Below are 72,089 nucleotides of genomic sequence, written 5' to 3'. Positions count from 1 at the left end.
TGTACATTTTTAATTTATATATACCATGTAATGTAAAATTGTCATTATTATGAAATTCGATAATTCTGGTTAAAATGATATGACCAGTTTTATTGGTTTAAAATTAGTAATACCACCTTTATATTGGTTTGTCAATGCTTGACTCGAATCTATACAAACAAAAATGATTGCAGCTTAATATTGGTAACTTTGTCTTAATTTTGTGCTAACAATGGGTTACTTAATTTTTTTTTAGCTTTGTATATCGGATTGTTTTTCCGTTGGAAATCAAGTTGTTTCATTGTATTTATACTTTTTATTTTAGATCAAACAGTTTCAAAAAAAATAGAGGAACAAGACAAGGACAATATAATTAACGCAAGTATTTATAAATGCTCAGAATATTACAAACACAACGATATGTCTTTCTATGACATTGAAAAAGACATTGCTGCTTGCAGTTACCGTCAGCCTCAACCTGTTTCAAATCTTTAAAAACTTATTTCAAGGGCTCTTTGTTTATTCAGAATTAATTAACAAATATCAGTTATGCAGTAATTGTATTATTTACTTGTTTTTCGAGAATTTTTTTAGCAATTATAAATATCATTTATTTCTAAATTGCATTTAAGTCTTAAATATTATTTTTAAGTTTATACTGGGGTTTAGTGTTTTTTTTAAGAAGGGCTATCTAGATATGTAGTGTATGAATTTTTGCAAAGCTCGATTTTCCATCTTTCATAATTTATAAGTTTACATAAATGTACACCATATATTGCAAATTTTTTCTGTCTAATACACAGTAAAAAAATGCTCGTTATATTTTTAAAAAACATAATGCTAGATTTCGTGTTTTATAACAGGTAACTACCGTTACTCCCAAGTCCTTAATAAAAATAAAAAAAGGTGGGGGAGGGGGACGTTTATTAATTTTTAGAAAATTTTCCCACCCACCCCAAGCTTACTAAGACCCCCAGCATATATGCCGAACACAAGGTTTTTATTATTCAATTTTCTTGTTACAATAAAAAAAAAAAATTAAACTCTTACAAGGCTGCAAGCAAACACTAATTACGTTTGGAGTTAACAGAAAATTAATTAAAAAATATGACAACAGTTTACCAGGACGAATATAATATTTATAGAGATAGAGAACAAAATCAGCAGGAGAAAATGGTTGATACAAGTTAGATTTCATCTAATGTACGACGAACTTATTTTTTATTACAACGGTCAACAAGTCAGCAAAAGAACGATAGGGTCAAAATCTGTATAGATCAGAAGCGCATATCCAGCATTTTATGGTCTTTGAGATAGCTAACTTCCGGACACAGAGCAAGCTCCAAACAATTATATCTTTAAACTTATGTCAAATAAAAATGCTTGGCAAAAAATTACCCCTCAGCTTGAGCTGACTTGTATCATTGAAGTGACAGGAAGACACACCTCCCCACAATAGTGTTTATGCTTGAAAAAAGTGTACACACCAAAATTAAATCATACCTTGCTAGAAAAATTAAATTTTTCTAGCAAGGTATGATTACACCAATGTGTACACCAAAAAGTATTTCTCAAAATTCGTGTTTTTTTTTTTTAATTAAATAATTTTATAATTTAAAAAAAAAGTAAAAATTATATTTTCAATTCAATTATAATTATTATTTTTTAATTCTTATTGCTACCCTCGTAAAATAAAATAACGGTAAGAACTAGAAGCTTTTTTAAAAATAAATTATAAATTTATAAAATTAACTATAATAGATATAAAAATTAACATATAGTTACTTTTTTGGGTAATTGTTATTTTAATTGTCAGTGCTTTATTATACATCAATACATGTTATATAATTTAATTATCTAATATAACTTAATAATCTTATATTACTTAATTATCTTATATAATTTAATCATATTACATAATATAAATAGATTTTATAATGTTGTATTAAATAATAATGTTTATTACGTAATATATATAAATTTATATTTGTGTGTTACATAAAATATTGTATACTATATAACTAAATGTAATATAAATGTATTATATAAGTATGCTTCTTAATCTTTTTTTTTTTTAATCTAGCTAAAAGTTAAATAAAAAATATAAAGTGTGACATAGAATGCATAATTTTGCAAACATACTTTGATACTCGCCATAAATGCTGCTGAATATGATATCGAAAAGCAGACAAAACACTTTCAGTAACAGCTTTGATACTTATGAAAACATTTTACCAAACTATTACAATAATCCTTTGCAACTGGAATATAATCCATCCTTTGCAACTGGAATATTTAACACCTGCAACGTAGTATTATTACTACTTGGAAAGCCCTATATGGGAACTACTCCACGTTCCCTTCAAATACATTCACTTGCAGCATCAGGAGTAATTCTCTCTGTCCTAACCAGATGTAAAAATCTCTGTGCTTGTACTATCTGCAAAGTAGTAAAATCAACAAAATCTGGAACAAAAAGAACCAAACCTGAAGGTAGACCAAGAGTTTGAAGAATCAAAAACTGTATCTCCTAAAACAGGAGGGCGATCTTTTGTATTTCAAAAATATCGAAAAAACCTTCTTCAGAATGGAGTCACAATGGTTTGATTACTATTAAGGTTGATAGAAAGTTGTCTGATTCTGATATGGACGCAATATCAAAAGTGATTCGTGTTAAGCACGGACGAAAATAAATAACACCTGGGTTTAAGGGTTTAAGTAATTCATGGCAGATAATAATGGGTCTTTAGTTGAGTACTTCTAAACAGTAGACCTTAATTACTATAAATTGGAAACTGAGACTTCATCTATTAGGCTGGCGCAGATGTATTTTTAATACATTGTTTCCAGTTTAGGATGTTGAATGCTGGATCTTCTTGACTCAATGCATGGGTTTGCTTGTGTCACTGTTTTTATGACTAGGCAACTCATTCTATTATCTCCTTATGAGGGTACAGCTCTAAAACTCAGTTTTATGGTTCTGAGGCCGGCTGGTAGTCAGGTTTCCCGAACTCTGTGGTAGCTCTCAGAGAGGCTGATTCCATCAACAGCTGAAAAATATCAAAGTATTAACAGTGCCATGTTGCGCATGGATGGTGTCCCTGTTTGTACTTTTGGTGTGCATTGCGGAGGCCACATTTGGAGCCCTTTGTTACGGCTTAGGGTTTATTAGTAGTAATAAGGCAATTGCTTGGGCTATTAAACGGTGTTCTGAGTACTATCTATGCTTTGAGTCAAGTTCTTCAATCTAATTTTAAAATGAATAAAGTACCAAAAACTATTAAACACAAAAAACCATCATCATCACCAAGTTCTCTAAACCTATCATTCACTAATATTCGTGGTCTTCGAAGTAACTTTTCTTCTGTTGAGTCTTATCTCTTGCAAAGTTCACCAGACCTACTTGCTCTTTGTGAGACTAATTTGAGTTCGGCTGTCTCATCTTGTGATCTTAGTGTTGATGGTTATCTTCCTCTGATTCGTAAAGACTCCAATAGTCACATGCTTGGCCTGGGCATTTACATTCGTAAGAATTCACCTGTTTGTCGTGAAACTAAGTTGAATCCACAGACTATTCTTTCATGTGCTTTCATTTAGCACCACTTCACTCTATTGCCTTTCTCTTTGTTCTATATCGCTCTCCTTCATCTCAAGACTGCACTCTTTTTGATGTTATTTCTGATCATATTGACCAAGCCCTCTCTCTTTATCCATCAGCTAATATAGTTGTTGTCGGTGACTTTAATGCTCACCACTCTGAATGGCTTGGCTCTAGTGTCAGTGACTCTGCAGGCATTAAAGCCCACAACTTTTGCCTTTCTCAATCGCTAACTTAAATAGTCAACTTTCCAACTCGCTTTCCTGACAACCCTAATCATTTACCTTCTCTACTCGACTTATGTCTTGTTTCTGATCCTAGTCAGTGCTCAGTTTCTCCACATTCACCCTTAGGTGCTTCTGATCACAGTTTGATCTCTTTAAAACTAATATCTCATTCTTCTTCATCACCTGAATACCCCTATTATCGAACCTCTTACAACTACAGTAAAGCTGACTGGGATTCTTTCCGTGATTTTCTTCGTGATGGCCCTTGGGTAGAAATCTTTCAACTTCCTGTCGACAAATGTGCTTCTTACATAACTTCGTGGATTCAGGCTGGCATGGAATCTTTTATTCCCTCTCGACGATTCCAGGTCAAGTCTCACTCTCCTCCATGGTTTTCCTCACACTGTGCTGCTGCAATTGCCAATCGAAACCATTACTTCCATATTTATCAGCAAAACAATTCTCCAGAAAACAGACGTCTGTTTATTACTGCTAGAAACAACTGTAAAAAGGTTTTGTCTAACGCCAAAACCCGCTATTCTCAGGTCATGAAATCTCGTATCTCATCTCAAAAATTAGGCTCTCGTGACTTCTGGAGAATCTTTAATAATATCAATAATAAGGGCAAATCTATAATTCCACCTCTCCTGTATGGTTCAGACTTTGTCACCTCACCTAAAGACAAAGCCGAACTGTTTGCTAAAAACTTTTCATCAATATCATCTCTTGATTCCACTAATTGCGTTCTACCTGATATTGCCAACAAACAGGTTGATCCATTGCTTGACATTCATATCACTCCAGCATCTGTATCTAAAGTGATTTCCTGCCTAGACTCTTCTACAGCTTGTGGCCCAGACAACATACCTGTTATTGTCTTGCAGAAGTGTTCTCCGGAGCTGTCTTCTATACTCTCAAAACTATTCAACAAGTGCTTATCAGAGTCTTGTTTTCCAGCCTGCTGGAAAGCCGCATCTGTTATCCCTATCTTCAAGAATTCTGGGGAGCGATCTGATTCGTCTAACTACCGTCCCATAAATCTTCTTCCTATCATAAGCAAGGTTTTTCAATCTTTAATTAACAATCACTTAATTTCTCATCTTGAATCTAATAACTTACTTTCTGACCATCAATATGGATTTCGATCTTCTCGTTCTACAGCTGATTTGCTAACAGTAATAACTGACAGGTTTTATCGTGCATTAGATGAAGGTGGAGAGGTTAAGGCCATCGCTCTTGACATTTCAAAAGCGTTTGATAAAGTTTGGCATGCTGGTCTTCTCCATAAGCTTTCTTTTTATGGTGTATCCGGCAACATCTTCAAGATCATTGAATCCTTCCTTTCCAATCGTAGCATAAAAGGTGTCCTCGATGGACAACACTCTTCTTCTTATTCTGTAACTTCAAGGGTTCCTCAAGGTTCTATCCTTGGCCCTATACTATTTTTAATTTACATTAACGATCTTACAGATATTCTCACATCTAAGGTGGCATTGTTTGCTGATGATACTACCATTTATTCTTGTCGTGATAAGAAACCAACACCCTCTGATTGCTTGGAGGGGGCATTTGAGCTTGAAAAGGATCTCACTTCTGCTACAGCATGGGGCTCACAGTGGCTGGTGAACTTTAATTCAGATAAAACTCAATTTTTTTCAGGCAATCGTTATCGCAATAATTTAGACCTTCCTATATTTATGAACGGTGATGTACTCGATGAGTCACCTACTCTTCATCTTCTAGGATTAACTCTTACTTCCAATCTTTCTTGGAAACCATATATCAAATCGGTTGCAAAATTAGCATCTGCTAAGGTTGCATCTCTTTATCGAGCTCGCCACTTTCTTACTCTGGATTCTATTCTCTATCTCTATAAATCTCAAATCCGGCCTTGTATGGAATACTGTTGCCATATCTGGGGCGGATCTTCTAATGATGCCCTTTCTCTTTTAGACAAGATGCAAAAACGCATTGTAAACATAGTTGGACCTGCTCTTGCAGCCAACCTTCAACCATTATCACATCGTCGTAATGTTGCTTCTCTTTCTCTTTTCTACAAATACTATAATGGGCACTGCTCTAAAGAGCTAGCGTCTCTTGTGCCATCTACTGAAATTCATTCTCGTGTTACTCGTCATTCAATTAAGTGTCATCCTTTTTCTGTGACTGTTCCTAAGTGCTCCAAAAACGCTTATTCGTCTAGTTTTTTTCCTCGAACATCAGTTCTTTGGAATTCGCTTCCTTCATCTTGCTTACCTGATTCATATAATTTGCAATCTTTTAAATCGTCCGTCAATCGTTATCTTGCTTTACAATCTTCATCTTTTCTCTTACAGTAACTTCCAACTTTAATTAGTGGCTGCTTGCAGCCTTGTTGGAAGCGAAGATGTTTAAAAAAAAAATAAAAAAAAAAAAAAACTGTGCAACCTATTATTTTTGTTAAAGATGTGGAGAAACTCACTTGGAAGATGATAAAAAAAAGAAAACTAGACGCTTTTAATGTTCAGGTGAAAGTATTTGTTGACGGCGGTGGAGGTTTCTTCAAGCTTAGAATTGGTACTGTTGAAGTGGAAGATACTTCAATGCTGATATCACCAAGAGATGAAACTATTCCGAGGGCATTTGTCCGAACCTGAAAAAAGAAACGTCCGTTGATTAGACATTACTCTTAGGAATAGTCCCAAATATTCAGGAGAATTATGAAAACTGTGCTGTCTTTTTCAAAAGTATTGACTTTGGAAATATTCAGTTTACACTTTTTCGCGGATTTAAACCTACTTATATTTGATTATAGGACTTCAAAATCATACTTCAAAGTATCCTCTCTGCTTCTGTAATAAGAGTACAGATTGTGTAGATTGGCTCTTCTCTATAGGAGATAAATGAACCTTAGGATCAATTAGACATCAAAATCTTGCTTGGAAACAAGGATGTAGTTCTGGCTTATCACTGAAAGAATTTTATAATTGCAAGAATCAGCCACTTCTGCCGGGAGATAATGAAACTGAAGTTATGGAAGTATGCAATATATCCAAACTTCATCTCTATACAGGAGCAATTAATATATTGTGGAATAACCTAGCAACAAAATGGGAAATTTTCCTAGAAAACAATTCCCTTGTCAGACAAAAACTTCATAGTGAAGTGTTTGAAGGAAACCAGTGTTAGAAATTGATGAGATTAACAAATAAGCTTAGAGATGCTCTTCCTGAAGATCCAAGGGAATTTTGTGATGCCTTTAATGCATTCAATACTTTGGCTTACTCGTGTTTTAGCAAGATACTCAGTATGGATTTTCAAAAAGCGATAGATAATTTTCTTGATATTTTCATATACAAAGAGTACCAAACTGCATATATTATTTTGCTATGTAAAGGAGTTTTGTAGAAAGAATGGATATGAACTGGGGATTTACAGCGAACAGGCAGGAAAAACTATTTACTCGAGAATCAGTGAGTTTTCCAAATATAAACTTTTGAGTGATTTCCACAAAGAAACATACAAGAAGGATCAATTACGTGTTGTTCTTTTATACAACGCAAAGCGAATTTGAGGCATTATTATGCTCAGTCTACATTGGCTAATTTATTTTTATTGATTTTGACAGGATTCTTTGATTTATTAATATGAAATAAAATGTTATTATAAATAATGGTATTTATTAAAGAGCTAGTTTATTAGCTACTTACCTATGCCTTAAATAAGTATTTCTATAAAGTTCATTCTAACCGGTTGTTTTTCTGTATATCTTAATGAGAGAAAAATACGCAAATTTTTCCTCTCACAATAACCACCTTATTTTCAGGACATGCTTTTCGAATTTTGTGAAATTTTTTTGAGTACACCATAAAAACACGGAAAAACTAACAGTTCTATTTGTGTTAATAAGCGAATTTTAAAAGAAAAAAAAATTATCAAACTCTGTTTATGAATATTTATTATAATGAAGATTATTGTTAAAGTGAAACTAATTATTGAATAACATTTAAATACGACATGGCACCACGCACCCTTTGTGAGATATTTGTATATACAAATATCTGAACTTAGACTTGAACACATTCGAATGCAATTTTTTGAAGAATTTAGAAGAAATATGTTTACACCCGAAAGATATTATAATACAAAATTTAAACATAGTTAAAGAAAGCATGATAAGAAGAATCCGTGAACGTTTGTTTTTTGAAGTACTGGATAGCTTTAGTAGTGAACAATTCAGAGAGATTAACATTACGTTAGACTCAGAAAACCCATTGGATAAAAATCTAAACGGTACAAAACAACCAAATGTTTAGAAGATATAATTATTTTTTCGATAACTCTATGCGAAAATCAGTTGCACAAAGAGATTTCAAAGACATTAATCTCTTGTAAGAATTGCGCACGCGGACGATAAGTTTCTAACTTCATCATTAAAAGATTTATTACAAATTTTAAAATCAATCCAGATAGAAAATATAGAAATAAAAGTGGAATTAGGTTTGTTAAAAGAAAAGATAATTATACAAAATGAGCTTATTCAAGACCTAAAAGTATCTAATGATAAACTTTTATTTCTTAAAAATCAAAACATAAATAGTAGTTCATAAAAATAGTATCATAAAAACACGTGTTCAAAATCTATCACTGAAGATACACAAAACGTCAATAAGTCTTGCGGTGAATTATTTGAAAATATCACTTAAGTATCCAATGCAAATACTGAAAACGTAAAATCTGATAATAATGCTAAATATGAAAATAATCTTTTTAATTATACACGCTAAGTGAAAATAAAAATTCCAAATTCGCCGCAAATGTTGCAAAAGGTATTTTTCAATAACCTTGTGGAAAACCGATGGCAAATAATTATACAGAAAGCCAATCATATCATGTCAAAACATATGCAAAGGTTGCGGCTCAAAAACAACAGACCACAGTTAAAACTAAACAATCAAAATTTGGATTTAAAGAAAAACTTTCAAATATTGATAATAATTCAAATAGTTTTATTTTAATTGGCAAAAATAATAAACCTGCCCGCCAAACAATTATTCTACCCTTCGAAAAAAAAACATAAATTATTGGAGCCTATATTTGGAACAAAAATTCCGGGGAATGAAACTATTGCTAGTAATCGAATAATTCGTAATTTTGAAGTTTTTATAGGTGGTGTAAGCAACCAAATCAACGAAGAACAGCTTCAACGGTATATGGAAACTGAATTAGGTATCACACCTATATGAATTACATTAAACAGAGAAAACGAATTTAATAGATCATATAGAGTTTTTATAAGTATTTCAGAAAAATATAAAATTTTCAATCCTTCATTATAAGATACACAGTTAGCCTTAAATAAATTAAGGTTATCTGAATTGTGTCCAAATTAATTTCATCGTTTTCTGAAAGAGTATAGTTTACTGATCACTATGTATATAGACTACCAAATCAGAAAACTCCTATTAAGTAATTATGGCATTTTGAAGATTTTTTCGCGCCTTTTTTTCGCGCCTTTTATTTTGCGCCTTTTTTTGCAAGTGTTTTGCGCCATTTTTTGGTCCGCCATGTTTTCATTCAAAATTTTATTGTAAAAGTTACAGACAATTTATTGGAAATGAATAATACAGATGGTTTTGTGTTATATTACATAGATTAAGAGTGGATAATCACATAATCGGAATGTTTTAAATCATCAAAATATTTACAAATATAGAATTAAAAACTATTTCTTCTTGAATTGACTAACTAAAAAATATCAACATTTAGATCAACATGTCCAAGAGAAACAAGATATTTTCCATTATAAGAACTTAATGCCCTTACTAAATTATGTCTATAATTAGATTTATTTGCGGACACCTTGTACCGGTTCCACGAGGCAGTTTTGAAGAGGTAGTGAACACTTTCTCCTGATTGCTCCAAATAAACTCCAAGGCCCACTTTTTTTGTTTTGCAGAATTCAGATACATGATTGAACAGGATATGAAATTTTGGTGTTAAAGTAATACCATGCTCCAACATCAAATTTTTATAGCAGGCTTTTAAATTTTCGATATTACTTTGAAAGTTTTCATCAAGTCCGGATCCAAAGCAAGACTCAACAACTAAATTTAACAACCTTGAGCTTTCTCCAAAAGACTTTAGTTTAATTGGCAGCTTATCATTAATGACTTCCCACTTTTTAAGAATTTTTCGAGAAGAATTTCCATTAAATTTTCTGTATGGAGCATTTGTCCAAGTTTCTCTTCTATCCTACTCATATACATAACAGGGATGAATTGAACTGCTACTTGGAGATATACCTGTCAGAATTTGACTAAGTTTTATGTTGCATACCCCAATGTGCTCAACTTTTTCAAGATTTAATTTTTCAAATAATATTTTAATGTTTGAATATCTTTCTGGAAATTCTGGAGCCACCAGAAGAAGAAATGAAGCATTTACTGACGAATCTTTAAATATTTTTTTTTAGACCATCTTTATATAAAGACCTGCAAGCTGTTACCGGTTTTATTTTAAGGTAATCTATTTCAATTTTGCCGTAATTTTCAAAAATTTTATTGTGATTAACTATATTTAAACAAAATTTAATAAAACCACTTACCCCGTCAACAGCAATTTTTAGCAACCGATTCTTAGAATCAACACATTTAAGATCCAGGAGTAGTTTAACAAAAAGAGTAACATCATTGTGGTACGCTGCTGTAATATTTTTATATTCCAAAGTTTTATCTATGTTTTTAAATTCAAATAAAATATTTTTCTCGGTAAATAATGGGAGAAGATAACTGTCCAAATCAAAGACATAGTCTCTCAGTCCAGGTTCTACAGCGTTTCTTCTTTTTTCAACAACTCTGTAATTATTAATTTTTTTATATAATAAGTTTTACTCCAAATGTTGCTTCATTTTATTGTGCAGAATTAAATTTGTATTAGTATTGTGATTTTACCTTATCATATTAGCAAGTTATCATTTAATGGTTACTTAAGGAAAGAGAATTCTGAATATAAAGAAGATTGTTGTGAGTAAAATTGGTTGTTTTTGGAGCATTCTCAGATCCAATAGATAGTTTCAGTTTACTACCTCCTGTCTTCAATGAAATGGTGTTACCACTTTCACAACATAGCTTTTCTTTAATAACGTAAGAAACCATTTGTTCCTTGACATCTAAATAAGTTACAAAACTATGGAGACTGAATGAAAAGGTTTCAACAACTTTACATTGTTAAAAAGGTTATAGGTTCAAAAGCTTACAAAGGTTTTTTTTAAATTAAAATTATCATTTTTGATTTATTATTCTTAACATTTCTTTCACTTATCTCTCTATTTGTAACGCAAATTGATACGGTTTTTCTAATACCTTGATTTCCGGATGCAACTAATATGTTATTTCTGAAAAAAAAAGATCTGCCTGAGATCAACAAAATTTGTTCTTTCGACTATACCCCTACGCCTTAAAAAGATAAAGATATGCTAGTACCAAGCAAAATGAGATTTGATTCATTTATCAAATCTTATTTCTTTAAGTTCAACAAGGTATCCAGTTTTACAGTTATGTGAATGGTAGTACGTTTATGACATATATACTTTTTATATATATTTATTTAGTTAAAAATCATTAAATATACCAACCTTGGACACAATCCAGTAGGGTATCGATCATCAGCAATGTTATAATCCAAAAAACAGCTCTGAAATTTAAAAATTATATGGCTTTGGCTGTTTATTTTCATATGACATTTGCGACCACAAAAAAGACATACTTTTTCTCTGTTCTTTTGATGATCTAAAATAGTCTGAGGATGTGATTTACCGATTTTTAACATTTTTTTAAACAAAATTTGTTCTATGATTGTCTTTTACAGTGAAATTTGTGGCAGAAAAAATGGTGGATTAAAGATGGTCGTAAAAGACGAAAAAGGCGCGAAAAAATCTTTAAAATGCCATAATTACTTAATAGGAGTTTTCTGATTTGGTGTACTATATACATAGTGATCAGTAAAATATACTCTATCAGAAAACGTTAAAATTAATTTGGACACAATTCAGAAAACCTAAATTTAGTTAAGGCTAACCGTGGATAATAATATCATTATTAAACCGTTTCGGAAAAGGCGCATATTTTCTAATGTGGGTCATGAGGCGTGAACTTCCTGGTTAAATGCACTTCCGCGGTGCTCTGTGACAAGACCATTAGGTCTTCTTGGAGCACTTAAATAACAGTATAAAAAAAAAAAAATTATACTTAGAGATTTCCAGTCATCTCCGCACGGAATATACAATCTATTAGAAAGAACTAGCTCTAAGAGAAATAATTATTCTTTGATTTTATCTGAATTTATTAAATCAAACGAATTAGAATTAGTCGATGTAACTAAAGGGTCTGGTCCTGCAATTACTTATCGACATCTTACATTACAAACTCATCGTATATTGATCATATAGCTATTTCAAAGTTCTAGTATATAGATGTATTGTTTATCCTCCTTCTTTTAAAAATGTAAGTGATCATTTGCCGCTACCGATATCAATTGGACTTAAAGGTCAGTATTATCAAGAAAATATAAATAAAATAACAGAGGGTTTTAGCATTCCAAGATATCTCTGGAATAATCTAGACTTTATAAACATATATAAGGATCACTTGAATACCAGTTTAATTAACCTTATTGATAATTTCGAAAATGAATTTGCCCATCGATCTGCTTATTCAAAATCCTGGTGGACTCCCGAGTTAACTCGAAGTAAAAAAACTTCGAGTTAACTCGGGAGATAACTCAACAATATATAAAAATTGAAAAAACTAAAAAACTCTAACCCAAAAAACTTTTGGAATGTTCTTAAGTGTATAAAAAAGAATTCAAATCCAAAACTTTTTGCAATAAACAATAAAAAGGATAAAGAATCGATTACCGCAGAATTTGCTACTATATTTGAAAAACGATTAAACACTGAAAGGTTAAATCATAGTTCTATTTATCGTCAAATTTCACCTTGTGAAAATCCTGATGAAATAGTAATTACTGATGAAAATATAAAAGTCGCTATTTCTTGCCTAAAATTAAATAAATGCCAAGATCATTTCAATATATCTGCAGAACATTTAAAATATGCCCAGTGTGATGCACTAACGCAATGGATAAGAAAGTTTTTTTACTTTTTAATTAATCATGGATGGACCCCTACATCTATGTTAACTTCAACTATTTTACCGCTTGTCAAATCGTATAAAAAATCACTTACCGACCCAAATAACTACCGAGGTATCAGTATTATTCCAATATTTACAAAACTTTTAGAATACCTAATTTTACTCATCAGTCCTGAGATAAAAGAAACACATCCCCTTCAATTTAGTATCAATCGTAAGAGTTCAATCTTGCATGCTGAATTTGTTATAAGCGAAACAATTAGGCACAACAACAACAATAATTCGCTTATTTATTTATGTTCTTTAGATGCTGAAAAAGCTTTTGACAGCTGCAACTGGGACATTCTCTTTGATAAACTTTACTTTGATAAAAACTTACCTCTCCAAATAGTTAACACTATATCTTCTTTATACCACAAAAGTAGTGCAACTGTCTCTTACCTAATAAAACAGATGATCACTTGAAATATTTTACGATAATAGTTTTTAACCCAAATAATCCAATTTTCAAGGTGTTTTTTACTGATTTTAAACAATTTTTGAGTTCTTGTACCTTAAAGTTGCAAAAAAACGCAAAAATAGAAAAAATTTTGGAAAATTTAATGTGCTACAGTTCAATACCAACCAACAAGCTGTGCCAATTTTGTGTTACTTTTGTGTACTTAGAGTAATTATGTGTTAAAAGTTATTTTAGCACTTGTAGCAGCCTGTTAAAATATCACTTTTTAAAAAAAATACTACAAATTACATTTACTTTGTAGGCATAGAAAGTAGCGTAAACAGTCAACATAAATTATGAAACTTTTTTACTGGCAAGGTTCTATATATAGACAATCACAAAAAAAAATTCAAAGACCAATACTCTATCTTATGACATAATTTTAGCATTTTGAGTGCAATGCTTTTTTTAGCTTAAAATGATACCTTATAGCGCAAGTTTTCGAAGTTTCAAAAAAACGGAAGTAAAAAATAAAAATGCCGAATGAAGAAGTGTAAATACATATGAAACACAAGTGCACTAATTTCTTTATATCTGATTTTCATAACTCATACTGTCATAATCATTATTAGCAAGTTTGTAGTCACGAGCACTTTTACCCTTAATGGATGGAGCACTTATTTGACATATTACCTTGTCAAATGGAACCAAACACTGACTTGATCGTGCATCAGTAGTCCATTTTAAATTTAATTTATTCCTATACATGAACTTTACACTAACATTTTGATTTTCATTACAAATCTCAAGCACAAGCCCTATGTACCATTCATCATCGTAAAAACATGAAATATATTTACCAGGTTGAAAGTTTGAAAAATCTTTTTATGCCAAGTTAATATTATTCAGCAAATGGGTTATCATAGACAGAATCGTTAGAGATTCTCCGTAAAAATAATTTCTTTCCACCTGGTACAAAACTTTGATAGCTTCTTGTGCCTGGGACTGTGCTCATCTCTTCATATCGTTTCTTTAGGTTAAAATAAGTTTCATGGTAATTGATATCATCACTTGAAATTTAAAATATGTTAACACCTTTAATGTTTTTTTCAGCCCATGTAAACAATTCATATGGTGTAAAAATCTGATTTGCGTTTGCTGCTCGTAGACTCCTCAATGCAACTAAGGAATGGTACACATTTATCCGAACAGAAATATAAGTTTTTTCAATTACAATATGTATAAGTTTTTTCATCAAAAAGTATGACATATTTTGTATGTATGGAAAGATTATTTTAACCACTATTATAATCTGGTAAAAGTAATGCGACTATAACAAATCGTCAAGCGTAGTTTTATTTAGAAAAGGTGTAATTTTCAACATAAAGTACCTTGGGGCTTGGCTATAGATAAGTCTACAAATTTGATTTTTTCATAAAAGCACGTATTGGTGTTTGTTTTCAGTGAATGTAACTTGACATTTATATTCAGACATTATTTGGGAAAATTATCCATGAAAAACCATATTTTTATGAAAATTGAAGTTATTATTTTCAATACCACACCTAAATGAGTATGTTTAACAATAATGTCACGTTAAATTCAGATAAACTATGGTAGTGTTAACTTTTCTACAAAAGTTGTTTTTGCATAAATACTCATAACTTTTAACCCCATTCAAAAAACTGTTTCCGGTATTTAGTATGATTTTTAGAAATACTTATTCGGCCGGCTTAAAAAAAAAAATTTATTTCATTCAGAATGCGTAAACAATTAAAAAACAGAGGCGGTAAACTTTATAAACAAATTACTTTCATTTTTAAATTCGTTTCGTTTTTGTATCAGTAGTAAACTATAATTGACATTTGGTTTCTTTTATTTTTATAACAATAATTTAAAAGTAACATAAGTTACTTTTAATTTTTCGTTATAAAAACAATTATATCTTTGAATAAGTCGATATAAATTGCTAATATGGCTTCATTAATGTATTGAGATAAATACTTTTTGTTGTTAGTACAGAGCAAAATGAAATATATGTTACATAATTCATTACAACTGCTTTTTAAAGTAGCATATTTTTTTAAAATATACCAACACAAATGCATTAAATCGTAATTAGATTTATAAATTGTGTCAAACAAACACTTCAAGGTAACTTTATAATTATATTGATGTATCTACTGCAAAACTAGTTTGATTTATGATTACTATCTCCATATATTAGTTCTATTATCTATAGTTCTGATTTATGATTACTATCTCCACCATATCTCCTACGGAAATATATGACGCTTTGGTTGTTTGTAATATTTTGCTATTATTTACGAATTATTTTTATAAAGAATTTTAAAATAAAATCTAAAGAGTTAAAAAGTTAGTAAAGAATTAAAAAATAAAAATTAAAAAAAAAAAAAATCTTCAACTTTTTAACAAATGTCAGTTTTCTTATTATTTTTTATTAGTTTCTATTTGTTATAGTTTTATTGGAATTCATAACGAATGATAAGAAATCTTTTATAGCAAAACGAATTGTAGTGGCACATATATTTGATTTTAAAGTATAAATGATTTGGTATCAAATTATTTATACTTTATATTATTTATTTTATATAAAATAAATAATATGATTTATATATAACTTATGAGAATATATTACATAATATCATAACATTTAATTTTATTTTAAAAGTAAGTAAATGTTTTTTGAGTATCTCAAATCATTCATACTATATTATAAAGTATAAATGATTTGAGATCCTCAAAAAATATTTGTCTAGTTTTTAAATAAAATCAAATATTATGATATTATGTAATATATTGTCAAAAGTTATACTATATTATATAGATTATACTATCATAGCCTAATATACTGTATATTTATAGTTTAAAATATCCCACATTCCATTTTATATCACCCATGCGACTTTTTTAGGTAGGCAAATATCACCCCGCTTCACCTTTTTTTCCTGACTTATTTTACTTTTAAATCTTTAAGTTAAAATCTTGCATTTGTCTCCCAAAAGTCTTTGAGTTAAAATCTCGCGTTTATTAAAGTATTGGTTATTTATAAAAATAGCAATAAATGTAAATAACAAACAAAATGAACCAAAAGTAGCATAAAAAAAGGCAATGGCAAAGCATCGACTAAATGCCGTTCAAAAAACAGCTGCCATGCATGGACCATGCCTTAAGCGGTGAGCAAGACTTGGATTGGGCCATGCTTGCTGGCCGATGGTGGGTCAGTAACGACGCCGATGGTGGGCCAAGCATGGCGAGTTTACTGGGCTGTAATAAAACCTTAAGGATAAATAAAATATGATAAAGGGGTCTTCCTTAAAATACCTACGCAGGTATAGGGGGAGGGGTTAAATATTAAATCTAATAAATTACCATTAAACAAGAAAAAACAAAGAAAAAACTAAATATATTCTTTTTCATTCAACCAAAAAAATGTACTACTCACATTACCTTCGCTAAAAATAGAAAATAATGAAATCGAGAGTGCCCAAGCAACAAAGTTTCTTTGCATACTTACTAATGAGAACATTTCATGGAAAGCGCACATAAATATGTAATATACAAGTTAATTTACATTAAATTACGTTAAATTACGAGTCGTCACAAATCCACTAACTACCCACCTAGAGCGTGACGTAATTCATGAAAGCCCTCTTCACAATTTGAGCAAGTCTGAATTTTTGTAAAGCTCACATATAGGGCTCAATGAAAAGATTTTGGTGACTTAAAATATTATGTGAAGGTTTTTTGTAATTTTATTATCTTAGTACATAACGAGTAAAAAAAAATATATACCTTAAAAAGAAAGAAAAAATCTTGATCCAGCTCTGACAACATTAAAAAGCATAATAATAATAAAAAAAAGTATTTGATAAGTATTAAGCATAAAACTGTAAACTCATTAAACTTTAAAACTCATTATACTAACATTTGATAAAAAGAAAACGAATATTTTAAAAGAAAGCTTGAATGAGTTAACTTCTCTAATTTATGAATAAGCGCAGTCAATAACACTAATTCGGAATCGTGATAAAGGGGAATGCGGCGGATAGTAAATACTGAATGCCTTCCAATGTAACAAAGTTTTATGTATGTAGTTTCTTTACATTATAATTTTAGTTTAATATTATTCTTTTATTGCTAGTTAGTATGATAATTAGTTTGAATTAATATAAATGCAAATATTGTTTTAAAAACTTAGTTCTTATACTTCAGTTATAGTATTGACCTGGTTTTTTTCGATATATTAAGGAAATGGCAGACAAAAAAGGAGGTTTTTTCAAAATTGGTTCAAGTAATAATCGACAAAAAGTTAGCTTTTTTATTTATTGTCTTTTTATTACATTAGTATCTTAATCAAAATACATATAATAAAAAAATTGATTAATAAGCGTAAATCAATAATGATTTATTCACAAAAAAGGCTTTAATTATGTTTAATTTGATAAAAGTTTACTTGTATACACAAAATAGGGATGGGTCCAAATACATTCAATAAATTAAAAATTCAAGTACAATTACATTTAATGTAGATTTTCTAAATAAAAATACTAATAGATAGCTTTTCGACTTATTTTTCAACTTTCTGAAAAATCTTAAATGTTGTAAATCTGAAGTGTCTTCCTAGCAAAGTTTATTAAAATATATTTTATCAAATAGAGTACAAATACAAAAACTTAGCAAAATATTGCAATCTAAAGTTATTGACCCCAGCTTTTACAGTAAATAGTATAATATTCAATTTTTGGCTACTGATATTCTTTTTCCCAATCATGCATTGAATTGGTAAAAAAGAAGTTTTATTTACAATTTCATTTAAAAGAATGTTTGTTCTTTAGACATTTCGTCCAAAAAAGAAGTGGGAATCAAACTCAATAAAATACCAGCTACACAAGAAAGCCAGAGTTAGTATTTTAGTTATCTTTTTTTATATCAATCAAATATTAGCTATCATATAATAGAACACATTAATCTGGTTCTATTAAATAAAAACATAAAATATTTAAGATTAGGCATTAATAATATGAAAAAGTTGGAGATTTTGTAATAATATTTTTACTGGTGCTCTACCACCACCACAGCCAAAAAATGTCTTTATTCTTGTTACTAATGATAATAACCTATAATGCATATGCTTTATTTAAGTATGCTATTAAATATACATTATAAAAGTATTTCTATATAACGTATATTTAAAGTAGTAAATATTTGCACCAAAAAAGTTGAAGTTTATTGTTTAATATTTCTAGTTTTACTTTAGAAAAGCAGTTATAATTTTTAGTTAATTGTAAATATAAAGTAAAATACAGCTTTAAATTATAATTTGTTTAATTTGCAAAACACACATGCTGTAATGCTTCTCAATATTTATCCTGAGTTAATAGTTCCCTGACAGATCATGTAATTTGGATGGTGCAATGTATGACAGAGCATGTGAAGGTTGGTTTTTTATCCTTTCAGAAATTGTTAGACACAGTTTTTATAATTGCAATCAATATTATTAAGAAAGTGAAAGTCAACAGTATTAATCTGTATTTTTTGTATCAATATTATTCTTGATATTAAAATCTTAGTTCTTATACAAAGTTTATTAATATTTTTTATATGCTATGTATGTCATTTTTTAAGTAAAAATCTTTAGATAGTTACTGGCCTATTCTCTGTGCAGCAGAAGTTATTGGCTCTAATGTAATTTAAAAAAATAATTTACAGCATTAAAAAGGGAAAATGAAATGCTATTTTAACAACAAGAGTGACTTAACTGTCACAAAAGTGTTTATCAAGAATAAAAAAAACAGGAGTGAAACATTTTCTTCAGTTTCATAAGCTGAAGACAATGTCCCAATCCTGTTTTTGCAAAAGAAATAAGCAGGTTTCAATATAAGAGTTTTCTTTAAAACAGATTTAGAAAACACTCAATTTTTTTCCAGACAATCCCAAATAAGTTTAATCAAGTTTTGTTAGAAAGTCATTTCATCAGCCATCTTGGACATTGCAAAATTATGTTTATACAAAAAGAAAAAATTCAAAAAAAGTTTTAGGATTTTTTTTTGACCCTCATGGTAATTTCATGTTTAAACACACATAAAACATCTAAGTATTCATACATTTGTCTCTACCTTTTTTTTAGAAAAATAAATACTGACACATATTCAAGTTCTACATGTAAAAACTTGATGACTTTCGTCAAGGTGGTTTTTAAGCTTTAAGCTTAAAAACCACCTTGACGAATGTCATCAAGTTTTTACATGCAGAAATTGAATATGTATTCAAAAAAACCAATTATTTCTAAACTCTGAGTTCACAGTTTATTATTAAACAGCATATTGCTTATTCTTTAGGTTAGCACTACAAATCTATCTGGTCATAATCTTTTGAATTTCATCAACCTTTTGTCTTTTCATCCAAATAGTATGCTATTTGCTAAAAATTAAAAAAAAAATTTTATGTGAGAATTGGGAAGTCAAAAAAAAGTCTGAAAATCAAATTTTTTATTATTTAGCAAGTCTTAATAATATACAAATGGTTTACACCACAAAGTTTTCAGTTTATAAATTGAGATTTCCAAATTGTAGAGAGATAAGATAAGGATAGTAACTTATATGTTTTATTGATAAAATTAAAGCGTCAAAAGTTTTTTGATAGTGTTAAAAGTTAAGTATTTGCATGGAGGAAAATTAAAACTGATGCTAAAATGAACTTTTACACTGGTTTATCGACAATCAATTTGTTTGAGAGTTTATTTTTACTAATCAAACCATATTTACCAAATTTAGTTTATTGGTCTGGTCCTAAAAGATTTACTAATTCTAAAAATAAGAAAAAACATACTTCAATAAAAAAATCAAAAAAGCTATCACAAAGAAATGCGTTTTTACTTGTTTTAATGCGATTAAGATTAGGACTTCTAAATCAAGACTTAGCGTATGTTTTGAAATTTCCCCAGCATTGTGTTCACAACTTGGATTAAAATGTTAAGTCAAGTTTTAGGAAAAGCATTAGTTGTATGGTTTCCACAAGAATGTATTTGTAACAATCTGCCACCTGGTTTTGTGAAAGGTTATCAAAAATGTTTTGTGAAAGGTTTTTTGTTTATCAAAAATGCAGAGTAGTTCTTGATTGTGCAGAAGTGTTTATAGAACGTTTAAAGTCCCTGTATAAACAGTCAACTACCTGGTCAGACTATAAACATCATAATACATTTAAGTTCTTAATAGATATTCTTGATAAGTCTGTCAATCAGCATGCTACAACATGCAGATGACATTTTATTAACATGTGGTGCACTCTGTAATTTAAAACCAATACTTATAGTAGACCCTAAACCAAAAATTATTACTCATTAAATACATTTTCTGTTTCATTTTGTTAGGGGTCAATTATAAAAGTAAGGAGACACTAAATTAAAAATAATATCATAAAATGTTGGGTAGGTAGGTTAAAAGCATAGGTACTTTTAGGGTGGTAGAGGGTACTCAAATAAGCGTACAACAAAATGCATGTTAGAGGGTTGAAATAAAAGCGTACATATTTTATGGATGACTCCTTACATCTTACTTTTTGTGACTAGAAGTCAAAATTGTCATTTATGGAATAGCCCTAATAATAAAATAGAATCGTTAATTTTTAAAACAAATTAAAGTAATAAAAACTGTTAAAGCGTTATTTCTCATTTTGCTTAAAGATTCTTCTCTTAAAGATTTAAACAACTTTTAAAAAAAAGTTTTGATAACATAGGGTATTTATATGTAAATATAACAACATAGGGGTCAAAATATAACAACATAGGGTGTAAAGTAGGGTTTGCCAAAACCCAGAAAACTTATAATTCCGAGATTGCCAAACACAATCCCAGGACTATTTTATGCTTAAAAATAAAACTAATAACTTAGTTTGGTTTTCATTATTTTCATCTATTATCCATTCCATTTTTCAAACTTTCATCATTGTCCTAGGACTTTCTAAAATGAGTCAAATTTTTGACATTTAATTTTATTAGAAGGTTCAACCTTTTTACCGTCTAAATTTAAAACCATTAATTAATAAGTTTAAAATAAGTAATTTAGATTTGAATATTGCCTATCTATATGAAACTATGAAAGTATTAGAAAATCAAGACCCCGAAGGAACAGGAGGGATTCTAGGAAAAGAATGAGGAGGGGGAGGGGGGAGGGCAAATCCTTAAAGAGTACTGGCGGCTATTTTAACAGAAAAAAAAGTCCTCAAAAACAAATTTTTTTTTTTTTTCACCTCTTTTGCCAAAATCTTTACAACGTCAAGGTTTTTGATTTTAGAGGGTGCTGCTTCTTTTCAAGATGGCAGCCATTCATTTGAAGTGCTTGTACATGCAGGGTTTGTTAGACCATTTCTTACAGCAGCCTCTACTCTGAGGCTGCTGTAAGAAATGGTCTAACAAACCCTACATGTTCAAGTTTGACCCATGCCAGCCATGCATGTACAATGACAGGTTTTTATTTTCACACTTTTTTCTAATACCAACCACAGTTCATGATATGTATCATCAATAGATTGTGATCTCCGACATTCTGATTTAAATGTACAGTAATTACTACCTGTTAAACTAAGATACTTAAGAGGCTGAAGCCAGGAAGATTTATATTAACTGTATACTTTTGAGTTTTTATAGTCACTTAAGTCTGTAATTCTGAGTTCTGATGGGTTAAACATTAAATGATTAAATGTATCTGGATATAACAACATTGGTCAAAATGGCATACCCTCTAGTTCGTCCATCCAGCCATCAAAAATTTTTAACGGATCAGGTATCTGCATATAGTCTAATTTTAATTTCAAATTATATTCTTTTTGTAAATCTGCTTCATTTTCTACTGCTGTTTTTATTGGTTGAACATTGTTTTCCAAACAGCAGCAAATACACAAGCCACTAGCTCTTCTTTTTTACCATTTAACTTTAATCCTCTTAATTTCAGATAATTTTTTTAACTCTTTCATCTTAGAAATCATATTGTATTGTAACTTTCATCTTTGAAATCATACTGTATTCCATAATTATTTTGATAGTAAATATTTGTTTTAGCAGTGTTAGATGTTTATACTTCGTTTTCTCAAGTGACGGAAGTATCATTTTACCCCTCTATTAGAGTCCAAATCTCTTATAAATTGATTTTTTTTAAATTTGCTCAATCAGTGTTTAGAAGGAAATAAGTATCAATTGTGTAAATAAATAATAGGGAAATAAATAAAACAGGCAAATGAGTATCAATTGTGTTTTATTATTTATTTTGCATTTTAAATTTGTAACTAAAAGTCATTAAAACTGAAATTTGATTGAAAAAAAAATGCTTTATGAAAATTTTTATGAACAAGTATCAAGATTTTTGAGATAAAGGAATTTATGATTTCAAAATTGCAAACCACTTGTAAATACAAAATTTCTATGATAATTTTCCTCTTTTAAACGCAAAATTTCTATGAAAATTGTCCTCGTGTAAATAAAAAATTTCTGTGAAAATTTTCTTGTTAATTCAAAATTTCTATAAAAATTTTCTCCTTGTAAATACTTAATCACTTCTCTTGTAAATATTCAATCATATCTCTTGTAAATATATTTCTATAATTTTTTTGAGACTGTATTTACTTTTAAATCTATTAATTACTATTAAAATTTAATAGCAACAAAAATGTGATTTTTAATTCTTGTTCCCTTCATTATTCTTATTATTATATATTACGCTATTTTACTGTAGTGGAATTACAAACAAAAATTGTGTTGTGTTTGTGCACTGTTTTGGTTTCTCTTAAAAAGTATTTGTTAATAATGTTAAAATAATTCTAAATATATACTTTAAGTTGTTTGATAATGTATTAATGTTTTAAAAACCACACATGGTTGTTATAAAAGTTTAAATCATAGTTGTGTAAAATATTCTCATTATTTACAAATAGAATTAATTCTGATAAATATATTAAAAAAGTAAATTTTAAAAAATGTTAAATTTTATTAAGCCAACCTTTTAATCAGAAACAGAAATAAAGATTAATTTTTTTTTAATGGTCAATGCATTAAACAATGAAAAAAGTATCAAAAAATGGTTTGCTTACCAGCAAGGTATTATTGCTTAATAGCATAATCAACATTTCAATTGAAACAGACACTGAAAATAAAGTTTATTTACTTGTGTTTACTGGGACTAGCCCCTGTTTACAAAGATATGTGTCATAAACTCATCCCTCTATGTTATTAATATTGGATACCTTTCACTCATCTGAACATTGAAAGTTCAAATAAAGATAATGATAATAAATAATGTGTTACATACTTTATATTTATTATTAATTGTTTTATATTTGTATTATTATAGTATTAATTTTATATTTATTATGAATGTATTATTATATTTAATAGAAAAATTAAATTTTTTTTTACTTTCTATTATGCTAATTTTTAATGAAAAAAAGTCTCTGTGCATCATTAAAGATACAAAAGTTTTTCTATAAAAGAAATTTTTTTCTGCATAAAACTTTGTAACCATTTGCCTTTAATGTGAATAAGTTATTAGTTAATAAGGAAAAATAATTAGTTTTTACAAATCTTTAATACTATTTATATGGTATTTAGTAGAGACGCCACCAATATTGATTTTGTAGAATACCAAATATTTGGTTTGGTGCTCAATCAAATCACTAAATATTTGATAATGTTTAGTTATTTTGAGGGTGTCAACTTGCTTCTTTGAAGTACATATGTTAACTATGCTTTGTTAACTGTGTTTTTGTTTCATTTGTGACTAGTCGTGTCACAGCACACAGTATTTGTTGACTGTTACATCAAGTTATTTTAACTATAGATGTGTATAAAATTATACTCTTCAAACTACTCGAATAGGTTACAAAAATTAACCAGCTCAGGTATATCTTGCATTTCTGAGGTAATTTCAGAAGTTGCTATAGAGAGATATAGCACAAAGAACTCCAAACTTATTTAAAATGATAACTTTACTTGAAACAGAATTTTTAACATGATTTGACTTCAGTGAGAGTGACAGTAAAAGGGTATTCTTTTTTATTTATATTAATTGATACTAAACTAATGAGATTAGTTAAAACACAACAAGCCAAACAAAAGCAAAAAAATTTCAATGCTCTGAGAAAAATTGTGATGTGTGACACACATTACAATCTTTTTCAGTAATAGGTTAATCTTTCTCAGGGAAAAGCTGCTTGAAACTGATGAACCATCACCGGTGTTAAGTAGCACCGGCAGGGGCGTGAGAATCCTGCATGGCCCCTAAGGCCATGCAGGATTCTCACGCCCCTGCCGGACCCATTCTCGCATGGGTCTTTCATTTTTTATCTAAATATGCAGGTTTGGTTGGAAAGTGGGTGTGATGGCACTCTATACCTGACCACGTGTATAATATTTAACTTTACTAAAACAAAATAAATTATGATTAGAATAAATTATTACTAAACTTCTCTTTTTTAAAATTTTTTTTATAGTCAAGTGACACTCATAAAGTAACAACTTACTATTGATGATCCTTTAAAAAGGAAAATCATTGAAACGATTCTTCTTAAGTAAGATAAGCAAAAGAAATCATTGCAACGATTCTTCTTAAGTAAGATAAGCAAAAGAAATCATTGAAACGATTTTTCTTAAGTAAGATAAGCAAAAGAAATCATTGAAACGATTCTTCTTAAGTAGGATAAGCAAAAGAAATCATTGAAACGATTCTTCTTAAGTAGGATAAGCAAAAGAAATCATTGAAACGATTCTTCTTAAGTAAGATAAGCAAAAGAAATCATTGAAACGATTCTTTTTAAGTAAGATAAGCAAAAGAAATCATTGAAACGATTCTTCTTAAGTAAGATAAGCAAAAGAAATCATTGAGTTGCTATAAAAATATTATAATGATTCTATTAGCAGTGTCTTTAAAATGTTTAAAAAAGTTCCACAATTCCAGACCCCTGAAACAGCGGTCTATAATGATCATTATACAAAATGCAGAATATGTATACATTTAATAACTATTATACTTAATTCCATCTGTTTATTATACTATAATATATTACAAGCTTTTCCAGAAAACGCATGCAGTTTTTCGTCTCGTATGACCACATGTAGGTATTTTATTTTAAATAATTTGGTCATGTCCATTTGCAAGTTTTATGATATTATTCATTGCGGAAAAAACTAAGTTTCAAAAACAAAAAAAGCAAAACTAACAAAACAGGAAATAAAAAGAAATTTAAAGAGAAAAAAAATTAAATAAATTAATATTTTAAATAGTTTGTGTACTGTTTTTATTTTTTGTTTCTTTAGAGTGGTTGTTATTTTCAGTTACAAAATTAGAAGGCAAAGCAAAAAAAAAAAGCAGATTTAAGTCTGCATAAAAAAAAAAAATTAATTTATTTTTATTATTATTTTTATTTTTAATAAATTATAAAAATAATTATTTTCCCTTATTATTATTTTTTTTTAAAGATGTAAGTGAAAATATAAATTGTAATATGTTTGTAAAATATATTTGTATAATTTTAATGCAACAAGTATATATTGTCCCTATATGAAAACGTCTATGTAATGCATGCATATACTTTTATGTATAATTTTTTTTATTATATAAGTATATTTATTTGTTCATATTTACATGTTCATTTAGCTTATTTAGATAAGGTGTTGACCTTGTAAACAGAATGTCTGTTATTTGAGATCGCCTTTTTTTTTTGTTTTTTTACTTATGCATATTGTTATGAATGTTAAGAAGAAAAGTGTCTCCGCTAAAAGATTAGGGATAAAAAACTTAAAGGAAAAGAAAGGTAATATGAAACATTTAAGGCTATGTGAAGATGGCATGGTCTAATTGAAGCTTAAAAGCTATGTATATGTGTGCCTTACTTAGAAAATACACTGAAATGGTATAAGAAATCTGAATGTGATGAGATGTGTATCATTCAGAAACATACAACAAAAAGATTGTTTATATACAAATAAGAAAAGATAAATGGTTACAAAGCAAATATGACCAGCGGTATTTAAAAGAAAAACAAAAAAAATAGGACATTATCCAAATAAGCTAAATATGCGTATACTTAAGAACACATAATTATACTTATATAATACAAAAAGTTATACATACACATTAGGGCTGTTCATGTGAACACAGGAAAAAAAATTTTTCTCGGATTTGAATGCATAGTTGTTTATTTTGTGCCATTTGACATAGTAATTGACTGTGGAAAAAATCTTTCCAATCAGATAATGTTTAGGGGGTGCTCAATGACCATAAAGTTTTACGAAAAACGTCAAAAACGTGTAAAAAGTTCCAAAGTTCCAAAAATTTCTAGAACCTGGTTAGTTAGATTTTTTCCACTGAAATATTGTCTGATTGCGTGCTATATAGATTAATTAAAGTGCAGCAGATTAACTGTTATCAGGGCACCAGACTAAAAAATGTCTGCTAGTGTTTAAAACAACTGTGTTTATATCATTTTGTTAAAATTTGTATTCATAATTTTAATACTATTATTTAACTCAATTTAGAATTTGTTCAAACAGAATAAAAAGGTTTACAAGTATAAATATTATTTTTATTTGGAATTTCAGTTTGACAACAAATGTATTAATATTTTGATAGTACCTAACCTTAGTAACCTATTACAGAAAACTAGCATGGTAGTCTGGTAGTGTATTGTTTGTTATTAAGTGCAGATAATAATAATTTCTAATTTGAAAATATTTATTTAATTTCTTTAGTAATAATTATTATAATATATTGCTGCAGCTGCATAAACCAACAACTGAATGATAAGTTTGTATAATATGGTATTGAGTTTTGATTTTCTCATAATATTTCAGTTATCATTGAAATGGCAGCATCATCTTGTGTTGCTATCTCTACACGACTTCAAACCAAAATCTTTTTAATTGGACAACCAGAGCCAAATCTTCCAGATAAAGTTCTTCCCTTAACATCTGATGTTTTAAAAACATTTTTTTATCATCTTAATTCAACCAAAAAGTCAGTGCCTGAAAGTCTTAAAACAACTGTTGATGAACTGATTATTATTTGGAATAAAGCCCGTATTCCGACAGCATTTCATCCGAATGTAGTCTTAAAGTTGAAAACTTTAGTCCAGGAATTTAAATTAATAAAAAAAAAAAAATCCAGATTGTCAGATTCTCAGAAATCGAGAGAGAAATCATTTACAGACACTATTGGCCTACTTTTTGACATTGCCCACAAGGATGCTGAAACCATGATCAGAATTGAAGAAGATAAAGAATTTTTATTGGGTCAGAGATGTCAGAGAAAAATGGTGATGTTTGGAGAGGACAAAGAACTTTCAAAATTAGAAGAAAGAAATGAAGCAAGGAAACAAGCAGAGAGAGAACGAAAGCTAAAAGAAGAGCAAAGACAATCTGGTGCTAGTTCCTGTTATTGAACCTTTACATGACGAAAGTTATAGTGATGACAACGATAACGATGCTGTTGATAATGACAAAATGGTTGATAGAGATTTTGAGATAGAAATCCCTGTTTATTACAGACAACAAGTCAGTAAAGCAAGTTCTTTAGAATCAGCTGAATCAAGTTTAGCAAGTACTCCAAAGCGACAATGTATCTTAGATACAATTCTTGACTCGCCTGATGTTTCATCAACATTAGACAGAATTAATCTATCTGACACAAAATTTACTATACTAGCAGCAGCAATTGCAAGGGCTGGTGGACAGAACCTCGATGATGGATCATTGTCACGTTCTACAGTCCGTAGAAAACGAACCTATCATCGATCAAATATTGAAGCCACTGTTCGAACTGAATTCTGCGATTTGGACAAACCACCATTAATCGTCCACTGGGATGGCAAACTGATGATAGATCGTACAAATTCTGCAGCCCCTAAAGCAAATGTTGACCGGCTATCTGTAGGTGTGACAGGTCACAATGTTGACAAAATACTTGGAATAGCAAAACTATCAGCTGGAACTGGAGAAGCCCAAGCAAAAGCAGTTATTCATCTGCTTAATTTCTGGGACATAATTGGTGATGTTATTGGAATGAGTTTTGATACTACAGCCTCTAACACTGGCTCCAAAAATGGTGCATGTGTAGTTCTAGAGAAACATATAGGTAGAAATTTGTTATATTTCGCTTGCAGACACCATGTTCATGAGATCATAGTAGCAGGAGTGTTTGGATCACTATTTGGACCATCATCTGGTCCCAACATACCTCTTTTCCAGAGATTTCAGCAATATTGGCCCAAAGTTAATCAAGGAAATTTTAAACCTCTGGATGACATTCGAATGAAAATACCCCTGGTGCAAGAACTACAAAATGAAGTGATTGCATTCCTCAAAGAAAACCTGCATGTTAAAATGCCAAGGGATGACTACAAAGAAATCATGGATTTCTGTCTGTTAATACTTGGAAAACTGCCTGATCAAGAAGAGAAAAATTATCATTTCAAGATCCCTGGTGCTTATCACATGGCTCGCTGGATGGCCAAGGTTATTTATTGTTTTAAGATTTATTTCTTTCGTGAAGAGTTCAAGTTGACCACAAAAGAGGAAAAAAATCTCTGTGAATTTTGCTTATTTGCTAGTCTGGTTTATGTAAAATCTTGGATATCATGCACAAATGCCAGCGATGCTCCAGTTAATGACTTGTTTCTGTTTCAGCAACTTAAGCAGTTTGCAGTTGTGAATAAAACGATTTCCGAAGCAGCAGTCAAGAACTTTCAAAACCATTTATGGTACCTTTCACCAGAATTGGTCCCACTAGCTTTGTTTTCAAACAAACTTCAAACGGAAGAGAAGCGAAAAATGATTTCCAACATGAAATTTCACGGTGAGAACTGGTCTGAAAGGTTGATCAAATTAAAGAACATTGAAAGTCTAGAGAAGAAATCTCTGGACATGCTGGTGACATCAGTTTCAGCAAGTGCGTTGCGGTCAATGAAGGTTGATATTGATTTTCTGTTCAACAACGATCCAGCTACCTGGAATGATTCCCCAGAATACCAAGAAGGAAAAAATTTAGTATATTCATTGAAAGTAGTAAATGATGCTGCCGAATGATCTGTGGCTTTAATGTCGATGTTTAATGAATCGATTACAAGGAATGAATCTGAAATGCAGAGGTTAATTCAGGTGGTTGAGGATCACAGAAAGCGAGTGCCAGATGCCAGAAAGTGTACTCTGAAGAGTTATAGTCCTCGCTAGCATTAACATTGCACGAACTATAACATTACGATAATTAAATGTTAATTGCTCATATGTTTTTTTGTTTATAATTCGTATTTTAATCAATGACAAAGAGTCAAAAATCCTAGTGTTTTATTTTGGAAAAATTCTGATATAACAAAAACCGCAGAACTTTAGTCGTATTGCAGTATTTTATTTCATTAATTTCTCTGCTAATAAACCAGTCTAAAGTGGATGTGGATTGTAATTTGTATTCAGAATTTAATATTTAGAGATAATTAAAACTGATCAAATCTGAAAAATCTAATTAACCGGGTTTTAGAAATTTGTGGAACTTTGTTACTTTTTCCATGTTTTTCACATTTTTCGTAAAACTTTATGGTCATTGAGCACCCCCTAAACATCTGATTGGAAAGATTTTTTGCACAGTTAATTACTATGTCAAATGGCACAAAATAAACAACTATGCAATCAAATCTGAAAAAAAAAATTTTTTTGGACAGCACTAATACACATGCTTTAAAAGTAAATGCAGATGTTTTCTTATAGGGACAATATATACTTGTTACATTAAAATTATACAAATACATTTTATAAACAGATGGCAATTTATATTTTTGCTCTCCTCTTTAAAAACAAAATAAATAAAATATAGGAAAATCATTCTTTTCTGTTGATGAAAATAACAACAACTCTAAAGAAACTAAAATAAAAACAGTACACAAATTATTTAAATTATTATTATTTTTTTCTATTTAGGTTTATTTTAATTTCCTATTTTAGTAGTTTTGCTTTCTTTGTTTTTGAAACTTTTTTCAGCAACACTTAGTATAATAAAACTTCCAAATGGCCATGACCAAGTTGTCTGAAATAAAATACTCATGCGTTGACATACAAAATGAAAATGCATTTCCTGGGAAGGCTTGTATTATAAATTAATATATAAAGCAGGCTTGGTCGGGAAGCGGGAGCGATCGCTCTGATTTTTTAGCTGATCACCAGATTTTTTAGTCGTTTTGAGAACATTTAAGTTTATGTATGTCCTTAAAACAAAAAATTTTTGTTTTACTGACAGACATGGAAACATACATAAACTTGAAGGTTCTCAAAACATATTGGTGTGGAAGTATAAAAAGAATATTCATGAACACTAAAAACCTGCCAGATATATGAACAAACTATTTCTATTGGTTTGTTCTTAGATCTAGCAGGATCTATGAACAAACCAATAGAATTATCTGGCAGGATTTTAATTAAATTTAATTTTCTTAAATATTTTGACACTAGAAAGTATGTTGACTAAACGAAATAAAGTTCAGAGTATTTTGTTGAAATGTTCAAAAAATTTTATTATTCGAGATTTGTTAAGTTTTGAGATTTCTAGCATAAATTGTTTCAAGTATATATTATCAAACAAACTATTATTTTAATACTATGGCTCATTCTCAGAGCCACATCTGCAAAGCCGTAAATCTTTTAAACTATTATTTTTTGTTTACAAAAATAAATGTTTGAAATATATATATATATATTTTGTTTTTTATTCTAATGTAGTATTTTAAAGCAATTTTTACGTTTTTTTTTGTAAACAAAAAGACTTTCAACAATAATTGCATTTTCAATGAAATTATTAATAATCATCAAAGTTAATAAAACTAATTATGAAATAAACATACAAGAAGTTTCTGGTTACTAACAGGGTTGCAAAAAAGCCGGTTTTTTTGAAAAAAACCCAAAACCATAGGTTTTTTGAAAAAAAAAAAAAAAAAACCATGGTTTTTTTGGTTAAATCTAGGTTTTTATTAAATAATGCCGTATTTAGTTATCCTTTTAAATTAAAAAAAAGCATAACGCATTTTATTTGAGTAAACTATATTCTTTATCAGTATTACTGTAATATTTCATCAAAATTATTCAATACATCATTGTTTAATGTTCTATATAAAAATACAAGCTTTGCTGCTTTTTCTACCCCAATTGGTTTCTTAACTTAGAATGAACAAGGCCAAAAGTTGAAAAATTCTTTCGATTCCAGCATTAGAAGCTGGTGCATTTAATAAACCTTCAATATCCATTATGTTACAATCCACAATTTTTTATTGGTGATACATTTTTTATAACTATTCACTATACAAATAGCTTTTATCGAATGGAGCAGATTTGGCTTTTAATTTGAATATTATTGGTAACAAATTCTTGAACTCTTTATCTGCAAAATTCATGGCAGCTTCATTTTCATTTTCAGAAAGATTACATCCAAAATATCTAGGATCTATTGTGTTTGCCAGGAATTGAGCATCACTGACAGTCTGAAGGTATCTAGATTCAATTTTTTTTTTTCGTTTGTTAAAAATGATAAACTGTTTATCAAATCTTTAAAAGTTTCAACAGTGTCGCTTATTTTTGTTTGATCTCTTTGCAACTTATCTAGAGCTATTGCAATTGTTTTTAATATTTTAAATAAATCTTCTATGTTTTGCTTTATCTGTATATCACTTACTTTTTTACCAATCATGGGATCTAAGTCTTTATTTTTTCCAAACATTGTGAAAATGATGCTCCAGTCGTTGACATATTTTTCAAGTGAATCACATACAGAATTCCAGCAAGTTTCAGTAGGAAGTGGCAATTTTGTTCCTCCACTAAATTTATAAATTGCTCCAGCTTGATGATTATTTCTTATATATTTTAATATTTGTGTAACATGCTTGCTCACATTTTCAATGTTAAGATCATTTGCTAAAAGATTTAGCACATGAGCAGCACACCCATAAGTTATGATAATATTTCTTTCAGATGACAGTACTTGTCTCATTGATTTCATATTAGCTGCAATGTCAGTCACAAAGCTTTTTACTGTGCATCCAAATTTACATCTTACAGAACCTATTGCTTCTCTTGCTAATTGTGTAAGATATTCACAAGTATGTGAATGACCAGAAGTGTTGATTGTTTCTACTAAAATGTTAATTTAATCTGTAATTACAGAGATACAAACTATAGGTTCATTATGTACATTACTCCAGCCATCTAAAAACATGGCTACAATTTTCCCACTCAATACATTACATTTTTTAATTTCTTCTGTGTAAACCCTATCTAATATTTCTCCTCCAATTTGAGTTCTATTAGGTAGAGTGTATCCTGGATGAAGCATATTGATAAATTTTTTAAATTCTTTGTGTTCAACTGTTCTGAAGCTAGAGTTTGTACTGTATATAAATCTACCAAGTTGCAGATCAAATACATCTTTTTCTTTGAGGCTTGTTCGTGTGAAAAACTTATCAATTTTCAAATATTTATCAGCTGATGTTGAATTGGGCTGAGACCTTTTCATTTGTTGTTGTGATGTTGATGGTGAGTTACCTTTAAAATGAAATTGCAGTTTATTGAATTATTCTAAGTTAATGTCTATACGTGATAATTTAAATATATATGTTTACAATTTAGGAAAAGTTTAAAATTTAAAATGGCAATGCAGTAATTTAACTACCATCAAGAAGTTGTTGATCTTCCATTGACTCCATAATTTCATGGGGTTGTGATTGCTTTTTTATATGTTCATGCATCCTTTGAATTTGGCCTTCCATTTCTTTTCTACACACATTACAAACTGCTCTACATCCCTTTCTTTCTGGAACAGTCACTTGTGTATATTTTAACCAAATCATATCACATTTGTGCACATTTTTTTGATACATTTTTTGTGGTATCAATAAATTATGTTATAGTTTTGCTAAACATATATATATATATATATATATATATATATATATATATATATATATATATATATATATATATATATATATATATATATATATATATATATATATATATATATATATATATATATATACACATATATATACATATATATATCGTTAAGAAAACTTCCTGATGAAATAAGTTCATCAGAAAGTAATTCTTCTTGATGAACCTATTGAAAGAGAAACAACCTGTAGAAGAAAACAGATAAATAAGTGTTATTACTAATTTATTACTACTCTGTTCTATAAGAACACTGAGGACTCTATTCTATGAAAAAACAGAAACAAAAATCATGGATTTTAAAAAAATATTTATATTAAAGATTAGTTATATTTGTTAACATAACCCTGTTTTAATTTCCTGTTGTAAGTTCAAATCTTTTTAAAAAAACATTAATTTGGTTTAAACCAACATTTTTTAAATTGGTTAAAACCAACATTTTTTAAATTGGTTAAAACCAACATTTTTTAAATTGGTTAAAACCAACATTTTTTAAATTGGTTTAAACCATGGTTTAAACCAATGGTTTAAACCATTTGGTTAAAACCATGCAACCCTGGATACTAAGCAAAGTAACTCATACTCTTGTGTACTTAATAGAAGTGGGTGGGGTGGATGTTTATTAATTAATTTTTAGAAAATGTTCCCATCCTCCCATAGCCTCATTTAGCCCCCCCCCTCCCCTCCCGTTTATTAATTTTTATTTGTTATCAACAAAAAAATTGTTTCTCAAATTAAAAAAAACTTCAAGTGAAAAATGGCCTTAAGAATTAAAAAACATACTTGTAACTGATAAATATTAAAACTTTCGGTGTAAATTCGGACTCTTTTTCTACTTATATACTTTTATACTTTTTTCTGTTTTAAATATTAATTAAAACTAGCAGAAAGCAACTCGTAATACGGGTTATGGTTGGTCTGTTACATAAATAATTTATAATGGTTGTTTCCACAATTTAAAATTGTGAAACCTTAACTAATACCCTTTTAGAAAAACGCTTTCATATTGAAAGTATTAATCCATCTGTAAAATTAACGTAAAAAGTATGAGGAGGTAAAATAAATTAACAATTATTATTTAACATTATTTGAGTAATTTACAACTGACAAAGGTCATATCAGTGTTAGACAGAATCATTTTCCTTGATATTCCTAAGTTCAACACAATACTGTTTTAGTTACCGACGCAAAATAATAACACTTATAATATTCGATATTATATTTTTTGTATGTGTCTAACTCATTACGCAACTAATTAGTTTATTTACTAATATGTGCAGTAAACATATCTGGACATAAGAGCTAACTTGTCTTTACTCCATTTTTTGTGAATGAGTTAAATACAAATTTGTTATTTATGTTGCATATTCCGTCTGGGCCATATAGCCTTCTAATTGTTATTTATTGCGGTTTAACAGGAAACCACAATCAATTAAGTCTTAAATCCATTTTATGAGCCAAAAATCTTAAAATAGTTTTTTTACTATACTATCATATCTATACTTACAAAATACTTCACATTTTGCTACCAAAAATGTTTTAAATTGGCTTTTAAAGGTTACGTTGCGTTCATGGTTTTTAACGTGACAATTTCATGTTTGTAAACCAAGCTGACCGCACCCGGGTCTTGTTAAGTCTGCTCAACACAGACCATTTCTATATTATTTGTATGGCCTCTTTATTTCAATAATTTTTAGTAAACATTAATTTGCTATAATAATTTGCTACCATTTACTAAAAATTCATTTTTTTACTCGAAATTTAATTTTCTTAAATATTTTGACACTAATAAAGAGGTCCTTCCCTCTTTTTGCTTTAATGGTGGCCAGGTGAATAGAGTTAATTTTATTAGGAGTAATCAAGTTTTATTAGGAGTAATCAAGTTTTTGACGAAGACCTTTTACTAAAATAATAAAATGTAAAACAATGATTTACATATATAAGAATTTTTCTTTTTTTCCTCAAAAGTGTTGCAAATGCAGACTAAGCTAATTAATTAGTTAAACACGCTAATAAAATTTAAGTAATTCGATATTTGACAAATGCGCAATATTCTCCATGTTTTTAGTTTGTTTTTAGTTATGACCCCTCCCCCCCCCTCCTCCCCTTATTAACAAAGGTCCTCTAAGATATGTACAACAAATTATTAGGTATAAAATAGAGAAAATATAAAAAAAATTGAACTAGTTGCATATATTAATATCATTTTAACTAACAAAAATTTAGGATTAAAGGAAATCAGGTTGTTTTTTTTATAAATTGTATAAATGTGTCATGGTCAATTTAAAATAAAAAAGTAATGGAATTATGATATCATAATTGCGCGAGAAAAAAAAAAAACACCACATAAAAATCGATTTACCTATTTATAGTAACCTATTTTGATATTGCAGTTAATATAAACATTTATTGAAAATATAACTATAAAATCTGTTTTGAAGTACAAAAGGATTGATCCTAAAATCCAGTGAAAATAACAAACCAAATTAAAATATGAAAGGCAAAATTAAAAAACCAATTTAGAGTTAACTATATTTATCTTTTTATTAAACTTTAACAAAGTATATTCGTTTTTATATTCAATATTAGTTATTCAATTACATCAAATTTAGGACATTAAAGCACCCTAGATTTAAAGATTAAGGTTGCATACTCTCTCATACACATTACGCTAAACATTAACAGACATTATTATGTGTTTCCAGAATAATTAAAAAAGGCTAGGCAACACAACCTAGCTCTAAAGCAGTAACACCGCCTGGCACTAAATGCTGCCAAGCCACACCTCTGCCAAAAGTACACCGCTTGGCTGGCAAGGTTATCAATTTTGCTCAATATAATGCTAAGTCACACCACTTTGAAAATATGGAAACAACATAATTTAAGCATATATACAACTATAATCAGGTTTGACTTTATATAACACATATAAACACATTTTATAACAATATTAAATGACAGATATATTTATCAAAAACTATGAAAAAATAAATTAAAATAGTTGTTGTCAAAATCATGCGTTTAGAATAATCATTTTGTTCAGCATCTCCAAAAATCTTTTCAACAATTGATTAATTTTCTCTAATGATGTACTGATTCGGTATTTCAATGCATCCTTTAAAAGGATCCTCCTCTTTGACAGATATTGTTCCATTCCCAAGTTTTAGTAGCCATTGGGAAAATTCTCCTTCCTTATCATGTACTCTCATATTTTCAGTTAATGCAAACTTCTGCACCCATTACCACTGTAAAGAACATTTTATACATGATTCTACTATTTCAGCTGGTTGTCCACTTTTCACAACAGGCAGAATTTGCCTAAAGTCACCACCAAAAAAAATGACTTTTCCTCTGAACGGAAAGTTGTTGTTGCAAATACCTTTTAACAACCTATCAAGTGCATTTAAGGGGTGTTTAGGTATTATGGATGTTTCATCAAGCAAAAACAAAGTAACTTGTCTTAAAAAATGCGTGTGTATAGACTTAGGAGTTACATTACATGTGCTATTATCCAATATTGGGAAAGAAGTTTGAATAAACCATGCAATGTAGATCCATTTGTAAGAAGAGTTGCTGGTATGCCAGTCCATGCAGCTGTAGCAGATTTAAAGCCCCTACTTATGGTTTCAGCAATCAAATTATTATACGTAAAGGTTTTTCCACTACCAGCTGGTCTATCCATGAAAAACAATCTAGAATGTTGATTTTCTACACTTGGTTGCTCATTCAGTGCAGCAAGGATAGCATTACATACATTTAATTGATTGACATTAAGCAACAGTCTCATTCGATTGACTTTGTCAATAGATGGTTGAACATTTTCATCAAAATTTTCTAGATTTAAACCTATAAGTTCATCAATAACAGGCAGATTGTAATCAGCCAGCATTTTACCACTTTGAATAATGATCTTTTCAATTTGATAAAGAGTAGCTTGTTCAGCTATTAGAAGTGGGACTGAGCGTTTAATGAAATCTTCCATCATAAAAGCTTTGACTTAGACCATGCTGTTAGGTGCATATCACATTGAGCTGCACGATCTTAAGCCATTTGTTCTGCTCCTTCTCTAAAATACACTAATTTATTTTCAGGTAGATGAACTTTAAGGCGTATAATAGTGTGTGACATATGACTTATTGGATACTCGAAAATTTGTCACAATGCTTCAAGTGCACTAACATAACAACAATCTAAAAAAGTGTTTACTTCATCATGTTTAATTTGTTCATTTATTAAAATATTGGCACAGTCGTGACCCTTGTATATGTATTTGTACAAATATTTAACAGCCTTAAAAGACATGCAAGCTTCAACATTAATGTGAGCTTGATATTTCTTTGATAACCATAGGTTGTAAGGTACCACCCAGCTGTTATCTACATTGTTACCTTTAATATTGATAACCAAACCATTATCACGACGTCTATAGCATGGATAACCATTATGAACTGCTACTGTGTCAGCATTAAATTCTTTAGGAGCATTTTTGCTGCACACCCCGTCTTTCATGCAAGGAGAATTTGGGTTCAGTATGCCACATGGACCGTGAATCATGCAAGTTTTTACAATGTCATAAAGATCACGATTAAAAATTGGATCTGGAATTTCTGCAGATGTTAAATTATTGATATCGTGTGCTGTTTCAAGCTTATCATCATTTGCAAAGTAAAGTAAAATATGAACATGTAGCAAACCACGCTTTTGAAATTCAATAACCTGAACAACTTTCCCTAATACACCGTGCTTAAAATGTCATTGAGAAGGTTATTTAATTTGAGTTTAAATACTCGAGTAACCAAGTCTGGTCTATCATTTGCTGCCTGACCTGGATATAAATTTTCAGTTATCTTGCGCCATTTTGGGTTGCAAGTGAAAGTAATAAAAAGACCTGGTTTACCATGCTTTTTAATTATAGCTATAGCATCTTCAAAGTTTTCTTTTAAAGCACTAGGACTTCCTATATAAGTTGATGGCAAAACTACAACACGCCCTGGTCTAACATTATGATTGTTCTCAAGTTTGTTTACAAGTTTGTTTAAAGCATCATACTGCTCGCCTCTCAGTTTGTTTTGGTTATATCGGATCTAAGTTGGTCGACATACTTGATATAGTTTTAAGAGGATGATCTCTTGGGTAAATAGCAACTTCCCTGGAAGCAGGTGGTGCACTATCTTCACCAACAAATACAACTGCAACTTCAATATGTGAAGAGAGATTATAGTAACGTCTATCTTACCCTTCAAGTAAAGACATTTTTACAACTGACACTGAGCGACCTTCTATAGCTGCTTGACAAATTTCTTCATCTTCCACTTCAGCCATGTTTTAAAATGCAAGAGCAAATGGGTTCTCTTCACTAATAAAAATTTGCAATCGAAGCATTAAATCATTTAAACAAAGATCATTACCATGTTGTTGCATTCTAAAATTTACTGCTGCAAGTGGATCATAGATGTATAGTTGACCTTGATTTGGGCTAAGTGTACCTATACGATAAAAAAATTGACCACATATTCTAAAACATGGCGGTCCATTATTCATGGGTTGAACTACTGTAGCTTTAAATGAAGCAAAAGAAAGACAGGCATTATAATTTCGAATATATTTAAAGAAATTCAGATTGGTATTTCCATCTGCATAATTTCCATTAAATAAATCTTGTAAATCTTATGGAAATGGTGAAGGTTGCGACAAAACTACCTTTCCATTATGGCAACATAAAAAATGTGTTTCATCAGGAAATTTCTTAACACCACAATGCTGACAAATATAATTTATTTCTCCTAAATAATTATAATCTGGAATAGTATTACTTCTTGCTATGCAATGCATTCTTTTGTATCTAGCAGCATATCTTGTATTTAGTTGACTATTAATTTCATCTCTTTCATTTCTGCGACGATTATTTTCAACTCGCCTAACCACGCTCTCCTCCTTGTATTCAAATTATATGCTGCTTGCCAAGCAGCGTATCTAGCATTTTGTTGATTATTAATTTCATCTCTAAGCCTATCTCTTACATTTCTGCGGTGATTAACTTGCCTATTAACATTTCCATTTTCTAAACTATCTACTTCTAGCCTAATATCATCCATTTAAACTTCACTTTTAATTGAAAGTAGTAACAAAAAATCTTAAAAGAATCTTGAAGATTGCGATCTTTTCTATATAATTTTTTTTTTCTACTCTAAATAGCACACAAATAATTTTTAAATATAAGAAACTGTCATTTAAAATAAATTATACAATAATCTTATGTCTTTAAAAAAAAAACATATCAGCTGGGATATGTGATGTTTAAAAAAAAACATATCAGCTGGGATATGTGATGTTTAAAAAAAAACATATCAGCTGGGATATGTGATGTTTAAAAAAAAACATATCAGCTGGGATATGTGATGTTTTAAAAAAAACATATCAGCTGGGATATGTGATGTTTAAAAAAAAACATATCAGCTGGGATATGTGATGTTTAAAAAAAAACATATCAGCTGGGATATGTGATATTTAAAAAAAAACATATCAGCTGGGATATGTGATGTTTAAAAAAAAACATATCAGCTGGGATATGTGATGTTTAAAAAAAAACATATCAGCTGGGATATGTGATGTTTAAAAAAAAACATATCAGCTGGGATATGTGATGTTTAAAAAAAAACATATCAGCTGGGATATGTGATGTTTAAAAAAAAACATATCAGCTGGGATATGTGATGTTTAAAAAAAAATATATCAGCTGGGATATGTGATGTTTAAAAAAAAACATATCAGCTGGGATATGTGATGTTTAAAAAAAAACATATCAGCTGGGATATGTGATGTTTTAAAAAAAACATATCAGCTGGGATATGTGATGTTTAAAAAAAAACATATCAGCTGGGATATGTGATGTTTAAAAAAAAACATATCAGCTGGGATATGTGATATTTAAAAAAAAACATATCAGCTGGGATATGTGATGTTTAAAAAAAAACATATCAGCTGGGATATGTGATGTTTAAAAAAAAACATATCAGCTGGGATATGTGATGTTTAAAAAAAAACATATCAGCTGGGATATGTGATGTTTAAAAAAAAACATATCAGCTGGGATATGTGATGTTTAAAAAAAAACATATCAGCTGGGATATGTGATGTTTAAAAAAAAATATATCAGCTGGGATATGTGATGTTTAAAAAAAAACATATCAGCTGGGATATGTGATGTTTAAAAAAAAATATATCAGCTGATGTTTAAACAAGAAATTAGCTTCTAAATTTAAAATTTATAAAACAATTATATAACACATATTAACACGTACACAAAAAATAAAAAAACACTTTACATTATTATAAAAACACATTGGTAAAACAGCTATAAAGCACATTTTACCACATTCACATACTCATCAAAAAAGCATATATGCAAACAATAAACATGTATAACTTGAATTATGCAAACAAAAATTTTAAAAATGATATGAGAAAATTTAAAAAGATTTAAAGTAAGCAAAATATAAATATATACAAACAATACTCTTTACCTTTATTTTTTTTTCATAAGAACCGTAATCCTCTTAACAAAATTTAACCTTTACATATAATAACATGTGACATGTCATGTCAGTGTTTGCACAAAATTTTAATTTATTTTTCTAAATTTTCTAAAAAAAAAAAAAAATAGTTGATAGCATCACAGAGATTTCAAAGTAGTAATAATCAACTTTATGGAAATAGCATTAGTATAACTTTTTTGTTGCATAAAAAATAATTAGGCCTCATCCATACTTAATTTTCCTTCTAAAAAATAAAATATAAGCTCAATAAACAAAACTGCTAAAAAAAAAATAAAGCTAAAAGAAAAACTAAAACAAACAAAATGTAAACGATTTAAAAAATTAAAAGAAGTGATCCTTTCTACTTTATATCTAATTAAAATGTTATAAATAAATTGCTAAACTATTTTCTATACTTACTTCAATTATAATATGATCTTAACCATGATTATTATCTTAATATGATTCTTTATGCAATATTTCTAAACTAATAAATAATAATTAAATCCCTAAAGGTAAAAAGTTTTAACTCGCTTGATAGATCATTCTCTAATGGCCATGTGCATTTTGAGAATGTGCTCTTTCAAATTCAGAAAGGCCTAGTAACTAATTAAAACTACTTTAAAAACAAAATTGAAACGATGTTGAACATTTTACAGTAGTAATATTAAGATTAAAAAGCCACTCACTAAACATCATCAGTGGTATTGTTAAGCAGTTCTGCTTCCTCTTTATAAAGTATTTTAACCTTTTTAGTTGATTTCTATCTAGTTAATTTAATTTCTACAGTAACTCAATGATTTAATTATTTCATTTGTTCATCTTACTAAGAAGAATTGTTTCGAATATGTTAAACTTTTCAAACTATGTGAAGCATAAAATAGTTATTAAATTTTTTTTTTATTTATAAAATATTTTAGCTTGAATAAAACCAAAACTAGCGTTAGTTTTATTAGAATTCTTGTTGGACTTTTCAAAGCCGGGGGCTATTTTTATTTTGGTGGCCTCATTTTTGTGCCACAGCATAAAATTGACTTATAAAAATGTCTTTATATCTATTTCGGGGTCCCTAATGTGGCGGGGCCCGGGGCTATAGCCCCCTCTAACCCCAACCCTTCTTAATCCAGCACTGGAAATAAAATATAAGTATATAAATAAAAATTATATTATACTCTTTGATAAATAAAAAAACATTTGCTTTCTTATTAAGCAATCGTAAGATGTTACTTTATATAAAAAATATTGCTTAATTTTATAAAAAAATTATAAAAGAGCGATGTTTTGAAAATATTTGTTCTAAACATAATTTATTTTGCTTAAGGTTTTTTTGCGTTAAAAGTTATTTTCTTTTTCTAGTTTTTTTTTTTCTTTTTCTCATCGGTCCAATCAATCTTTTTTGCGCTTTTTTTTTGTTTTTTGAAATGTTCTCAAAACGACTAAAAAATCTGGCCAGTTTTTCGCAACTAAATGTTATTTCCATGGTCAGTTATCGAGAGCGATCGCTCCCGCTTCCTGACTAAGCCTGATAAAGGGCATATTACATTCGAAGTGAATTATAATTTTATTTCGTATTTTACAAACTAAAAGCAAATTTTATTGCATCAAGTTTTTTGGAAGCAAATTTTTTATAATTAAACTAAAAAGGTAAAGATTATTTATGAAGAGGAAGTGAAACTGCTTCACAATACCGCAGATAATGTTTAGTGAGTGGGCTTTTTAATATATTTACATGTTTGTTCTGTATGGACCTCTGACGTGGTGCTGGTTCACCCATAAGTCACTTTATATGAATGTATGTTTGAGTTTTGTTGGAGCCTCTGGCACAGAGTTCATCCACTTGTTGTAATTCACTATTTATATATGAGTATTCACTATTTATATATGAGTAGCCCATCTGCAAAACATGCTAAGTCTCAAAAATGAAAATTTTGAGTTAATTTTATTTCTACATTCTATATACTGAAATCTATCATCTATTTAAATATTAGACCATTTAAACAATTCTTGGTCCTAAAAATGGACAAAGAAAATAATCAACTTCTGTTGATGCGCAACCAAGAGTAGTTTACTTTCTTGTTGTTTTCTCAAAATCAGTTTACTCAGACTTAGCTCGTTTTGCAAATGGGCTTCTCTTATGTATGTTTATGTTCAGTCGCCTGTAAGTTCCTGTATGTTTAATTGGCTATTAGTTTTATTAACTTTAATGATTTTTTTTTTTTAATTTAATTAAAAACGCAGTTGTTGAATGTCTTGTTTTTATAAAAAACTCGAAATATGATTTTAACTGATATAAGTTTGTCAAACCAGTAAACAAACAAAAACGAAATTCCAATAGATTTTATAGTCTCAAAATGTTTTGTTTAAAACACAATTTCAAAAAATACACTAATACAAATTTTAAATTTATATAAATTAAAATTTGAATTTTTGTATATAATATATATATATATACACACACACACACACACACACACACACACACACACACACACACACACACACACACACACACACACACACACACAGGGCTCGAAATAAGCGCCGGACATTGGACATTGTCTGGCACTTTTCCAGTAAAAACCTACCCATATTTTATGTGCATTTATTTTCTAATCATTTAAGTTGTTCCAAAATTATTAATTTTTATTGTATATTTTTGAATTAAGTAGGCTTTTATCATTTATGTTAAAACATTGCAATTAGTTATTAATTTAATTTTATAGTTTAGTATTTGTTTTTTGTCCGGTTTTTTAAATTTCAAACAATTATTTTAGCTTTTAAAACCCTTTTAAATTTATTTTATAAATATTTTAGAAAGAAACCAGTACTTTTTATTACACTATTAAATTTGAGTTGTTATATAACATTTGTTTTCGTGCTAAAAATTTTCGCTATTCAAAGTGTTTATAAAATTAATCTTAGAAAAAGTTTGAAAAGATTTATATTTATAAGATATTATATTTATAAAAAAATACATATTTATATAAATGTAATTACGTATAATATTCTTTGATAATTTAAATAAAATGGGTTTGTTGTAAACGTTATAATTAATTTGTTACTTTATTATTTATGTATGTAAACTTTATAATTTATGTATTTAATATATTTACACAGTAATTTATGTATTTAATAATTTTGTATTTTTATTATAGATTTTTATTATATATTTAATTATGTATTTAATAATTACAAAATGTATGTATTTAATATGTTTACATAATTTATGTATTTAATAATTTACAAAGCGTTTCACATAGTATAGTAATTTCTGAAAAACGTATAATAAATATATTTTCCTTTTCAAATTTTAGTTTTTTGAGCTTAGATTTTTTCTTTTTCTTTAAGATTTTATTTTTGTTAGATAAATTATCTTACAAATTTTCTTTTTCTTTTCAGTGCATTTTGAAACACCTAAAAATGTCAAAACAAATTGCACAGTCAAGTTTTAAAAACAAAATATTTTATGTGTGGTCAGTAATGGCATTTGATCGCACTTCTTTAATTTTTATTGGACATGTTCATTAAACTTGAGTATTTATCGGACAAATTGTCCGGAACAAAAAAGTTCGTTATTTTAAGATATTATATATATATAGAGGCCTTTTTAATAAATCCTGTACAGGCTTTTTAGTGCCACCACGCTCCTGAACACCAGTGATGATCTCCACATAAAAAAAGAAATGTAAATAAAAAAAATCAAAGCAATCACTGCTGAAAAAAATGCACGCAAATGAAGATGTAGAAAAAAAAAGTCCATTGGAAACCAATTTCAATTGCAAATGAAGTTGGTTTTTACATGAAGCTGTTCACTTGAATTGGAAAAATTTAAGTGAACAGTTTCATGTAAAAATGCAAGGCATTATCAAACAATATTTTTATCAAATGTTTTTACCACCTATAGACTTTAAGTTTCCAATATGCTAATTACTTGTTAAAATAAAAAGTAAAAATATTTATGCGTACTCCTTTTTCTTTTGTATTTTTTTGTTGTTGTTATATTTTAGTATTAGTATCCAACCGAATACCAAATAGTAAAAAAAAGTAGCTAAATATTGAATAATAATTAAAAATTTGTGGCCAGGGGCTATTCTAGACCGTTTTTGACAGCGTCGACCGTATTTGTAAATTAAAATTTGAGGACCTTTTTTTGAAAAAATGCTTATTTTCGGCAATATTTTTGCTAAATTTCTCTGGGAGGGGGGGGGGGTGTACTGCTGCCCGTATTTTTTTCCTAGATTAGCCCCTGGTGGCATCTCTAGTATTTAACATGTTATTGGCTAAAGAAATTTTTTCTATAAGAAAAAACAACAAAGAAGTCTTGTTCTTTAATTTTTATATGCAAAGAAAACTGATTTTTATTTCTATTACAATAGAGTATATTCTTTTTTTTTTTTTTTTTGTTATTCACCTCCTCAAGGCCAAGAAGGCCACTACAGATGAGGAGGCTATTTAATAGTGGTTATAACCCTCTCTCAACTCTATAACTTCGAAACATGAACCTTGATGAACAAGGTCGCTGCGCGGAGAAACAAGTTGAGCGCGGTACTACCAGGTATGTGGTGGGGATCGAACTCGGAACCTCTCGCCTATGAAGCAAGCGCTTTACCACTACACCACTACTGCATTCTTTATGAAGTATTACAATAGAGAATATCTATAAAAAGTATGACAAGATGTTTTTTTAATAGTAATAAAAAATTTAATTCTGTTATAATAGGCAACCTTAAAGTCTGGAATCGATATGCGAGAGGCTGTTGCACTTCCTCCTAGTGAAGATTTGGATGATTGGTTAGCAGTACATGGTGGGTTTGTTTAAAGTTAGATATATATATATATATTTTTATTGCTCTGTTTTTTAAGAACATTGAGCACTCTATTTGTAAAATACACTAACATAATTTACATATATATATATATATATATATATATATATATATATATATATATATATATATATATATATATATATATATATATATATATATATATATATATATATATATATATATATAATATGTATATATATATGTATATATATATGTATATATATATATGTATATATATATATGTATATATATATATATGTATATATATATATATGTATATATATATATATATATGTATATATGTATATATATATATATATGTATATATATATATATATATATGTATATATATATATATGTATATATATATATATGTATATATATATATATATATATTAGAATAATAATTAAATAATAAACATAACATGGAGTTTCATGATTTATGGGATCATCAGGTGTTACGAACAACCATAATGACAAAAATAATAATATACAAAAATACAATACGGTGTTAGCTTAGATAGTTGCAGATATCAAATTTAAAAGTCATTTATAGCTGTCTTCCTAACATCACCAATATCATTAATTCATACACAATAAAGAAATATAATCTCATATTTCCAACATAATTGTTCCAACGTGTTATTGTCGGCAACCTTCACAATGTCTTTTGCAAGGTATATGTCTTAGTAAAAATTTAATTTATGTCTGTAATGTAAAAACATCGCCGCAGGATAGTGGTTTTAATTATATTGGTATAACAGAGCACATCTTTAAAAATTGCTGGTACATACATAAAAACTAATATCACAGAACTTTTTAAGTATATCTGGGAAATAAAAAAAAGGGATTTTCAAATACTGTTCTTGCATGGATGATTATTGATAGGGCAGAACCATTTAAACCTGGAGGAAAGTAAGTAACCTTTTGTTTAACTAAAAAATACCATATCATTACATCATCTTTGAAATTATTGAATGAATGAATTGAACTAATATCAAAATGGCATCACGAAAACAAATTTGTTATCTGCGGCTTGACCGTCATCTAAGCTAACATTGTATTGTATTTTTGTATATAATTTTTTTTTTTGTTGGTAAGAAGTTGGTAGAGAAAATGTTCTTAGTTACATACAAAAATTTTAAATAATAATTTTATATCTCTAATTTTAATGAACAGAGAAATAAATTTTTGATATCTCTACTCATTGGAAAAACTGTAAAAATTAGTTATTTTAATATTTAAACTTGATACTTGATACTAAGAAGGCAATTGTTTTATGAAACACTACTATGAAAATTACAAGTGTTATATAGAACAAGATTTTACTAAATATATATTTTTAAGAATCCTATTATATAAAATTTTAAATTTACCTATAAATCATTCATTCATTTATTACATTTGCAACAGAAACTTACGAGAAAATAAATAGAAAGATTTAAAGGGAAATATATATATATATATATACATATATATATATATATATATATATATATATATATATATATATATATATATATATATATATATATATATATATATATATATATATATATATATATATATATATTAACTAAGTACATATAAAGGAAAAATATTTTCAGCTTAAATACAACAATTATTATATATTTTTATATTATTATAAAAATGATATATTATATATTTTTATCAAAACAATAAAATAAGAACTTCAATCATTCATGAAAAAAATGTTTTTAAATCTTTTTTAAGTAGAATGAAAGTAATTTAAATAAGTAAAACAAAAAAAGATATAGTTTATGTCATAAAGAAGCAAATTAAAGTAGCATGTCTTAAACAATAAAACTATTTTAAATGCTTATTTAAAATTTAAATGATTTTATGAAATTTTAGTATACGCATTTTCCAAATTACATCATGATTATTTGTAAAACCTTGTTTTTCAAAACTCTGATTTTTTTTTTCAACTGGTCAAACATTATTGGCAAGAATTCATTTGGAGAGGTTAAAATAGCAATTTAAGTCATTTCAGGCAGTCATTGACCATTGGCCGGGCATTATTTTCTAGGCTGTATAAATATATTAGGGTGGCCCTTAAAAAACTTTTTTTTTAAATGTCTGCTCTCACCCTCTAAATGTGTTCTATATAATACTAATATTAAAAAATTTTTGAAAAAAAAAAAAATATTTAGGGGTATCCCAAGACCCTTAAACATCAGACAGGTTTTTATAATTATCAAAAAAACAGTTCTTCAAAAGTACATCATGTTGGGTCTCAAAAGAAGCGAAATTATATAAAAACTTCAAAAATTTATTATTTTAACAGGGAGCGACAAATTTTTTTTTTTAAATAAATGTTGACGTTCGTTTCTTTATTTTTTGACGAGCGTCTAATTTAAGAGAAATATCAAATAACAGGGCCAACAACACGGAGGGGGGGCACGTGCTCTCCCCCCTCATCCTCCCTCTCTTCTGCCTCACTTTTCTTCTAAAGACCCTTTATTTTTAATTCTTTTCATTTTTTTTTTAATTCAAATAATTTTTTATTCAATTATAAGAGAGTTTTATTCTCAAATAACTTTTATTCTAGTTAATAAGATATATTATAATAATATATATCAAAGATGCTTATTGAAATTAATGATAACTAATATGGAATAACCTTATGACTATCAACTGTTATCTATTAATACAAAATAGTGAATTTTTCTCAATTAAGTTTGTTATATTTATTTACTTATAAAAAAATGTATAAACTTGAAGAAATTTAAATAAAAGGGAACTAAAAGTAAAATAAAAGTTGTTTTGATTTCTTTTTTAAGACATCTAAAAATAATAATATAATGTTAAGTATTTAATAAGTTATTATATTAAGTTATTATTAAATACTTAATATGATATTATATTTATAATATTGAAAGTTTAATAATAAAATATCATATTATTAGTGTTGTTAAATGCACAGTAAAAAATGAAAACTATAATAAACATAATAGTTCTATATATTCTATTAAATTATATATATTTCTGAAAATCTTAAAAAAAATTTTCAAAACTTTAAAAAGGGCAAGCATTACTTTAATTTAACGATAATAAGAAAACTAAAAAAATGTATGCTTTTGAAGAAAGCAATGGTTTCTTTTAAAGTAATTGCAAATGCATTCATTTAAACTAAAATTTCTCATGCTTTTGTAAACGCATGTAAAAACTATACTAAAACATAATTATTTTCTTCGGTTGCGTACTTAATTGAATCAGTGAATGTTAAAAGGGCAGAAGTCCAATAATGTAAACTTTTGGGAAACTAAAAAAATCTGCATTTTCCCCTGTAGTAAATTTTTGTTAATGGTTCAATAATTTTTTTTGACGGTGAAAAACATTATCCTCTTCAAAAAAAATTATTAAACCATTAACAAAAATTTACTACGAAGAAAAATGCATTTTTTTTTTTAGCTTCTCGAAAGTTTACATAGTTGGATTTCCGCCCTTTTAACATTCACAGATTCACTTATTAAACTTAAAAGTAACGCTATTGAAGAAAGTATTGAAAATGCGTTTTAAATTTTTGTAACTTTTTGTTTTTTTTATAACAAGTATGTTTTTTTTATAATAAATAAAAAACTATCAATGGTATAATTATGTTTGCTTAAGTAAAAGTAAGGAAACATGGTGTTCATTTTTCTGTCTTTTTGTTGCGCCCTGTTTAAAAAAATTATTATTTTAGATTTCACTGCCTAGAATTTTTATTTTTAAACTAAAAACTAAAAATATGCATTTTTATTAAAATTTTTATTATAATTTTTTTTTCCTAATGTTTTTTATAAAATGATGATTATTTTTTGAGTTTTTATATAATTTTGCTTCTGTTGAGACCCAATATACTTTTGAAGAACTTTTTTTTTGATAATTATAAGGACCCGTCTGATGTTTAAGGCTATCCCTAAAAAAATTTTTTTTTTCAAAAGTTTGTAATTCTAGCATTATTTTATTATATAGAACAGAAGACTTTTGTTTGTTGTTTTAGGACTTAAGGGTGGTCCTTAAAACAACTTTTTTAAAAAAAAGTTTTTTTAAGGACCACCCTAATATATATATATATATATATATATATATATATATATATATATATATATATATATATATATATATATATATATATATATATATATATATATATATATATATATATATACATATATATATATACATATATATATATATATTATATAATTATATATATATATTTATATATATATATATATATATATATATATATAAATATAATTTTATTAGACAAACTATTTGATATCATAAAAGCTAATAATTCATTAATTGCAATTACTTTACTAATGGCAGGAAAAGCTACGTGAAAAATGAATGAATAAAAAGAAAAAGAAAAAAAGTAAAGTTCAGGAAGAGAGAAATGTCTTTAGTTACATTCAACAGTTTTAACTAATAATAAAATAAGAACTTCAATCTTTAAAGTTAACGATATTAAAGAAGAAAAATGATTTTATATCTCTGCTTATTAAAATCATTTTAAGAACTGCTAATGTTAATTAGTTAATATTAATGTTATTAACTAGCCTGCGCAACTACTATTTGCACTTATTAAGGAGGAGGAGGGGGGCGGGGGAATATAAAAAAAGGTGACATGAAAAAAATCTTTTAAAAAAGAATAGGTCCTAGGCAGTTAACATTTGGTAACTGCCAACAATGGATTCAATTTTACCAAGTCCAGTGTCCAAATTTTCCTAGGGAAGGTTAAACACCCCCTTGGAATGGCCCTACTAAGAAGTCAATTGTTTTATGAAACTCTACTATAAAAATTTAGCTTAAAGTTAAAACTCAAATTATTAATTTTTCAAAAATGATTTTTCAACTTAATGAAACTGAAAGGTTTTAAAGATTTATTCACTTAAAGATTGAAGTGCTTAACTTCACTTTTATCATGAAATGGTATCAATGTGTCCCCTTTTTTAAAATATTAATAACTTTTTAAATTAAAATCACAAAAATGACTAAACTTGACTTTATTTCATTCAACCAAACAAGATAGTTTCCATATTTGGTCATCAATTTTCATTTATCAAAACATTTTTATTACTTATCATAACATCATATTGTTATTTTAAACAAGAAATTATATTGACCTATTTTTATTGCTCTTGGCAATCAAAATTAAAATTACTGTCCAAGTTATGTTTAACGATTTAATAAGGGATTTTCCATAAATTATGCATTGTGTATGCAATTTCACTAATAAACAAAACAAAAAAGATCAAAGGTTTTCTCTCACAGAGCCTTAAGTTAAATAAAAAATTCAAAACATTGCTTTAAGTTTAATAAAAATTGTCGCATAAAAGAGCCTGAGATCTTCTGCTTCTGTTTTTTAAATAAATTCCGCGTTGCGTAATTTATGGACAATCCCTAACCAAGTAAAAACTGAGAAAAATGTGGGAAATGGTTTACACAACGGTTTCGAAAATCGTAGTTTTGAGAATAAATACAAATGTTTAGCTATTGTGCATGCATGTGTGTATTGATATACATATTAGGTGTGTATTGATTTATCTGCCAGGCCCCATTTAGCTCCAGGCCCTAGTGCTAGAGTACTAACTGCCCCTTCCCTTGTTAGGGCCATGTTTTTACTAAATATATATATTTTTAAGATTCCTATTGCAGAAAAAAAATGCACAAATGTGCAATTAGTAGTTATAAATTTCTCTGTTAATCATTCATTCATTTTTTGCATTTTGCAGCAAAAACTTACAAGAAAATGTATTAAAAGATTTAAAGAAAAAAAAAAGAAGACAAAGTACAGCTGAAAGGAAAAATGTTCTCCGTTAAATACATCAATTTTTACATATTATTATTAAAATAATGTAATGAATATTTTTATTATACTTATTAAATAATAAAAAAATAAGGACTTTCTTTATTTAAAAAAAAATATTTTCACCACCAGTATATATATATATATATATATATATATATATATATATATATATATATATATATATATATATATATATATATATATATATATATATATATATATATATACACACATATATATTTTATAAATATATATGTATGTATATATGGCAGTATTTAATAAATAGTAAGTTTTTGCATAAATTTATAATATATGAAGTATTATAATTTTTTTCAAACCCTTCTAAATCTTATAAATTTGCCAGGGCTGGGGCCGGGTTTGTAGAAAGTCTTTTTTTAACCAGGGCCGGGACTCCAGTCACTAGCACTAAATCTCCAAACATTGAGTATTCTTTTGTACCTCAGTTGATAAACAGTTATGAGGAATTGCAAGGAAAACTTGTGAAAGAAACAAAAGTAGTTGTTAATAAGTCAGGCTGGAGAGATGACATGAAATTTTTGCATCATAGAGCACTAGTATTCAAATTCTATGAAGAAAAAGGACAATTTCGACTTGTTAACTTTTAAAAAATTCCTAATATTAGTAATGCGCATTGGAATTCAAGAGCTGTCCTTGCCATTCTTGCTTTTGTTCTCATATCTAAAACCAGGACAACATTACAGAAAATCTGCAAATTTATTATATATGACTGGGTAAAGTATTGGTTTGCTGATTAATTTTACAACAAGATTAATTTTACAAGGTAGACTACAGTAACTTGTCATAAATACTGAAACCTTACAGGAAGGGGTTACAGATATTAGAGAAAAACTGGAAACAGTAACCATCAGCACTGAAGATACCAAGAAGCAACCAATGCATCCAAAGTTTTAATTGGATAAAATATCGTACTTTTTAGGCTTATTGTCAATGTGCATGAAATGACAGCATGAATTTTAGGCATAATTGAAATTTATTCCAGATTGTACACTACTCAACTTATTTTTCTGTGCAGTAGCAGTTGGTTGAGTTGTGTTTTGCAGTTAAAAGATTGAGAGATGGTTGTAACAGCAATATTTAAAATAATAAAATTTTCAAAATTGACTTTCCTCTCAGCTGTAGATCCTTATGATCTTAGAGAGTTGGATACATTGATTGGACCAGTAATCTAGTTTTGAATGCGTTATACTCAGGGTAACTTAGCTAATAATGTTCTGAAGATTTTCCATTGCATTTGGAATAGTTCGGGGATTTGAATGTGCTATTCCTTGACTGATTGGCTGTCAACAGTGCTGACACATTGGAGCACAACCACAAGACAGTATATTATACCTTAGCTGATCCTCAGTTTCAATTTTATAGAAACTTCAAAGCCCTTGTTTGTGAAAAGCCCATAACAACCTTTTTTCGGAGTTGTAAGAAACTTTGAAATTAAAATAATAAATAATATTGGGAAAAATCAAAAGCACCAATCAGAAAGATTCTTCACACTTTTTTTTTAATCTTAAGAAGCACTAGGTAATATTCTTCATTAGAGTTATAGTTCTCAGTGAATTACTCCCCAATTATTGCAAAAAAAATTTACAACAATTTAAGAATAATTCATAGAGAAGTTAGTTGATACCATATCTAATAAATCTTGACTAGTTGACACCATATCTGAACCTTTTTGAAAACACAACAAACATACTTTAGTACGATTTTCATTGTGTGATAGAGCTATCTTGAGGATTGTGATAAGTTTGATACCTAATATTTATCTGTTACTACAGTTTTGAATTCGTAATTTTGAAATCCTGAAAATCTAAAGGTTTTACAATTAGAAAAAGAAAAACAATTAGAAAAAAGTTAATAAACACTTGTAAACCAAGAAAACTAGTTTGCATTAAAGTTTTGAATAGAACCTTTATTGTGAAAACAAAGTTATCATTTCCAATTTCTGTTTTTTTTAATAATTTTTTTGGAAATAGTAAAATAGACAAAATATAAATTCCATGAATTTTTATCAAGCCTTGAGTTTGAATAAAACTTTTTTTTTTAATTTTTTTTTTATAATTCACCTCCCCAAGGCCGAGAAGGCCACTACAGATGAGGAGACTACTTGTGGTTATAACCCTCTCTCAACTCTTTAACTCCGAAACACGAACCTTGACGAACAAAGCCGCTGCACAGAGAAACTAGTTGAGCGTGGTACTACCAGGGACGTGGCGGGAATTAAACTTGGAACCTCTCGCTTATGAAGCGAACGCTCTACCACTACATAGGGCTACCATAGTCCTGATTTTCATCAGGACTGTCCTGATTTGAAGGGTTTGTCCTGACTGTCCTGATCAGGTGCCAAAATGTCCTGATTTTAAAAAACCATAACAAAAAAGAAAAAAATATCATTTTGACAAAAACTACAAAATAAAGCAAAGAGAAAAATGTTGACTTGGCAACTCTAACTTCTTTATTCAATTTTTACTATTTTCTTGCAAATTTAGGCAGTGCTGGCAGAAATGGCAGTGGTAGCAAACATGATAAGGCATGGTCAGCTTCAGACATTCAACAAAACAATTCTGAGAATTGAAAAAACAAGAGCAAGTGCATGTGATATTGTAAATGAGATAAAAGTATTGCAGAATAATCTGAAGGAGAGATTTGAGAATAAGTTTATTCCACTGGAAGCTAAAAAGATACTTGCAAAACTATTTGAAGACGGAATTATTGATGAAATTGCTGTCAAAAAAGAATTTACTGGTTTTTACGAGAGATTTCTTTCTTATATTGACCTTTGGAAAGATAGCTTTGCTGATGCTGAAAAGTTCATGTGGATTCAAAACAGTGCAATATCATTTCCAGAGTTGGAAGAAGCTGCAGAAAGAATTAACTGAAAAATTAAACGTACAGCAGTAAATACTGATGAACTATTTGATGAAGTTGTTTTGGTCAAGGCATACTTGTCAACTAATTCTGAAATCTGATGATATGAGTTGTGAAGAAAAATGGGTCCCGATGATGAAACATTTTGGAGAAAAGGGCATTTCAGTAGCAAATTTTTCACTGGTGTTGGAATACATTTTCAGTCTTCCTGGAACTTCAGCTGCTGTGGAAAGGGTGTTTTCAATGATGAACAATATTTGGTCTCCTGAAAGAGGTTCTTTGCTAGTTTCTACTGTGAAAAGTTTGTTTTTTTATATATTAAATATTGATCTCAATTGCTCACAGTTCTATGAAAAGATAAAAAATGACCAGTTGTTCCTGAAAAAAGTACACTCTAGTGAAAAATATGACTGGTTTAGAAGCAAAGAAAAGAAATAATTCTTGTAGTCATTACAAAAATGTAAAATAAAGCTGGTTTTTAATGTTGTATTTTTTGTCATTTTCACTTTTAGTGTGACGAGCTTTTGTCCTGATTTAGACTTTCTGCTTATTTATATTTGTCCTGATTTGACAGGTTAAAAAAGACATGATGTCCTGATTTTTCCAAAATTTCATATGGTAGCCCTACCACTACACCACTACCGCATTTCATTATCACCGCAACTTCATAAATAAATCTCATTTAAGTTAGTGTTGAAAAACGTAATTAATTTTTGCAAAGTTTTGCGAATGGTTTAGAATTTTTGAAAATAGAATAAATTACCAATTTCTGGGTTTTTAGAATTTTATTCAAAATACTCAAGTGGCTAAAACTTTTTGGAATGTTTTTGGAAAGTCATGTCCATATAAAAACCAAAAAACTACGAAAATTTTTAGAGGAATATGTTTTTTACTCTATTAGTAAATTCATGCGTTCTGTCTATTGTTGCTTAAACTTAAAGCATTAGGTTCACTTTTTTTAAGCGAAATATCAAATTAACATTAAGTATCATATTATCATATTAAATATCATATTTAATATATTAGTTTCAAGGTGTAAGTTTCACTATGGTTTAAGCAAGTGGTGTAAGTTTCACTATGGTGTAAGCAAGTGGTGTAAGTTTAGAAGGTTACACATAGTTATCTTTTTATCTGATTTTTGTTTGATGATTGGTTTGTATTAGTGAAATTATGTTAAAGTTTAAATCAGCAGTATTTTTATCTCATTGATTGTAAACCAATGTTTTAACAAGTCTATATATAATATATTTCGTCCACCAAAGAAATTTTTTTTAAAACAAAAACATAAAAATTGAAAATTTAAAGGCAATTACAATATACGCATAAAGTAATTGTAATCATTACAGGAATTAATTTTAATTATTTAAATGATGTTTATGAAGTTCATTTGATAACAAAATTAAAGCAATAAAATAGTTAAATTTTATTATAGTTAACAATAATAAATAGAATAATTGATTATAAATGGAATACTTTTGACTTTTTTGATTTAAGTTGATCATTGGTAATTTTCAATTTTTGAAATAAGGAAAAAAAATTATCAACATCTGTCCGCGCATACTTCGGTTGAGGGGTTAAGCCAATTTTTGTATGAGTTGGTGAGTAATTGCATAATTTTTGTATGAGTTGGCATCTTTCTAGGTTTACGTATGAATCATGGCAAGTTTTTTGCTATTTAGTAACAGTATACAAAAACAAATGAAAGATTTATAAAGGTAGAGAATGGAATCTAGAGAAAGAAAATGGTTCGCACAATAAAGAAAGGCAACTTTAGCTGATCCTAACTTTGATATATGTAGATATATGTTTTTCGATAAATTTATAATAGATATATGTTTTTCATGACAGATAGTGAAAAATAGTTAGAGATGTAAAATAAAAGATAAAAACAAATTTTTTCCTTTATATTTAGTACTAGAATCTAAATATGAGATCAAAGTAATAAAATGACTTTAGTAAAAGTTCACTTTGTGTTAATTACTTGTTTCATAAGTTCATTAGAATTGTTTAATAGAATTACTTTTTCATAGAGAAATATTTATAAATAACTTTATTAAATACTTTACAACTGGAAGAACTTTTATATAATGGTTGTTAAATTGTCAAAACCAGGACATATGAGACATTCTTATATGTTAAACAATCTTAAAAATATTAAAATATAATATAAAAATATTTCGGCTAGCTAATTTTATAGAAAAATATACACATGTACAGTTGATAGAAAAATAAACACATGTACAGATATGTTTATAGAAAAATATACATGTTTAAAGATATTTTTTAAGAAAATATAAACATGTAAAGATATATTAATTGGTTTTATAACAAATTTTTGATGTGGATAGTTTTCCATTACAACACATTACACAATTTTAGTAAAGAGTTGAAAAATGTGTTTTAATTAAGCAAATGACATAATATTTAATACAATAGAATCTGTATATATTTGACTATAAATATAGTTTTGACTATTTTGAATACTTCTAAAACTTTCTATTAAAGTTGAAAATTGTGCTTCCTACAGCTCCTTAAGTCCCCAATATAAATGTTTTTAATTTTATTGTTGTAGTCATGCTTGATTTGTTTTAATCTTTTTAATTTTTGTAGTTGTGGATTTCTACAATCGAATTAATCTTATCTATGGAACAATATCTGATGTATGTACAGAAGCAAGCTGTCCAGTCATGTCTGGTGGTCCAAAGTTTGTTGTTTCAATGATTTCTTTCTAAATTTGTTCAAATGCTTTATTTTTCTAAGAACTTTTGGGCTCCGTTTGAAAAAAATCAGAACTTTTAGAGTCTTATTTTGGTACCTGAATAGGTAATAGACTATGGGTTCTACTGCAAAAATGATAAACACAGTTTGTCATTTTTGAACCAGTTTTAAACCTGATTCAAAAATTATCAACTCCAAAAGTATAAAGTGTTCCTTTTTTTCACATGGAGTTAAGAAGCTGAAAAACATTCTGTAATTCTGGAAATAAAATAGGTCCTATTTTAATCTGCACTAAAATATTGTAGTTAAATATTTCAGTATTTTACACCATAACTCCAAACCTTCTGGAGTTTCCTTGTGACTGGTTCTTTGGTGTTTTATGTTTAATAATTAAGTTAAAATTTTACTTTTTGCAAGTTTTCAAAATTGTTTCAGATATGAATATTATTGGGCAGATGGAGAAAAGTACAAAAAACCAACAGCACTGTCTGCTCCAATGTATATATCAACACTCATGGATTGGGTTGATCATCAAGTAAATGATGAGAATATCTTTCCTCCTAACTCTGGTATGGTTTTTATATTTTCTCGACTAACTATGGTATTGTTTTTATACACTAAAATTATTTGGGATTAGGAAAATAACGTTTATATCTAAAGTTGCAAATAAGCTATTTTTATTTATTAATAGTAGACTTGATGTTATTAATTATGTTAATTATTCAAATAAGTTTATCTGACATTTTATTCATATTATTGTATTTTAAATCTTTGAAAAATGATACTAATTTTTTTTTTTCTAAATGACACTTTTTTTTTTTTGCAAAAAATAAAGAAACTTTGAGTATAATAAGGTTCTATCTGTGAAAATAGGTTCTATTTGGAAAAATTTCAGCTGTAATTATTTTAGTCTTTTGCTGACAAAATTTTTAAAGTAATTTTTTTCAAGCTTAAAATTTTAAAAAAATTGATAATATAATATTAAATATTAAAATCTCAAGTTCTACCAACCAAGAATTGTTTTATAATCAAAATTAGGGCTTGGCAAAAACCGGAAAATTTCAAAAAAAACTGTTTTCGGTTTTTTTAAATTGGTAACCGGTTTCAAACCAGTTTTTTGTTACAAAATCAAATTTTAATTATTGCTGTATAAATCCAATGTAACCTACAAAATTGATATACTGGAATTAGATCTGTAAACTAAAGAAAAGCTTTTCATACTTAAGCTAAAAAATTTTTTTTTTCATTAATTATTAAACATTAATTTTTATCAATGTATAGTAACATTTATATCTTTTTTTAATAATTATTAATTTTGTTTGAGTCTAATGAACTTGGATCATTTTTTCTTTTAAACCTTAACCGCGCTATTTTTGTAACTAGAAGAGAAAAATTATATGAGTCTTGAAATTAACTTTAAACAGTCCCTAAAAAGCAAACAAACAAACATATTTAAAAAAAAAAAATTTTTTGGGGGGGGGGGCGAAAATTTGGGTGCGTGACTTCTTCGTCACAGTGAGCAGAAAAGGAAAAAAATATATAAAAATTTGGAAAATAAAAAATTAGTAAATTCATATATTTTTATTGACGCTAGTTTTTTTTTGTTTTTTTGTTTTTTTGTTATTCACCTCCTCAAGGCCTAGAAGGCCACTACAGATGAGGAGGCTACTTAATAGTGGTTATAACCCTCTCTCAACTCTATAACTCCAAAACACTAACCTTGACGAACAAGGCCTCTGCACGGAGAAACAAGTTGCAGTAATTAGGCATTTATTCAGTTATAAAAACTAAATTATGCAAAACATCATAATTGGTCCTGAAAATTAAATTTATTTGTAACAAAATTGCAAAAAAAATTTGAACAACAATTCATATTGACTAGATAAATAATAAAAAAAATATTGATTCCTTCAAGCACTCGTGATATTTGAACTAGCTCAAACTGTCTAGTAACAAAAACCGTATATATTGACTAGGTAAATTATAATACTGTAATTTGAAATCCTTTTTCTAAAACAAGCTTTTTATAGGTCTGTTTTATAAAAATATTTATAATACATTAGGTTATACTCCATGAAATTTCTTGAAACAGTTAGATGTCGAATTAAGACAAAGATGAGCATCGCACTTAGTGCACTTGATTACTGGCGCTGCCTTACAACTTGGAAATCTGCATCTCCCTCTTGTTGTTACAATTGGCCAATGACCAAATTGATCATTTCAAATAGGTTTAGGGGGAATTTTAGTTGCAGCTCCTCCACCTCCCTTTGAAACCTTTGCTCTCTGAAGCTCATCAACATCAATTATTGGTCTACCTCGCTTGGTTGGAACTTTGTTTTCACGAGTAAGACACAGGGCTATTTGATATTTAAATGTTTTTTTTTATAATCTTTCTAGGATTCGTTATTCCGCTAAGTCTTGCGTCTCGCCTGTATGTGTTCCGTGCTTGAACGACTATGGTGTCAAGTAAATGAAAAATTATCAGATGATACCATTTCTTTGATTGTACTGGATTTCTATAAAGGGCAATGAGCATGTCTAGCAGGTCCACCCCTCCCATACACTTGTTGTAAAGTTTCACAACATCCGGACAATCAACATCAATTCTTCTTTTAGTCACTCTCTCATAACGACTTATTTTGCCAAGGGGTGCTATACCAGCATAAGTAGAAACTAACATTACCCCACGGTTATCATACCACTTTATTGCTCGCACCTCAACATCATTGAAGAGAGTTGTATGAATAACAGACGCACCTCTCCCTTTCTTTTTGAGTTCCTTATCATTTGATACATTGCAACTAGGTAATCTATTCAACCGAGCTGTGCCAACATAATAAATACCTTCTTTTTCACAAATTGATACAAGATTCATACCTGTGAACCAATTGTCACAATATATTTTGTGTCCTACATTCCTAGGATTGTTTTGAAGAAGTCTCAGTACAATATTTCCTGATGACATAATATCAGGTTGACCAGGACAAGTTTGTATAGCCCCATCATAAATCTCAAAATTATTGATTAGTCCATGTACCCCGCATAACACAAGTATTTTATAGCCCCACTTCTTGGGCTTCTTTTGATTATACTGTTTGAGCCCCGATTTACCTTTGCAAGGCACAATTTGTTCATTTCATGACATAGTATCCATAGTATGCCATAGTATCCCTAACTTGTTTGCCTAAAAATAAAAGAAAATTGTACTTTTATAGAAGACTATTCTAATAATTTAAAGGATAGTTATACATACGCAGGTTGCCTACGTTTATAGTCAGTACTTTTAGAAAATATTGAAAATAAATCGATATAGAAAAAAATGTTGGGAATATATTTATTATTACTATATAATAATCTTCAATAGTATATAATAATATGCAAAACCTGCAAAGTTAGCCTATTTAGTTACACAGTATATTGTATGAAAATATTGATCCATCAATCTTTACCATCTTCAAAAAATTCAATGACATTACATAAATAAATCCTATAAAGGGGGGAAGAGAAGCAAAGGAAAAAAAACTGTCAAAAACATAAATACACTAATCGTATAATCCCTACAATATTTAAAAATGCGGTATTGTAGTTTTTACAGCAGCCATTCCATGGTAATTGATATAACTACAGCTATGAAAATAGGAACCAAATTTTCTATAAAAAGTACCTTTTTTTACCACCTCAAAGAATTCGTCATGAATGCATTTTTAGTCATTGTGTTCATGAAAATAAAATAAACTTTTTTTTTAACCATTATACTCTACGAGCAGTACATAAAAAGATATAATTATATCTAACACTTACCTCTAAAATTTTGGCTTCCAAGCAGTCACAAACAAAGGATAAACACACAAAACACTTTAATTGTTCACGCCTCACTGATGATGACAGCTCAAGTATGCATTTCTCATTATAATTGGCTACCCAGCATCACATGTTTTCTCTAAAGCCAATGATATACGTGGGCGTTAACAAATTCAACCAATCACATCATTTCCCAGCTTTACCGGGAAAAAACCAGTGCGCTACGATATCAAAGCACGTTTAGGGTTAAGCCTCTTTATTCCTTTCCAATCTTTTTTTTTTTTTTGTGGCAACTCAATAACCTATTTTATATTTTTTTGCTATTTATAGCTGAATATGCTATTTGTTAACTAAAAATTATGTATGTGATCTGTTTACAAAAGTTCAATATAAAAATATACTGCGATTTACAATACTTAAAGTAATACCAAAGTCATAATTACAAAAACGAGTTTGTTGACAAAAAGTTGTTTAATTATTTTTTTTTTTTTTCCTGTTCAAAATGTCGCGATACACAGTAATATTAGTCATGATTGATAATAACATAAAAGACTTGAAAAAAATATATACAATTCAGCGTGCTAACATTATAAAGCTAGGATTGTAAAAGAAGATCATAGGGGAGAGTGGGGAGAAGTGGGATGCGGAAGAAGTGGGACAGCCTGAAATTTCTAATTAAGAGTGGTGCCTAAATACTGTTATTTAAATCAATTAAATTTCTTCCCCTCTATTTAGCAGAAATTGCTTTGTTTTGAAATGTACCTTAAAAAAGTGTTTACATTGGGGTGAAATGGGAAAGAAAAAAGAAATATTTATGCCTCGCTTCTTCCTGTTGCCATTTGATTATTTTGATTAGGTAATTTTATGATTTTATCATTCTCTATTTAATAACTTGTGTTAAAATGTTGTTTTAAATTTATTTGTCCCACTTATATACTTAGTTATAATTGTCTGAAAACCTAATGGGGTTGAATTGTTGCGTAAAAAAAGGTTTATTCTTAAAAACTTGTTTGGTTCAGTTTATACATCAAATAAAAAAGATATTGTAATATTGCAATTACCTTAAAAAAAATTTATGTGTCCCACTTCTCCCCACTCTCCCCTAAGGACATTATCATCAGAACCTTAAAAGTAAACATATTTTTTTGTAATAAATAGATATATTAAAGATTTAACATAATGCAAAGATACATCATACTAACATTTTAATATATAATATGCTTAAGATTTAACAAATACATTTTACATACCTTTTTAGTAGAATTTTAGAATGTTGTCTATAGAGAGAATTTTCTTAATTTACTTCTTAGCTTGTCAAAACAAAAAATTTTCAAACTATTTATTTATTCAATAATGTATAATTAATAAAGATTCAAGTTCATAAACAATAATGCAAACAAAAAAGCAAGAGTGGACAGATTTCTGACTTTTTAGATTTATCAAAGCTAAAACAGGAAATAAAAAATAGTTTTAATTATAATTATTAAGAGAAAAATATGTAACGCAGTTACATTAAATAATGACAATACATAACAATAACAATATTAAACCTCAGTGCAAATGAGAAACATATTCTAAAAAAACAGGATGACAGTGATGTTAACAAGAACATTTATAACAGAACATCAATGCTAAGGTTGAGGATTTTGGTTTTTGTGTCAACAACTTTTAAATCAAGGTCAGGAATTTTTAAAAGGATACAAAAACTAAGCTCGAAATAAGTTTAATTTAAAAACTTCTTATTTTAATAATATTAATTGTTTATTAACAGTTAATCATAACAAACTTTTTGCTGTAATTCAGAAAATCTTTTTAACTGAGCTTAAGTAGATATGCTGTTTTAAAGTAGTTAGGTAATTTATCAGAGTATTTTTTAATTGCTGGATAATCTGTCAGATTATTACTAAGTAGCTATGTAATCTATCATACTATTATTAAGTAGCTAGGTAATCTATCAGACTATTATTAAGTAGCTAGGTAATCTATCAGACTATTATTAAGTAAATAGCTATCTTTTATTATGTAAATATCTATATTTTATTAATATGTAAATAGCTATCTTCTATTATGTAAATATTATATTTAACTTTGTAAATAGCTATATTTTATTATGTAAATGTTATATTTAACTATGTAAATAGCTATATTTTATTATGTAAATATTATATTTAACTATGTAAATAGCTATATTTTATTATGTAAATATTATATTTAACTATGTAAATAGCTATATTTTATTATGTAAATATTATATTTAACTATGTAAATAGCTATATTTTATTATGTAAATATTATATTTAACTATGTAAATAGCTATATTTTATATGTAAATATTATATTTAACTATGTAAATAGCTATATTTTATTATGTAGATATTATATTTAACTATGTAAATAGCTATATTTTATTAAGTAGCTATGTAAATAGTCTATCAGGCTATTTGATAAATTTGATTTTGTTTTAGATTGCTTTATTTTAGTACCAAACATGCATGCAAGAAAAGTTATTACTTGATAAATAGAAGTAATTTAATAAAATCACAAAATACATAAGAAAAACTAGATAAATCTAGATAAAGAACAATCTTTAAACATTTATTAAACTTTAAAAAAAAAATTGTAAGTTAATAAGAGTTGTTAATTCATATATTGTATTTAGATGATCCTTTTCCAAAAAACTTCTTAAGTATAGTGAAAAACATATTAAAAAGATTGTTTCGCGTCTTTGTCCATGTTTATATTCATCACTTTGAAAAGATTGTCTCGTTAGGTGCAGTAAGTTGATTTTGTGTTCAGTAGTTGCTCAAAATTAACGAATGTTCTAGTTTATTTTATTCCAGAAATTTGTGTTTTTATTGAATAAAATGAGTTATTCCTCTGTTTTTGTAGGAAGCTCATATCAACCAATGCTACAAGCACTTCTATCATTTTGTAACTGAATTTGATCTCATCGAAAAACGTGAATTAAATCCTTTAGTACGTACTTTTAATTACCAGTTTTATTACGTTTAATTACCAGTTTTATTAATTTTAAGGTTTTTTCATTATTTACTTTTGTGATTTGTTGTTATGATTCTGTCGTTATTATTAATTTTTTTTTTGTCGTCATTTTTAGCGTTACTTTTTTTTTTTTTGTTGTTGTTGTTTATAGGGTTTTTCTTTTTTTGTTTTGTTTTGTTTTTGTCATTGTAATTTAGAAATATTTCTTTTTATTGACGTGTCTTTATGATTTGATCGTTTAGAAAGATATGACGATGCAGCTATGTGGATGACGTTTTTTAAATAATTTTGTTTCAAGAATACATAAAATGTTTTTCATAACCTTTTGTTGACCAGTATTGCTTTAATAGCAACATATACATGGATCCAAGAAAAAAGTATTTGAATTTTCGTTGAATTTTTTTTTCCAGCATTTTATTGATTCGATGTACAATTAAGCACGAATGCTTGACTGTTTAAAAAATAATATATATAATGCAGATTCGTGAATATTGAATAGTAAATATCGTTTTGAATTTATGACAAATAAAATTATTGTGGTTTACGTTCTGTAGATTATTTTACTTTCTGTAAATTATTTATTTCCTTTTATATTTTGTATCCTTAATTTTATATTTAATTTACGCAATTTTTAATTATTATTATTTTTTAATTAAATGTTTCATATTTTAACTTGTTAAAAAACAAAAAGCAGTGTAAAATGTGTAACCAGCAATAGAGTTTGAGTAAAACTGGTTTTATTTTTATCAGAATTACATTTAAATGGTTACATTTAATCCAAATTAAGTGCGGATAATAATGTAATTATTCTATTCCTAATTTCTGAAAATCGACAGTTAAAACATATTACTATACAAAATGTATCTGTTTAAATTAAATTTGTTTATTGTATTTAGTGAATCTTTGATTTGATTGCGATTTTGATGTCTGATTGGTTTGAAAATTGACTGAATGCATTTGATTTTTTGAAGATTAATTATATACTTGCCTATATGAAGAAATTCAGGTGAAGAAATTAAGGTTTTAGATATAAATGTCCTGTTAAATTTAAACTTCCCCTTTAAATTTTTTAATTTAAAGAGGGAATTTAAAAATTGGTAAAAAATTAAAAAAATAGTTGAGAAATTTCGCTTTTTAACAATTTATTTTTACAAACTTTAAAATGGTGTCGATTAGCTATATAATTGTTATATTTGTTCTCATTGTTTGTTATATTTGTTTTTATTGTTTGCTTGATCATTAATATCGTCCTAATTCCTAAAAAGTTCTCAAAAGCAGTTGCTAAATGTTTTTAAAATTTGTAGAAATTTTGTAGTGCTGCAGTTCAACAATCGTGCGACAATTGATAAGTTTTCATAGAAGGAAAAGTATAATAATTAATGTAAAATTAACGTAGATAACAATAAAAAAAAAAGGTAATTGTTAGTAAAAGGCTTTTCCTTAGTTATAGAATTTATAATTTTTTATATTGAACATTTTAAGCCCTTTTGATAGGGATTTTTCACCGTGCACAGTGATCAAAAAAAAAGTTTTCCGTGACCATAAGTACTAAAAATGTTAATTCTAAACATTTTTTTTCTTTTATTTTTGTAACATAAGTCCATCACAGTACTGAAAACTGTATCGGCTTAAATATTAGATATAAAGACGAGCTTACAAGAACCTTTCAAAAATGTTTTTAAAAATATATTTTTTTTTACTTTCTAAAATAGCTATCCTTAAAACCTGCATAACTTTTTTAAATGAAAAAAGTTCTACTATTTTTACTATACGTAAAAATACTATTTTTATTTTACGTAAATATCTTAACATAGTGTTTATAAATCAAATATGTGTTCTAGGTAAATTTATTTAATCGTAAACTAAAAAGTTATTAACTTTATTTAATTATAAATAAATTAACTATATTGAGTTTATTCATGTCTTAAAATTGTTGATATTTTTTGGACATAAATAAAAACATTTTGTTTTAAATATTATCAGAAGATTGTTTCATAACTGTTTCTAAGCGATAGTAATTATTTTAGCTGCAACCACGTATGATATATTAGCGCATGCATATGCAACCAACCTATGATATACATGCGTATGATATCCTATGATGTATATGCGTATATATGTGTGCCACATGCGCCTATGCCTTATGAAGAAATTCTTTATCATGAAAAAAGTTATTTGTATCATGTAAAAAGTTTTTGTTTAGAATGTATAAAGTTACTTGAATACTTTTAAATAAATTCTAAGCGATCAATTATTTAGGCTTTAAATCAATTTCAAAATTTCAAGTTAGACTAATTATTTTTTTATTTTGCAATCCATTGTAAGTTAAAAATTTTTAAATTGCATCTAGTTAGAAATTTTAAAGTAGTATCTAATTTCAATTTTTTTCAACTAAGTGCACTTTTAAATTTACACTGTAATACATTACAAAATAAAAAATTAATTAGTCTAATGAGTAATGAGCATTAGCTGATGGAACTAGATGTGATAGCTCCTTTGAGCAGTGACAACTACTAATAACTTACTAATACTAACAGTATTTGTAAAAAAGAGAAAGATGCAACTTAATCGACAATCGGAAAGAGGCTCAAGCTTAGCAGATAGAGCGGGTCCAACAACGTATACAATGCGTTTTTGGACCTTGTCTTCCAGAGAAAGCATCATTAGAAGAACCAGCCTAAATATGACAACTGTATTCTATACAGGGAGGTAAAGGAAATGGCGAGCAACCTTATGCTAATTTAGCAATCGATTATATATATATGGTTCCCATGAAAGGTCAGTAGTAAACGGTAATCCAAGAAGAGGATTCAGTGAAAGGGTTGCCATTCATTAATATAGAAATATCAACAGTACTGCGACAGTTGTTTTCAGTAAGTAACTGAGTTTTGTTGGAGTTAAAATTTAAAAGCCACTGTGAGATTACAAATTTTGAGTGAGTTAAAATTTACAACCCAATCTGTTACAGAAGTGAGATTAGATTTGGCTGCCTGTTCTAAGCGATCGAAAGAAGAAGACTTTTTGTCAAGACAAGAGAATAAAGAGTCATCAGCAAATAGAGCCACATTAAATGTAAGGTTTTCGGATAGATCTTTAATCTTGATAAGAAACAAAACAAAGTAGAACCTTGAGGTACTCCAGAAGTTATTGGAAATAAAGAAGAGTATTGGCTTATGAGGATGACTTATCTTAAAAACTTTCCAAGACACACCATAAGAAACAAGCTTTTTGAGAAGACCAGCATACCAAACTTTATCGAAAACCTTAGATATGTCAAGAGCATTAACAAGTCAGCTGCAAAGCGAGAAAATCAAAAACCGTATTGGTTGTCTGATATTAAGCAATTTGACTCAAGATAGGATGTGAAAATTTTGTTTATCAAAGACTCAAAGACCTTGCTAATAACAGAAAGAAGCTTGATCGGACGATAATTGGAGGGGTCAGAATGTTCATCAGAGTTTTTGAAAATTGGAACAACAGATGCCATTATCCTGAAGATAGAAAAGCAAGACTCAGTCAAATACGTATTAAATAGTTTAGAAGGAATTGAAGAGAGTTTTGGAGAATAATTTTGTGACTATACAGAAATAAGACTATGACAGAAATGTTGTCTGAACCACTAGCCGTTAAAGAGTTTAATCGAGATATGACTTCAGCAATAGAAGCTGGAGTAAATTAAATGTCTAACAATGAGTTAACCTGTTTAATTGGAATGGAAGAAAAAGAATGGCCATAAGATTCGAGAGTCGAATTAAACGAAAAGTTCGTTTCAAATAGTTCTACCTTATTCTTTGGAGAGGTAAAAAGATCAGTCCCATAAATGAGAGATGGAACCTACCCTTGTTAATGATACTGTTAAAGATTTTTTAAAAGTCTCCAGAGCCTAGCTTCTGAAATAAGATGCGAGATTTAGTGAACTGAGCTTAACATCTGACAGCACCTTTTTACATCAATTTCTTGCAATAATAAACAGTCGTTTGTTCTCAAGAGAGTTGTTCTTTTGAAAAAGAAGAAAAAAATGATTACGATTAAATATAGCAGTTGCATAAGAGGGTGAAAACCATGTAGTAGAATGAGGCTTGACTTGGAACTGGCGAGAAGGAATAAAAGCTTCCATTCCTGCCTGAATCCAGGAGGTTACGTAGGAGGCGCATTTTTTAGCTGGAAAAGGGAAAAGTCATCAGCCCAAGGACCGTCACGAAGAAAATCATGAAAAGAATCCCGGTCAGCTTTAAGGTAGTAGTAAATAGTGCGATGAAAGATTTAAAGAGATCATTGCATGGCTAGAACCACCTAAAGGAGAAAAAGGAGAACATAAACACAAGCTTGGATCAGAGACCAGACATAAATCAAGGAGTTAAGATAAGTGGTTAGGGTTGCCAAGAAAGTGAGTCACAAAGTTACCGTAGTCAAAATTCTTTTATGATATCCTATAAAAAGGATATAGGACATTCTTATAAGAAATTGGAACAAGATTTTCTATAGGATAACGCAATTAAATACAACCTATAGGAATTTCTTTAGGATAGAATTCCTATACAATTTCTTTCCAAAAGCTTATAAAAGTCTTATACTATACAACACCGATATAAAAGTCCTGTAGGACGTACAGGGATCCTACAAAACCCTGTTGAAAAATCTTATATGAGTTTTACCCTATAAGACACCGAATAAACAACATCCTATAGTTTTATATGCACAGAAATTCTACTTATTAGAGTAGGATTTCTGTACATATAAAACTATATAATATTGTTAATTCGGTGTCTCAGGATAAAAACTCCTATAAGATTTTTGCACAAAATTAAATAGGATTAATGTACATATAAAACTTTAGATATTGTTCATTCAGTGATCTTATAAGACATCGAATGAACAATATATTATAGTTTTATATATACAGTAAACCTATTCAATACTGTTTGAAATTTTATCAGATTGTCCTTTGCAGTTGTTAAAGGATATTTAATAGGAATATCCTCTATAAGAATATCATAATTTAAAACAGTTGTGTATATAATATTGATAAATCTTGATCATTATCTTTTAGTTGTTAATTTCATAAAAACCAAGGAATTAAATTCACACATAACAAAGAACAAGAGAATACTGATTAAGTCAGCAAGTCAGTTATTGTTATTAATTATATCGATTATTATTATTATAAACATAACGTTCTCCATAAACAATAGTTTTCTTCAAAACATCAATGCTTCGTTTTGCAAGTTTGCTTTCATTATTGCACTTTGCAGTATTTGCGTTTCTGAACATAGCATAATTTTCCCTTGGAAATCCTTTGCTAAGAAGTCTGATAACAAAAATATGAACAAAGTAACAGTTGCATGTTATTTTCGTTGTACAAAACAAGTGGAATACTATTGCTAAATAAAATATTATAATATCAATTGCTAATATGTCTTGATCTTTCTTTGAGTCCAAAGCTGGCTTAAACATGCTACCTTTAACTGAATTACATCGACCTGTCAATGATTGATTTGATTCTTTGACAGCTTGCCAACCGCTTCTTTAACTTATTGCAGCATACTGATCTGCAGCCAATTGGGTAATTTTTCCTATGTCCGCCTGAAAAAAAAGTAATATTAAATTAGTTTATTTTAGGATGAAATAAGCATGTCTTATTTTATCTTACTTTGATATTAAAGCATTTGAATTTTTAAATTAATAGTTAATGATAAAAATAGATAGTTACAATATACCTTATTAAATTATTTTTCAAAAGTTATGAATTTGTAAAATCATAACGTTTACTTAAAAATAACATTACACAAAATAGGTACTACCATTTTGATCTCAGGTGTGTTAGCTATAGCTCCGGGCCCCTCAATTTTAAGGGCCCCGAAATTGTTTTGAGGAGCTTTATTTTTATTTTTTTCAGTAATTTTTTACGCTGTGGCACACAAAAAAGGCCTCAAAAAAAATTAGCCCCGGGCCCCGAAAAATCTTTATTCGCCTCTGATATATATACACTGCCGCTCACAGAAGTTAGGATATTTTAGATTTTTCAAAAAAGCAATATTAATATGTAATTACGTTATAGAATTTTTAATTTATATTAATGAAAATTATACTTTTTTATACATTTTCAATATATTATTAGTCAGTTTTATGTAATAAAAATTTACAAAAACCATTATAATAATTAATTTTCTTTTCGTCAAAAAAACCTTTGATTTAATAACTGCTTTAACTATTCTCGGCATTCTTTCAATTAATTTTCTATTTGTTTCTTTCTGAATATTATTCCATTACTGTTCTATAATGTTCCATAAATGAGATTTTGATGTTGGACATACAATTCTAATTTTTCCATTCAGCTCATCCCATAATAACTCAACGGGGTTGAGGTCTGGGCTTTGGGAAAGCCAAGTCATTACAAGTAATACATTTTCAGTTTTTTTTTATTCTAAATAATTTCTACATAATAATGCAGTACGTTTAGGGTCATTATCATGCATCAGAATAAAGTTGAAATTTTTAATACATACATACATATATACATATACATACATGCATACATATATATATATATATATATATATATATATATATATATATATATATATATATATATATATATATATATATATATATATATATATATATGTATAATATATTAATATAATATATATATTAGACTGCTTCATTTTGGGGTCATGAAAAAATTTAAAGTACCATGGAGTTTTATCTGCTGCGCAGACCCCTATTTTATTAGTAGATTTTTTTTTTTTTTGAGTTTTAACCACTTTTAGGGGTTGCTCAAGTGCCCTAATGGTCTAATTTTAGACTTATTAACCCTTTTTTAAGCTTATTTTCAACACGTTTGAGCGGGTTCTAAAACTCAAAATAGTTCTATTTTTTTTCTTTCCAGAGTTTCTTCTAAGTTAATAGAAAAAAAAAAATGCATGGTAATTTAATTTGCTTAAAATATTTTGTCTAAACCTAACTAAAAAATTGCATAGTTATGCGGATTTTTACCAATTTTTACGCTTCGCATTTACTTTAATACTTTAGCGTACTTGCTTAAACACGTTATGCGAATTACTTTTTAGCAAAGACGATATTTAATTTTCATTTAAAAACGCGGGAAATAATTATTGATAACTTTCATGATACACTTACTTCATATGCTTATTAGAGCTATTTACTACAGTTTTATTCATGTCGGGAAAAAGTAAGAAAAAAGTAAATTTTTTGGTTGGGGAATCCAGGTCATCCTTACCAAAAGACAAATTTTCTACAGAGCAAGAGGTTTTGCAATACTTCTTGCATTTAAAGGAGAAGCATCCAAAACAAAAAGAAAGTAGAATTATCCACTGTCCGTTGACAAAACACTTTGAAATCAGATGCCATAATGAAAAGTCTTTATGCTGCACTCTTTCAAAGTTAATTGCACCTTGGTTGAAGGGTGGATTTCAGATTTTGCAATTACAAACAATTAGGTAGGTACCAGACTGTATTTGTTTTTGTTTTATTTGTATATTATTAGAGGAAAACAATTAATATAACAAATATCTGCTGTTAAATAAATTAATTAACAGAAATAGATGTGTTGTAAAATGTTCAGAACCTACAAATCACATTTTTTAGTAAAAAGAAGCTGATCCTAACTTGGAAACTGTTAAAAAAAAACAAATCAAGACAAACTTTATCAGAAATTGAAAAAAGGAGGAAATTTTTAACTCAGATGAAAAGGATCTTTTGGATTGCACCTGAGCTCGATACTCTGGTTGCAATCATTAAAGCTGATAAGAAAAGAAGTTGTCGAGACAAGACTGAAGATATTGCTTTTTTATTAGACCAATTAGGAGATAGAAAAACAAGAATAGGTGGATTAGACACAAGGTACATTTCCTCTGTTAACAGGAGTTTATCCAAGTTTGAAATGAGATCAAGTTTGAATGAAACCATGTCAGAGAGTGAATTCAGCTCAAATGGATCCGATAAAAATGAAGATAATGATGATTTCCCGTATCCAGATCCAGATCCAGAGTTAAAGAAGAAAGTCAAAAAACCAGATACTGTTCTACTTCCAAAAGATATTCTCAAGAGAACTGCTGATACTGCTGTTGGGGAAGGATTAAGTCATAGGCAGCATACTG

The 72,089-nt window shown here is 28.3% G+C and overlaps 2 protein-coding genes across 3 annotated transcripts in view; both read left to right on the top strand.

Moving 5' to 3' along the window:
* Positions 1-600, top strand: part of LOC136080778 (oxaloacetate decarboxylase, mitochondrial-like) — an 8,789-nt gene extending 8,189 nt beyond the window's left edge. The window contains exon 3 of the mRNA XM_065797871.1: positions 305-600. The gene's annotated coding sequence lies outside the window, so the exon portion shown is untranslated. The remainder of the gene's footprint in view (positions 1-304) is intronic.
* Positions 601-17,343: 16,743 nt separating this feature from the next.
* Positions 17,344-64,626, top strand: LOC136071947 (MOB kinase activator 3A-like). 2 transcript variants are annotated; one of them, XM_065797869.1, is made up of 9 exons: positions 17,344-17,487; positions 17,650-17,709; positions 18,237-18,302; positions 45,620-45,704; positions 57,061-57,154; positions 57,604-57,737; positions 63,629-63,744; positions 63,859-63,945; positions 64,212-64,626. In XM_065797869.1, exons 1-9 carry the CDS (start codon positions 17,461-17,463, stop codon positions 64,239-64,241), a joined length of 699 nt encoding a protein of 232 aa, XP_065653941.1. In that variant the 5' UTR covers positions 17,344-17,460; the 3' UTR covers positions 64,242-64,626. The 2 variants fall into 2 exon arrangements, with proteins under 2 accessions (XP_065653941.1, XP_065653942.1); XM_065797870.1 differs by having other exon boundaries at positions 17,363-17,487; positions 17,614-17,709.
* The last annotated feature ends 7,463 nt before the right edge of the window (positions 64,627-72,089 follow it).

Source organism: Hydra vulgaris, chromosome 05 (genome assembly GCF_038396675.1).
Source record: "Hydra vulgaris chromosome 05, alternate assembly HydraT2T_AEP".
Taxonomy (NCBI): Eukaryota; Metazoa; Cnidaria; class Hydrozoa; order Anthoathecata; family Hydridae; genus Hydra; species Hydra vulgaris.
Note: the sequence above shows the minus strand (reverse complement) of the source record. Positions and strands in the feature narration are given on the sequence as shown.

Coding starts and splice junctions, on each gene's coding strand:
- LOC136071947 (XM_065797869.1), top strand. CDS start 17,461: ATGCCTTCCAATGTAACAAAGTTTTAT. Junction 45,705..57,060: donor TGATTGGTTAGCAGTACATG/GTGGGTTTGTTT, acceptor TAATTTTTGTAG/TTGTGGATTTCTACAATCGA. Junction 57,155..57,603: donor GTCATGTCTGGTGGTCCAAA/GTTTGTTGTTTC, acceptor AAATTGTTTCAG/ATATGAATATTATTGGGCAG.